Genomic DNA, 58,990 nt, shown 5'->3' with positions numbered 1-58,990 from the left:
ATCCAAAACGGAGAATAGGCTGACAGACAGACACACGCACTGAACTTAAATGATTAAACTAGTTTTAAGAGTTTGGATGTCATTTTCAGGTTTCAGCTGTAAATTCATATTGTGGCAAAATTGTTAAAAACACTGGTAAGTCTGTATGAAACAAAAAATGGGAAAAAAACTTTAACTCAGTGAGATTTAAATGTTGTAACAGTGTTTTTTTTATTGTTTAGGCATGAATTCATAAATCTTCTCAAAAGTACTGTTTAATTTGCTGAATCAGCCATTAGTGGTCTTCCGCTGCCATCTAGTGGTTGCATTTACTCAAACAACACTGTTTTTAAACATAACTGTTATAGTGTAATGTTTTTTGCCCAATCTCTCTTAAATTTTGCATGCTTGTTTAGAATGAAATTAGGCTTTATTTTACACAGTTTTGATAGTTTGTGGGCTTTATGTTTGTATAAATAGGCCTTTGTGTACACTGTGAAAAGAACACATTATAACAATCACTGGTTTATAGTTGTCCAAATGCAATTTTTCAACATGTTTTTGATAATTATTGACCTTCAGAGTCTAGAAATTGTACTTCAGTGGTTTTATTGATTTTCAGCTTAAAGCCTTGGACTACTTTGCCAAAGTAACTTTTTAAATAATCTTCAATATTTAATTAACAGCTTTATTGACAACATTGGTCCCAAAAGTTGTTCAGAATGAGGAGATCTATCATATGATATGAAGAGCTAGTGTTTTGTGAATATATGAGCATTTTCAGACAATTTGAGGCCATTTACCATGTAAATCTTATGTTTGAGACCTTTTCTACTGTCATTGCGCCACCTATGGTCCGATCTCCATGAAATTTGCATGCTTGTTAAGAGTCACCTGTTACATGTTTCACCAAGTTTCATAAAGTTTTGAGTTTCGTTAGGTTTTATAGGCTTTGGCGGTAATGTTTGGCACACCCCTTTTTCTAAATTACCCGGTTACAGCTAACCAAAGGACAAAATTCAACATTTTTTTATAATAATTATTGATCTAGAGAGTCCACAGAATATTACTGCAGTGGTTTGGTTCCGATCGGACAAAAAAACCTAGGACTAGTTCGCAAAAGTAGGTTTTTAACATATTTGTGAATAACAATTGAACGATTTGATTGACAGCAATGGTTCTTGAGGCAAAGTTGTGCATTACGAGGAGATCTATCAAATGATATGCATATTGTGTTGATATGTGAAACCCACGTGATTACAGAGCCATAAAACTCGTTAGCGCCAACTAGTGGCCGATTTCTTTCAAAATTCTACAGACCTTAAGGTTCATGAGTCGAACGTTACCCAGCGAGTTTCGTTCCGATCAACATCCGTTAACCCTTTCAAATAGGTGCTCTAAATTTGTTTGGCCAATGACGGCCATGTTTTTTGAGATATGCAAATGTCCTCATAAGTACTTGTGCCCCTTCAGACCAAGACACTGCATACCGATTTTCAAGTTGATCGAGCCAACGGTTGCTAGTTATAGCAATTTATGTGTTTTTTCTATCTTATAGCGCCCCCAAGTGGCAGAGATGCGCAATTTTTTTGATTTGACCACAAGATTGAGCTCATACATATGTGTACCGAGTTTGGTGAAGATATCTCATTCCGTTCAAGAGTTATAGTCAAAATAGTATTTGGCTAACGTTAGCATAGACGCTTTTTGGCGTACTGTTTCGCGTAAGAATTGAAATTTCAACTTTTTTTTAATAATTATTGATATTGAGTGTCCAGGGATATTTATGAAGTGTTTGGTTCTGATTGGTTGAAAATCCTAGACTAGTTCGCAAAAGTAGGTTTCGAATATAGCTCGATTTTGCGAGAAAACGGATGCGTCGTAGACCAAAAAGGCGCCGTGCACTTTTGTTCGGCTAACCCAAGGATTGCAACAATGCCATTGTTTTTGAGTCTATGATAAGCGGTTTAGGAGTTATTAGCACTAACGCATTTTTGATCACTGTAGCGCCCCCTTTAGGCCGATTGGGGCGAGCCTTTGGATCTGACAAGAAGCGGACTTCTACCATCTGACCAAGTTTCAGCTCTCTAGGCCTTACGGTTTGGGCTGCACGATCAGTTTGAGTGGAGAATAATAATAATAATAATAATAATAAAAATCCTTAACAGATACAATAGGTTTCAGCACTTCGTGCTTGAACCCCTAATAATAATAGATAATTAAAGCTGCAAGCTCAGCATTTACGGGGTTCAAGCATTTAAGGCATCTGAGGTGGTCTGAGCAAGCTGGATGCATGGATGACAGTTAACACATCCAAAATGGAGAACAGGCGAACAGACAGACACACACACTGAAATTCACTGATTAAACTAATATATTAATACTCTATAAAGCATATGCACACACACACACACACACACACACACACACACATATACATGCACAAACATTTTGTTGCAGATATAGGTATCTGAAATAAGTGATAGGTGACAATAAACTTATTGCAAGTCTTCTCTTTAAAGTTTAGATTCATTTCAGGTTAAAACTGTAATCATAATGTGGAAAAATTGGTAAAACTGATACAACTGTATGAACCAAATGGAAAACATCAATTCAATGAGATTTAAAATGTTATAACAGTTAATTTATTAAATGTTTTTGCTTGAATTCATGAAAACAGTACTGTTTAACTTAACTGAATGAGCCCATTAGTGGTCTTCCGCTGCCATCTAGAGGTTATAAATTGCATTTACTCAAACAACAGTGTTTTTTAAACATAACTGTTATAGTGTTATTTTTTTTGCCCAATCTCTCTTAAATTTTGCATGCTTGTTAAGAATGAAATTATGCATTATTTTACACAGTTTTGATAATTTGTGGGCTTTCTGTTTGTATTAATAGGCCTTTGTGTACACTATGCAAATAACATATTATAAAATCAGTGGTTTATAGTTGTCCAAATGCAATTGTTCAACGTTTTTGATAATTATTGACCTTCAGAGTCTAGAGAATTGTACTTCAGTGGTTTTATTGATTTTCAGCTTAAAGCCTTGGAATACTTTGCCAAAGTAACTTTTTAAAATAATCTTGAATATTTAATTAACAGATTTATTGACAAAATTGGTCCCAGAGGCAAAGTTTTTCAGAATGAGGAGATCTATCATATGATATGAAGATTTAGTGTTTTTGAGTGAATATATGAGCATTTTCAAAACAATTTGAGGCCATTTACCATATAAATCTTGTCTTTTGAGACCTTTTCTACTGTTATAGCGCCACCTATAGTCCGATCTCCATGAAACTTTGCATGCTTGTTAAGAGTCACCTTTTACATGATTTCACCAATTTTCATAAAGTTTAGAGTTTTCGTTTACGTTTTATAGGCTTTGGGGTATGTTTGGCCACACCCCTTTTCTTAATTACCCCTTTACAGCTAACCAAAGTACAAAATTCAACATTTTTTTGATAATTATTGATCTAGAGAGTCCACAGAATATTACTGCAGTAGTTTGGTTCCGATCAGACAAAAAACCTAGGACTAGTTCGCAAAAGTAGCTTTTTAACATATTTGTGAATAACAATTGAACGATTTGATTGACAGCAATGGTTCTTGAGGCGAAGTTGTGCATTATGAGGAGATCTATCATATGATATTAAGATCTAGTGTTTGTTTGAATGTATGAACATGTCCTACAAATTGTGATCATTTTCTATTGAAAATGTGTGTTTTTGAGGCTTTTTCAACTGTTATAGCGCCATCTATGGTCCGATCTCCATGAAACATTGCATGCTTGTTAAGAGTCACCTGTTACATGTTTTCACCAAGTTTCATAAAGTTTTGAGTTTTCCTTTAGGTTTTATAGGCTTTGGGGTATGTTTGGCCACACCCCTTTTCTTAATTACCCCTTTAACGCTAACCAAAGTACAAAAATTCAACATTTTTTGATAATTATTGATCTAGAGAGTCCACAGATTATTACTGCAGTGGTTTGGTTCTGATCGGACAAAAAACCTAGGACTAGTTCGCAAAAGTAGGTTTTTAACATATTTGTGAATAATTAATGAACGATTTGATTGACAGCAATGGTTCTTGAGGCAAAGTTGTGCATTATGAGGAGATCTATCAAATGATATGGATATTGTGTTGATATGTGAAACACCACGTGATTACAGAGCCATAAAACTCGTTAGCGCCAACTAGTGTCCGATTTCTTTCAAAATTCTTACAGACCTTAAGGTTCATGAGTCGAATGTACCCAGTGAGTTTCGTTCCGATCAACACCCGTTAACCCTTTCAAATAGGTGCTTAAAATTGTTTGGCCAATGGCGGCCATGTTTTTTGAGATATGCAAATGTCCTCATAGGTACTTGTGCCCCTTCAGACCAAGACACTGCATACCAATTTTCAAGTCGATCGAGCCAACGGTTGCCTAGTTATAGACATCTATGTGTTTTTTCTATCTTATTGCGCCCCCAAGTGGCAGAGATGCGCAATTTTTTTTATTTGACCAAAGATTGAGCTCATACATATGTGTACCATGTTTGGTGAAGATATCTCATTTCATTAATGAGTTATAGCCTGTTGCGTAAAATTGGTCCTCGACTTTCGAATGTTTTGGCATCCCATTACGACAGTGAGTCGAAATTTCTACTTTTTTTTGATAATTATTGATATTCACTGGACAGAGAACATTTCTGCAGTGGTTTGGTTCAGATTGGGTGAAAAGCCTAGGACTAGTTCGCAAAAGTAGGTTTTGGACATACGTCAAATTTGCGAAAAAACGAGGCCTCCTAGACCCAAAATCAGAGTGACCGTTTATAATTTCGCATGACCCACGGATTCCAGAAATGTTAAATTTTTGGCTCTATCACAAGCGGTTTAGGAGCTATTAGCAAAAACGCATTTTTGATCACTGTAGCGCCCCCCACTGGCCGATTGGGCCGGATCTTTGCGCCTGAGTAGCGAGCAAGACTACTACCTTTTGACCAAGTTTCAGCTCTCTAGGCCTTACGGTTTGGGCTGCCCGTTCAGTTTTAAGGCGGAAAAATAATAATAATAATAATAAAAATCCTAACAATTACAATAGGGTTTCAGCACTGCGTGCTTGAACCCCTAATTAAAGCTGCAAGCAGCATTTACGGGGTTCAAGCAGATTAAGGCCTCTGAGGTGGTCTGAGCCAACCTGGATGTACGGATGACAGTTAAACACATCCAAAACGGAGAATAGGCTGACAGACAGACACACGCACTGAAATTAAATGATTAAACTAGTTTTAAGAGTTTGGATGTCATTTTCAGGTTTCACTGTAATCATAATGTGGCAAAATTTTAAAAACTGGTAAGTCTGTATGAACAAAATGGAAAACTTTAACTCAGTGAGATTTAAAATGTTGTAACAGTGTTTTTTTTTTTACTGTTTAGGCATGAATTCATAAATCTTCTCAAAAGTACTGTTTCAATTTGCTGAATGAGCCCATTAGTGGTCTTCCGCTGCCATCTAGTGGTTGCATTTACTCAAACAACACTGTTTTTAAACATAACTGTTATAGTGTAATGTTTTTTGCCCAATCTCTCTTAAATTTTGCATGCTTGTTTAGAATGAAATTAGGCTTTATTTTACACAGTTTTGATAGTTTGTGGGCTTTCTGTTTGTATAAATAGGCCTTTGTGTACACTGTGAAAAGAACATATTATACAATCACTGGTTTATAGTTGTCCAAATGCAATTTTTCAACATGTTTTTGATTATTATTGACCTTCAGAGTCTAGAGAATTGTACTTCAGTGGTTTTATTGATTTTCAGCTTAAAGCCTTGGACTACTTTGCCAAAAGTAACTTTTTTAAATAATCTTTAATATTTAATTAACAGCTTTATTGACAACATTGGTCCCAAAAGTTGTTCAGAATGAAGAGATCTATCATATGATATGAAGATCTAGTGTTTATGTGAATATATGAGCATTTTCAGACAATTTGAGGCCATTTACCATATCAATCTTATGTTTTGAGACCTTTTCTACTGTCATAGCGCCACCTGTGGTCCGATCTCCATGAAAATTTGCATGCTTGTTAAGAGTCACCTGTTACATGTTTTCACCAAGTTTCATAAAGTTTTGAGTTTTCGTTTAGGTTTTATATGCTTTTGGGTATTTTGGTCACGCCCCTTTTCTAATTTAGCCAGTTAAAGCTAACCAAAGGACAAAATTCAACATTTTTTTGATAATTATTGATCTCGAGAGTCCAGAGAAAATTACTGCAGTGGTTTGGTTTCGATCGGGTAAAAATCTGGGACTAGTTCGCAAAACTAAGTTTTTAACATATTTGTGAATAACAATTGAACGATTTGATTGACATCTTCGCTCCTTGAGGCAAAGTTGTTCACAAAGAGGAGATCTATCATATGATATGAAGATCTAGTGTTTGTGTGAATGTATGAACATGTCATACAAATTGTGATCATTTTCTATTGAAAATGTGTGTTTTTGAGGCTTTTTCAACTGTTATAGCGCCACCTATGATCCGATCTCCATGAAACTTTGCATGCTTGTTAAGAGTCACCTGATACATGATTCCACGAAGTTTCATAAAGTTTTGAGTTTTCGTTTAGGTTTTATAGGCTTTGGGGTATGTTTGGCCACACCCCTTTTTCTAAATTACCCCGTTACAGCTAACCAAAGGACAAAATTCAACATTTTTTTGATAATTATTGATCTAGAGAGTCCACAGAATATTACTGCAGTGGTTTGGTTCCGATCGGACAAAAAACCTAGGACTAGTTCGTAAAAGTAGGTTTTTAACATATTTGTGAATAACATTTGAACGATTTGATTGACAGCAATGGTTCTTGAGGCAAAGTTGTGCATTATGAGGAGATCTATCAAATGATATGCATATTGTGTTGATATGTGAAACACCACGTGATTACAGAGCCATAAAACTCGTTAGCGCCAACTAGTGGCCGATTTCTTTCAAAATTCTTACAGACCTTAAGGTTCATGAGTCGAATGTACCCAGCGAGTTTCGTTCCGATCAACATCCGTTAACCCTTTCAAATAGGTGCTTAAATTTGTTTGGCCAATGGCAGCCATGTTTTTTTGAGATATGCTAATGTCCTCATATGTACTTGTGCCCCTTCAGACCAAGACACTGCATACCAATTTTCAAGTCGATCGAGCCAACGGTTGCCTAGTTATAGCAATTTATGTGTTTTTTCTATCTTATAGCGCCCCCAAGTGGCAGAGATGCGCAATTCTTTTGATTTGACCAAAGATTGAGCTCATACATCTGTATACCTAGTTTGGTGAAGATATCTCATTCCGTTCAAGAGTTATAGTCAAAATAGCATTTGGCTAACGTTACCCTAGACGCTTTTTGGCGTACTGTTTCGCGTAAGAATCGAAATTTCAACTTTTTTTTGATAATTTTTGATATTGAGTGGACAGTGGATATTTCTGCAGTGGTTTGATTCCGATTGGTTGAAAATCCTAGGACTAGTTCGCAAAAGTAGGTTTCGGATATAGCTCGATTTTGCGAGAAAACAGTGCGTCGTAGACCCCAAAAAGGCGCCATACACTTTTGTTCGGTCTAACCCAAGGATTGCAACAATGCCATGTTTTTGAGTTTACGGGTAACGGTTTACGATTTACGGCCAAAAATGTCCAAAATTTTAGTTTTTTGCACTGTAGCGCCCCCTTTTGGCCGATTGGGGTGAGACTTTGTCAGAATGTCCCCTCGGGGAGCTCTACAATCTGGCCAAGTTTCAGCTCTCTAGGCCTTACGGTTTGGTCTGCACGATCAGTTTTAGCGGAGAAAAATAATAATAATAAAAAAAATCCTTACAATTACAATAGGGTTTCAGCACTGCGTGCTTGAACCCCTAATAATAAAAATCCTAACAAATACAATAGGGTTTCAGCACTGCGTGCTTGAACCCCTAATAAAAATCCTAACAAATACAATAGGGTTTCAGCACTGCGTGCTTGAACCCCTAATTAATGCGCAAACTGTGCCACATAGCCTAATTAATTACTTTAAAAAATCACAAACTTCCAAATAAATAAAATGCAAAAAAACGAATAATGTAAATAAATGAATAATCATAATAAATGAATACAAATAAAGAAATTCAATCGCATGCAAATAAATAATTAAATGAATAAATATACAATCTCTGCCAATAAATAAATAAATCAGCAAGACTTCAAATAAAATAAGTTAATTAATAAATAAATAAACAAATAAAATTTATTAAAATAAATAAAAATAATTAAATTAAACTGTGCTGCAATTGATTGAAATGAATGAATAAAATAAACAAATGTGCAAACTTGCAAATAAATTAATTAACTCTGACAAAAAAAGAAAGCTTTTAAAACAAAATAAAAATGAGCAAAATCTGCTTAAAAAATAAACAAATATGTAAGCATGGAAATAAATAAATGTATTAACTCTGACTAAAAAAAGAAAGCTATATGAATAACAAGATAAACAAGATACAAATGAGCATAATCTGCTTAACAAAAAAAAGTAAGCATGGAAATAAATCAAAACGTGATTTTTATACATTTTGTAACATTTAAAATCTTGATTGTAAATGTATATGATTAGATTTAAATGCACGTTTTCTTTTCTTTTAAAATAGCTCTGTCTTTTCAAAGCAGTGCGCGTCCTCCTCCAGCAGACACCGCTGTGTGCGCGCTCTGAGCCGGAAGCGGAAGCAGCTCTGCATGAGCAGCAGTGATGATGGCGTTGAGGGCTTCAGTTTTCAGATGGGTTTCAGAGGACATAAGCAGCAAACACTACCTGACCAACAGGTAACAAACAGTCCCCTGACCACGCGGTTATTTACTGAGCGCCTCACGTCACTCACAGCAGCTCCAGTGGCTTTAATCAGCTCAGACATCAAAGCTTCTGCGATTATTAACCCCTCTTTAGTTCTGTTCAAAACCTTTGTAGATGTAAACATTAATTACGGAGAGCTAGAAATAAGAATGGACCTTACGTATTATAATAAATAAAAACGTTTGCATGCTTGTTAACAATCAATCACCTGTCGCACGTTTTGTATTGTTTGGCTTTTGGGTGCACTTGGCCACGCCCCTTTTCTAAACGAGCCAGTTATAGCGAACCAAAGGGTAAAGTTGTAATTTTTTTGGATAATTATTGTCCTAGAGAGTCCAGAGAACTGTACTGCAGTATTTATTTGTTTTGTTGTTGTTTTTTTCTCGAGAGTTAAAATCCCAGGACTAGTGGGCAAAAGTGTTTATTTTTTATTTTTTACATATTCTCAATTATTGAACAAATATTTTTATTGACAGCAGTGGTTCTAGAGGCAGAGCATTTCAGATCGAGGAGCTCTATCAGATGATATGGATATTGTGTGTGTATGTGTGAAAAACCACTCAATGTACAACCGTTTACATGCTTGAAAAATGCCATATTCTGATTTCTTTCAAATTTCTCACTGACTTTAAGGACCAAGTGTTAAACATTCCCACCAAGTTCCAATCGACCTCCGTTAACCTTGTCTAATAGGTGCTCAAATCCCTTTGGCAAATGGCGGCCATGTTTTTTGTGATACACAAATGTTCGTTAAGTTCAAAATCGTGAAGGATTTCTGTTGCACTTTGGACAAAGACACTGCATACCAATTTCCATGTTTATCGGTTGAATGGTTGCGTAGTTACAGCCATTTTAATGTTTTTTTTCCCTCTTACAGCGCAACAAGTGTCCAAGCTACGCATTACAGTTTAGCGATGATATTGAATTCAAAAGTTTAGCCGATTTAGCACTTGATCCCCTAATAATGTAACCAAGGCACTTCAGGAGGTGATGTAAACAAACAAAAACTAATTAAACATATGGTTTCATCCCACATTATTATTATATTATAATATAATATATTACATCTTATATTGTACATTGAATTATCCAGTCAAATCAACTCCCTCCCACATTATATTATATCAAATAAATCTTTATATATAAAGATACAATTTTTGGGTGACTGTTTTTATTTTTTCCTCATCCCATCCTTTGAAAAATCGATATGAATGCAATATTTTTATCATTGTTTTGCTCCAAATAGATTCACTCTACAGACGCAGCAGAGGTCTGGCTTTCGCAAAGTAGCAAAGAGGGAGGAGCCAAAGAAGGGTGTGGCAGAAGAGGCGGAGCAAAATGAAATCCTCCACAAGAAGGGCGTGGCTCCAGCTCCAGACCCGCCCACCCCACACGTACCCACCAGGTCATTTGGCAGACTGGTCAAACCATTGGTCTTCACTATAGGGGTAGGTCAATTTTACTGACACATGGTGTGCTTCATTCATGAAATGTCATCATACTTAAACTGGTATTTCCGTAGGACCATTAAAATATCGTTATTACAAGAACAAGGTCCAATATGTGTGTGATCTTTCAGAATTTCGTAGTAACTCCAGCTCAGTTTACAGGTTGTTCGTTCGGCGGAGCGGCGATATGGCAATACGAAAGTCTAAAATCTAGAGTACAGGGTTACTTCGATGATGTCAAAGCGGATTGGTTGGAGAAGAAACGGCCTCAGAAACAAGGCGATTTGGGCAAGCAGGTGTGTGTCCGTTTAATTAACGTTTCTGTTTTTTCGATTGGAGATTAATAGATGTATGTTGTTCTGCAGGTGAGCAAGTGGTGGAACAGTTTAAGTGATGGACAGAAAACAGTCACAGGTCAGTCTGAATGACACAAGCATTCATATCACACAGATGAGCAGTGTAGATTAAGGAGACAATGTATTTAATGCAGTTTTATTAAATAAACAGATGCTGTCCATCTGTCTCTCTGTGCACTGATCCCTCTGAACAAATCTGTGTCTTTGCCAGGCATCATTGCAGCGAACGCGTTGGTGTTTTGTTGTTGGAGAGTTCCTTCTCTGCAGCGCACCATGCTCAAGTACTTCACATCTGACCCCTCCTCCAGTGAGTCAACTCATCTGTTTGGCTTTCATAATGTGCTGCATTCGAATAACAAATCTCTTTCAGGCTCAGTCTTGTTTACATCGCCTCAAAATTTTATGAATTAGGATTAAACACTTAATTGTAAATTCTAGCATGTTTTCAGTCGTCTTTGGTGTTAAAAATGTTCTCAAATGAATAATAATAAAAAAAAAAAAAAACTGTATATATAATAATTTGTATTACGCTTTAAATTTCTGGTACAGTTAACATGCACAAAATTCCTCGTAGCATAATTGTTCCTTATTACATCAGCAACCGCAAACCAGGGATAATATCATTAGACATAAAACAAAAAAAAACTAAAAAAATAGCTAATGGAAAGTGAAGCTGAAATAAAATATAAATGTTAGACGTAAAAACAATAAACAATGAAAATCTTGCCTTGGCAACTAACTGAAATACGTTTAAATTTAAGCATTAAAATTAATAACTGGAAATAACTTTAAATAGAAATAAAATTAAATATAAATGTAAAACATAACTAATAAAAATGACAAACGCACATAACAAAATTACTTAAAATTAAAAAATAAAAAGCTAATTAAATACTTTTATATATACAATAATAGTATATAAATAGTACAAGGTTGCATGATGGTGGCATCATCATGACAGTTGCCATTAGATTTAATCTAGATTGTGATCTGGTTTATGCAGAAATTTAATCTGGATTCTGATCTAGTTTATGCAGAAATTTAATCTGGATTCTGATCTAGTTTATGCAGTAATATAATCTGGATTCTGATCTAGTTTATGCAGTAATATAATCTGGATTCTGATCTAGTTTATGCAGTAATATAATCTGGATTCTGATCTAGTTTATGCAGTAATATAATCTGGATTCTGATCTAGTTTATGCAGTAATATAATCTGGATTCTGATCTAGTTTATGCAGTAATTTAATCTGGATTCTGATCTAGTTTATGCAGAAATTTAATCTGGACTGTGATCTGGTTTATCCAGTATTTTAATCTAGATTCTGATCTAGTTTATGCAGTATTTTAATCTGGATTCTGATCTAGTTTATGCAGTAATTAAATATAGATTCTGATCTAGTTTATGCAGTATTTAATCTGGACTGTGATCTGGTTTATGCAGTAATTTAATCTAGATTCTAAACTAGTTTATGCTGTAATTTAATCTAGATTCTAAACTAGAATGATCTAGTTTATGCAGAAATTTAATCTAGATTCTGATCTAGTTTATGCAGAAATTTAATCTAGATTCTGATCTAGTTTATGCAGTAATTTAATCTAGATTCTGATCTAGTTTATGCAGAAATTTAATCTAGATTCTGATCTAGTTTATGCAGAAATTTAATCTAGATTCTGATCTAGTTTATGCAGAAATTTAATCTAGATTCTGATCTAGTTTATGCAGTAATTTAATCTAGATTCTGATCTAGTTTATGCAGAAATTTAATCTAGATTCTGATCTAGTTTATGCAGAAATTTAATCTAGATTCTGATCTAGTTTATGCAGTAATTTAATCTAGATTCTGATCTATTTTATGCAGAAATTTAATCTAGATTCTGATCTAGTTTATGCAGTATTTAATCTGGACTGTGATCTGGTTTCAGAGGCGCTGTGTTGGCCCATGCTGCTGTCCACGTTCAGTCACTATTCTCTCTTTCACATGGCGGCCAACATGTATGTGCTCTGGAGTTTCTCTTCCAGCATCGTCAACTTGATGGGCAAAGAGCAGTTCATGGCGCTCTACCTCTCCGCAGGTCTCTATCTATACAAGTTTTCAGATTTCCAAAAATTTCCTCCTACTTCCTATAAATTCATCAGTGTTATAGGATTTCATCTTTCTGTGCTCGTGTTCTCAGGTGTGATTTCTACGTTTGTCAGTTATGTGAGTAAAACGGCGATGGGTCGGTTTGGTCCATCACTGGGGGCGGTGAGTGTGTTTTCAGATTAAACATTTCAGGTTTTTTCATCAGTGTTCATGTGAGTGTCTTAACCAGATTGTTGCTTTGTTAGTCAGGGGCCATTATGACTGTCCTAGCAGCTGTTTGCACCAAAATGCCTGAAGCCAAGCTGGCCATCATCTTCCTCCCCATGTACACCTTCACTGCCGGAAACGTGAGTGTGTGTGTCTGTGTGTGTGTGTGTGTGTGTGTGTGTGTGTGTGTAAGAGAGAGTTTCTGTTTAGCAATTATGGCCACATTCTCATGATCTTCTCCTGCCAATAGGCTCTTAAGGCCATCGTTGCCTTGGATACCACAGGCTTGATTCTGGGATGGCGTTTTTTCGATCACGCTGCTCATTTAGGAGGAGCTTTATTCGGCATGTGAGTAACACTCTGCTTTCTCTTACATTTAGATCGGTCTAGCTGAAAGCAGAAAGTATAGTTATTGATAACTAGAACTATTAAATATGTTTTTTGTTAAACTAATTAAAGAGAAAATGAAGTAAAATATTAATGTTAGATGAAAAGCCTAAAAAAACTGAAGTGAAAGTTCTAAACTAAACTAAACTAAAGAAAAGTAGTAAACTCACTAAAATTAACTTTTCTTTAAGTTGAATAGAAATATTAAAAAACCAAACAAAAAATAATAAATATCGCAAAAGTATCAATGATAAAATATATTAGACATGGTTATTGATATTATATTGACTATTATAATTTAATATTTGATGATATTTAATATTTAAATAATTTGATATTATTTTTAGACTTTCAGTTTTTTGTTTTAGTAATCATGTTGTGTTTTTATCCTTTTTTTAATGTGTATATAGTCTTAATTAAATGTAATCGTTATGTTTAGTTTATTCTGTTTAGTACTTAAAGCTAAACTTAAATAGAGAGAGAGAAATGTTGCCTTGGCAAGTTGCTGAAATAAAATAAGTTCAATTATATTTATTTTATTGTAGTTAACTAAAATGTATATTTTTATGGTATTAGTTTAAGTTAAATATAATAAATGGCTCAGGGACCCTTGCCTTGAAATGGGCTGTATTTGAGATTCATTTTAACAGTAAGTGTGAATGTGGTGTCTCGGTTGACCTCTGAATGGATCTTATTCCAGCTGTAAACATGCAAGGACAAGCATGTTCATTCACTGTGCTTAATGTGTCTCTCTCTCTCTTCCTCTAGCTGGTACATAATTTACGGTCACGAGCTCGTTTGGAAGAACAGAGAGCCGCTGGTGAAGTTGTGGCATGACTTCAGAACGAGAGGACGGGGCGCTGGTGGCAACGGCTCAAAATAGAGCCATGCATTATGGGTAGACGCTGAGCAGGTGACATGGAGAACAAAAGCAAGATTGAGAAATGGATGCGGACACAGATTTTAATGCACTTGTCGCTCATAATGCGTTGATTATTCTGTGAGAGAGTCATAGAGGGAGGTCTGTTTCAGTCACAGTGAGTAATGCTAGTACTGCTGTGATGTCATTAGGCTCCGCCTCCTATTTTAAATCTGAGTCCAAGTAGCTCCGCCCTCTTTGCTAAGAAATGAATATGTATCTAAAGAGGCGGAGCTTCAGCATACAGCTTTGAGGTCGCTTTACGTCTCAATGACATTTGACACAATGTACAGAAACTTAAATGTTGAATAAAATAATTTAAAAATCTGTTGTTAGAAATGATCAGGTGTCAGCTTTTTTTATTTGCTATAGTTGTGTGTAATATGTTCTGCTTACATTGTTTCTTTTCTAAGCTTCAGATGAGACTTTGGTCCTTGTTAATGTGAATGATTAACCATGTTTCTCTATAACACACACACACACACACACACACACACCTGTGCTATATTTCAGTATAGAAACCGTTTCAGTGTTGTTTTCTCAGATCGACCAAAGTTCAGTAACAGTCATGGCATCATAATGACTCTTGAACAATGTGTCTGTTTTTAACTTCCTCGTGTTTTAATGAAGTCACTGTATCGCTCGTCTCTTCCCGTTTCCCAGCTATCACTCGTTTACTTCCATCGCATCATTCTGAGTCACACACACCACTCGGTTTTTGTCTTCTGGTTTTTGTTTAATTAATTACACAGTTTGGGTGTCATGAAGAAATATCCAGGTCATACTTTTCCCCAAAATGCACAAGAAATCAATATATTTAGCAAAAATCAAGTGAAGCTCAGTGTTAGTATATTAGGCTTTTGTTGACAAACTGACTTTTCTGTCGTGAAAAGGGTTTGGTTAAAAGTTCCAAGATTTTTATTTTTCCTGTGAAAGAAATTAATACTTTTCAACAAGGACACATTCAATTTATAAACAAAAGTGTCTGTAATGACATTTTTTACAAAACTGTTTCAAATAAATGCTATTCTTTAGAAATTTAAATGCAGTGAATAATCATAAAAATCTGGTTTCCACAAAAAATAACTGTTTTCAATATTGACAATAATCAGAAATGTTTCTTGAGCTGTAAATCATCCTGATTTCTGAAGATCATGTGACACTGAAGACTGGAGGAATGATGCTGAAAATACAGCTTTGAATCGAAGGAATAAATTCAATTTTAACATCTATTCTTACAGAAAACACTTATTTTAAATTATAATAATATTTCATTTTTTTACATTTTGGTTTCAGTCTCCAGCAGAAGAGACTTCTTTCAAAAACACCCCAAACTTCTGAAAACTAATATATTTTCTTAATGCATTTTGTGGAATAAAGCCTGACTTTGTGTTTGTTCACGGTTGATAATGCTGTAATCCGTGTCCTGTGAAGTGTGTGAAATCAAGAGATGAGTCTCATCTGGAAAGAAGGTCACCTGTCCATCTCTCTCTCTTTGTCCCCTTTTTCTGTTTAGAAGAGGGTTTGATTTTTCAGGGTTATTGACCTCAAGCCAATGTTAACACAGTGACACTCACCCGTCTCTCAAATAGACTGAAAACAGTGTTCACAAGTCACAATTTCAGAGGAAACTTCGAATTACTCTTCATTATTAGTTCACTGGGAGCCACCGAGGTGCGTATAATATCAATTTCCATCAATAGATGATCAGTAGAAGTTTATATATGTACTTTAGGTTTAATCTGAAGTCAAACTGAATTATGCTGAAGCAGATCGTGTTAACTTCTGTTAACTTGTTTTTAGTCCTCACTTCTTCTGTGTTCTAATTGTAGTTAAATAGTAAAGTAAACTAAAGTAATCTTAAAATCATAAAAATCCAGGCAAATTTTAAAAACAGATTTTATTTCAGCCAGTTGCAAGGCAATATTTCTCATTTTTGTTTAGTTTAACCTGATTTAATAACTAAAACCGCAATAAAAATGGATAAAAAAAAAACTATTAAAAAAAAAGACGAAATCACGAGAAGATACTGAAAATTAAAATGTAAACAAATGTAACATTCAATTGCAAAATATGAATAAAAATCTCAGTGATATTATAAAATAACATTGGTTCTTAAATGTCTTTATTCGTTATTATGAGTGAGGATGTTAAATGTTTTTTCATACATGTTATTAGATAGATGAATTAATAAATTAATCACCACATGATTTGCTTTTATTTCACAAGAGTTTAAAGTCCAGTGTTTGATGAATCAGGAATAGAGCACGTGTGCACAAATGCAAATATTTTACCCCTGTTGAAGGCAATATTCTGAAGGTATTTATAGAGAGGTTTGTTCATAAATTATTCATGCTGATTTTATATATATATATAAATATATATATATATTTTTTGACAGTATATTCTGATTTACGGAGTGATAAAAAAATCCAATAAACCTCTTAACTCTGATATATCAACAAAATCACAATAATTTTAAACTTGGCTTTATCCAATTAATATATTTGTTTTAAAGAAACATATGCAAAAACAAAATAAAAAAAAAAAATATATATATATATATATTTTTTTTTTTTTTTTTTTTTTTTGCACATGTTTCTTTAAAACAAATATATTCATTGGATATATATATTTTTTTTTTATATAATATATTTTTTTATATATTATATTTTATGTATATATTATAGTATAATGCAGCTTGTTAGCATGATAACATAGATTTCATTTTTAAACAGCATTTGTATTTTTTATGTTTTTTTAATGCATATCATTTATGGTGGTCAATAATAGCAGTTTTTTGGTGCTGAGTTTTTCGAAATTGATTCTGAATAATTCAGATTGCTTTCATTTATTTATTTAGTTATGTTGAACATTGTTGACAGTTTTTCATACTTTGTTGAACATTGTTAAGGGCTCAACACAACAGCTTTTCTGATGCAGAAGCCACTTTAGTTTTTATGAATATATTATTCAGGTGTTTTGTTATTTATTTCAGAAATCCTTGTGATATACAATATTCAGTTTGTGCTGGTCTGACTTAAATAAAATAGTTTTAAAAAATTACTTTCCGTTTAAGTCAGTTTTGTGTTTGTATAGACCATAACGTATAAAAGAGCATTAATGCATTAAAGAACATTCTATTAAAAATGTAACTAAAAAGTTACTTTTAACAGTAATGCATTGCTTTTTGGTGGAAGTAATCAACAAAGTAATTGAGTTAGTTTTTGAATCAAGTAACTAGGAACTGTAACTACTATTTCTTATAGCACAACACTGGTGATTTTCAGATTCATCTTTTTCACACAGACGAAAACTGAGGGACTCTCACACAAATACAGAAACACTTTTTGAAATTTGAACAACTGGGTCAGTTTTCCTTATTTGGTCTTCCAGGAAACATGTAACTCTAGCTTTTGAAGCGCAGTACTAAATGAACAGATATGATATATGGACAAAATGAGATTTACACATCATCATCCTGTTCAAAAGTTCTTAATGCATCAGGTTTCCTTCTGGAGCATCAGTGACCTTTTCATATAAAAAGGTCACTTTTGTCTGTGCATGAAGTTTGATAAATGCGTCTCTTCTCAGAATCTCTCGCTCAGGATGGCATCGATGGTGGTCCAGCTGATGGGAATGTTTCTGGGAATCGTCGGCTGGTGTTTGGAGTCCAGTTGCATCAACTCAGCCGTGTGGAGGAGAGCCAGTCACGGAGAGGCTGTGATGACGTCCAGCTCTCGGTATGAAGGCCTGTGGATGTCGTGTGCGTCTAACTCGCTCGGAGCCTCACAGTGTCAGAGATTTAAGACCGTTCTGGGACTTCCAGGTGAGACGTGCACCTTCGCTCGTGTTACGTCATAATGCATGTTGCTTTCAGTGATACGGTATCATCAGCGTTTTACTGGATCTCTGAAGCTCAGTGCTGAGACAAAACGAGGTTATACCAGTCATAAAAACTGATAAAACACTCACACACACCTTTACTCTGGAATACAGTGGAGTTTTCTCCAGATGTGTTTTAAGAATTCACAATTTAAGAATTTAATTATTTGCCATTTATGAGTTAAATTCGAATTGGACACAATCTACAACAAACTGAAATTTGAATTACAGGAACTGGATTAAATTTTTTTTTAAAAGTGCATATATGTTAGCTAAAATTAAAACCATTTTAAGTAATTAAAGTTGAAATAAATAATGGTGACATAACTGAAATACACAAGTTTAAGTTAAAGTATTAAAATAATAAAACTGAATTATTATAAATAAATGTATTTTTGAAAAAAAAACGAAAAATTTAAAAAACCAATTTAACAAAATTGCTAAAACTTAAACTAAAGTTAAAATGAAAATATAAAAAATATTCAAAATATTAATGAATACTATAATCAGGATTTTAGTTAATCAAAACTAAACTAAACTAAAAAAAAATAAGTTTAAAAAAACGTATTTGAGCAAAGCAACAATTCTCATTTTGGTTGAGTTTTTCTCCAAATAACTAAAATTAAAAACAGTACAGAAATATTTTCCAAGAATAATAAAAACAAAGCAAAATTACAAACACTGTAACAAAATTCAAAATTCAAACGAACACTAGAATGGTATATCAGTGATGCTAAAATAACTATAATATATAAATAAAACAAAAATAATGCTTACATATAAAATAAAAAGAGAACAGTACAAACTGATCTGGTTTCAAGACTTCTCAATCTTTCAGACGAAACTGTGTTAAGCCATCATTCAAAGTTCATCACAGACTCATAAAACTTTCTTTTCTAGTTAAACATGAGCCTTGTTTCATCTACTGCGTATGATTTATATAATATGTGTTCATGCAAAGACAAATTCTAGTTCATTTAGAATCAAATGGTCACTGATTATTTAGTTTGACCCTCCGTTTCTTAAAGCAACACACACACACACACACACACACACCATGACCCCAGTTTGACCTCGTTAAAGGTCAAGGCCTTCTATTACAGAGGTCACACTCAGACTTTTGTCTCTTAGGTCACATGACACTTCCAGTATTGACTTCCACGGTGTTATCTAGTAAAAGTCACATAGGAGGGACCGGAGTTTATGGTTTTATGACTCTTGAATCTATAACACAGTCAGACACATCTCATCCGGGTCTGGTGCTCGGTCTGTCTGCTGGCGAGCTGTGGATTCAGAACAGGGTTTTCTTGGATATTGTGTGGATTTGAGCCGTGTTTGTCGATCATGTCGATGGGGGTCCAGCTGCTGGGGTTCTTGATGTGTTTGGGAGGCTGGCTGCTCTCCTTCGTGTCGTTGGTGAATGATTCGTGGCGCACGTCGACGTTTGCGGATCAGCTGATCCTGTCTTTGTGGTACTATCAGAACCTGTGGCAGTCGTGTGCTGAGTCAAGCACCGGCATCACCAACTGCAAGAAGTTTGAGTCCATGCTTTCTCTGGCTGGTAACACACACACACACCTAACACACACCTCACACACACACAGAGAGACACACACACATACCTAACACACACCTCACACACACACACACACACACACACACACACACACACCTAACACACACCTCACACACACACAGAGAGACACACACACATACCTAACACACACCTCACACACACACACACACACACACCTCACACACACACACACACACACACCTAACAGACACCTCACACACACCTCACAAACACACACACACACACACACAGACACACACACACACACACCTAACAGACACCTCACACACACCTCACACACACACACACACACACACACACACACCTAACAGACACCTCACACACACCTCACACACACACACACACACACACCCACCTCACACACACACACACACACACCTAACACACACCTCACACACACACAGAGACACACACACATACCTAACACACACCTCACACACACACACACCTAACAGACACCTCACACACACCTCACACACACACACACACACACACACACACACACACACCTCACACACACACACACACACACCTAACAGACACCTCACACACACCTCACACACACACACACACACACACACACACACACACACACACCTCATACACACACACACACACACCTAACAGACACCTCACACACACCTCACACACACACACACACACACACACACACCTAACACACACACACACACACACACACACACAGAGACACACACACACACCACACACACACACACCTAACACACACACACACACACACAGAGACACACACACACACCTAACACACAAACCTAGCACACACTCACACACACACAGACACACACACGTCACACAGACACACTTCACACACACAGACACACACACCTCACACAGACACACTTCACACACACACACACACACAACCACCTCACAAACACACCAACTATGGTCATGTGATTTGTCAGTTTCGATATTGTTAGACAATTTTCAAAATAATTTACAATGAAAAAATTTTATTTTAATATTAATTTTATTTACAAATATTACCGAGACATAAATACTTAATTTAAGTGAAATTTATTTTAAATTAAAAAAATGTCAGAATAAAAAATAAAAATAAAAATGTTTTGCTTTTGATATTTACTGTAGTACTGCATCATACCATATTACTTATATTACTTATGAACTTATATACTCTATTAGTTTTGGGTCAGATTTTTAATCTTAAAAAAAAAAAAAAAAAAAAGTCTCTTCTGCTCACAAAGGCTGCATTTATTTTTATTTATTTTAATTTATCAAAAATACAGTAAAAATTCTGAAACATTATTTCAATAAAAAAAAAAAAACTGTTTTCTGTGTGAATCTCTGTTAAAGTGTAATTTATTTCTGTGATGCGCAGCTGTATTTTCTTTCCTGATTATTATTTATTATTATTTATTCTGATTATTATTTCACTTTTCACTTTCACTTTCATTATTATCAATGTTGAAAACAATTGTACAATTGTTCATTCACAGATTAACAGAAATGTCAAAAGAACAGCATTTATTTGAATTTGAAATCTTTTATAACATTATAAATGCTTTTACTGTCACTTTTGATCAATGTAATGCATCCTCACTGATTTAAAATATTAATTTCTGAGCCCAAACTTTTGAACGATAGTGTTTTTTTAAATCAAAGAAAAATGTAAGAACTTTATTTGTTTATTTTATAATTTTTTTATAATTATTTATATTTTGCATAATAATAATAATAAGTCTGTTTTGTCATAATTTTCAACCAATTTAAAACAATAACAAATAAATTATTACCCAAATAATTGAAAGGTGGTACAACAAACATTATAATGACATTTTATGTTTTTTTATTTTATGTTTATTATTAATTTAAATGAAAAAAGCAGTGTTGGAATTAAAATAATCATAATGATCTCAAGAACAAGCTTCATTTTCATGCATAATATAATTAATTATAAATTATATTTTTTATCTTTTGCTTTTGGGGTGAAATATGACCTGGATTTAATAGTATGGTACTTTGATATTTAAACTCTCAGAGAAGAAAAAAGGTACAAAAGGCTAAAAGGTAAAATTTTTGTATCTTTATGATATTATCTATAACAGTAACCTTTTTTTTCTGAGAGAATACTGTGATATTTCCCTTATGGTAATGTTCTAATATGACATTATGGATACTACCGTTGTTGTGTGTGTGTTGTAGGATACATCCAGGCCTGTCGGGCTCTGATGATAATTGCTCTCATTCTGGGTTTGCTGGCTGTTATTCTGGCCGTGATGGGACTCAAGTGCACTAAACTGGGCAGCACATCTGAGGAGACGAAAGGGAAGATCAGCCTGACCGCCGGGATCATGTTCATCCTGTCAGGTCAGAGTAATAACACACACTCGGACTGAATGATCTAAACATATCATCTTCACATCTGTGTGTTCTCTCCGTCAGGTGTGTGTGTTATGGTGGCCGTGTCGTGGTACGCCGTTCGAGTCGTTCAGGAGTTTTATGATCCTTTTTATGGAGGAACAAAGTAAGTAAAAGACTAGCAAAAAACAAAAACTGTGAAGTCGTACATATGAAATGTGACCGTGGAGCACAAAGCAGTCTGAAGTCACTGGGGTGTATTTGTAGCAATAGACAAAAATACATTTTTGGGGTCAAAATTATAAAAAAAATCTTGCCAAAAATCTTTAGGATATTAAGTTAAAATCATGTTCCATGAAGATATTTTGTGTATTTCCTACTGTAAATATATCAAAACTTAATTTTTGATTAGTAATATGCATTGCTAAGTATTAATCTGGACAACTTTAAAGAGGATTTTCTCAACATTTAGATTTTTTTTGCACCCTAACAAACCATACATCAATGGAATGATGATTTATTCAGCGTTCAGATGATGCATACATCTCAGTTTCGGGGAAATTGACACTTAAGACTAGTTTTGTGCTCCTGGGTCAAAAATAATAAGGTTTTGAAATTTAAGAGTTTATTGAACCTTAAGAAAAAATATAAGAGAGTGTGTATTTGTTGAGTATCATATTTGATCCATCAGGCTTTTATGGCTCATATAGTCTGAGAATATGGAGGAAAAACAGCTCGGTTTTATTCAGAGACTCAAACTGAGAAAAAAACATGAATTTGGTGCAGGTATGAACTGGGAGCCGGTCTGTATCTGGGATGGGCGGCAGCAGCTCTGGAAATAATAGGCGGAGCAATCCTCTGCACTTCCTTCAAGAGCTCAAGACCTGCACAAACACGGTAAGTCTCTAGCTGTGTCCGAGACAAGAACTCATCTGTGACAAACACCAGTCATGTCTTCTGTTATTCTCTCTGGTTCTCAGGAGTCTCAACTATAACTACATCGCTTCACAGCCGCAGAAGATCTACAGATCAGCCCCGTCAGAAAACAACTTCTCCAAAGCTTACGTCTGAGTGTTTGCCTTTCCTTTTTTTGTACAAGGATGTGTGTATTTTTATTGTACTTGCATTTTAGAAGTCAATGCATTGAGCTTATTTACATGACTTTGTATGATTCATCAGTGATTATTTCATAACATCAAAGCGTAAAATAACGTTCTCAGCTTATATGAAAAGACTTCAGTTAGAGATTTTTGCATTTCAGATTTTCGTTTATTACTCAGTTCTGATATGAAACACTCACTTTAGGAATATTATAGTGAAATGAAACCAACACCTTTGAAAAAATAAACTTTTGTTACATTAAATAAACTTTCACTGAAATTGAAAATAAACATATGCCAGGCAATATTTCTTTTTGTTTAGTATGAACTAATAGTGAAATAAAAAAAGATTAAACATGAACAAAATCTAATAAAAGTGTCAAAAATACACCACTAAATTACTAAAACCTCACAAAATTAAAATATAAAATAATTCACTAATAACGGTGCTTTACAGCATCACATCAGTTCCCTCCGCTGTACATTTTTTCTCTTTCAATCTCATGTTGTTTTTAATATGTTTATGTCAGGCTTATGGATCATTTTCGTATAGAATATACATTTTACATTGTCTGGTGTTTTGAAAAGCTCATTTTTTCTGAAATTGCTATGTGTTTTGTTAGTGTTTCATTGAATAAAACAATTTTGTGCAAACTGTTTTTTTATGCTTTACTGCAGTTATCAGCCAAACCTCTAAGGTTTCTTTCTTAATTCTGTTGGAGACTTTATTGTTTCATTGAAAACAGTATAGCTATAACTTTAAGTTTAATAAAAAAAATACTTTTATAACTCTTATCCTGATGTTTCTTGACAATGCATTCATATCAGATGAGGAAAAGCATGACAAATCTATTATTTTTAAGAAAAATTCAGAATGGGAAGAGCACAAATGACCTTTGGAATGTTATGACGTACAGTAGGATATTTAGATATGTAGCCTACATAAAATGCGTTTAAAACTGTACAAGTCAAACTCTTCTCAACTTTATTGGAGTTTAACATTGCAATAAAAATGTTTTACTCTATTTTGAAATCATCACATGTGTTTATTATGCGGAGTATTCGATTGTTTTCCAATGTTTCTTTTTTTATATACTCTTTTGAGTCTTAAAGGCTTCAAATTAAGTTTGGAAGTGGAAACGTGGGAAGCACGCGGTCGTGACGTAGAACTCCCGCGACGGCGCAGCAGGAAACAGACGTCTGTTGATCCAAAATGGCGTCCTTGATCCTTCAGTCTGGAGTGGGTTAGCATGAAACCTACCCGATTAAACCTCTTCTGACACGGTTCGGCTCTTTGTAGTCGGAATAATTCATTCGTATCATCAAGAAGAGTTCATCTAAACTAGCGGAGACGCGTTTAGATGCTGTGAGGTAAAGTAAACCTGCTGTTTTTCGAAAGTGAAAGTCATTAGCCGGTGCAGATCTGATACATCGCTTAAAAATATCTAGAAAAGCACAACAACTACAGAATTTATATTAATAACGACGCTAAATGTCTTCAGCACACTTTATTGAGCATCATGGCAGGTTTATTTCCATCCTAAAGCTTGAATCTGAGTCATAAAACCCGTGTTATTGATTATTATTGGATCACGTGATGAATTCATGCAGATCATTAGTACAAATATGGATTAGAAAAATACACAAAGATGCCATTTCTGACACTTTTAATGTTTAATAGTGATCTGTCGGGTGTTAATGAAAGTAACCTATTTTATTATTGTTTCGAGTAATTATTAGCTGGCACGAGTGTGTTTACTTCCGTTTAAAAATGTCCTTTCTCGTGTTTGATCTTGTGTCACTTCCTCCTGTGTTGAGGACAGATGTTCCTCTTTTTTTTCCAGGGACTGAACGTGCTCTGAATTAAGACACACTCTACTCGAGGTTAATTGTGTTTGCTTTAGGGAACTGGTTCACTAGAATATTAACTGTGTCAGTGCTCTCTCTCTCTCTGTGAGGAGTGTGTAACTATCTCTCACTCTGTGTGTGTGTGTGTGTAACTGTCTCTCTCTGCGTCTGTGTGTGTGTGTGACTCTCTATCTCTCTGTGTGTAACTCTGTGTGTGTGTGTAACTCTCTCTCTGTGAGGAGTGTGTAACTATCTCTCACTCTGTGTGTGTGTGTGTGTGTGTGTGTGTAACTGTCTCTCTCTGCGTCTGTGTGTGTGACTCTCTATCTCTCTGCGTGTAACTCTGTGTGTGTGTGTGTGTGAGAAACTCTCTATCTCTTTCTGTGTGTGTGTGTGTAACTCTCTCTCTTTGTGTGTGTGTGTGCATCTCTCTCTCTGTGTGTGTGTGTGTGTGTAACTCTGTCTCTATCTGCGTCTGTGTGTGTGTAACTCACTCTCTCTGTGTGTGTGTGTGTAACCCTCTCTCTCTGTGCGTGTGTGTGTGTAACTCTCTCTCTCTGTGCGTGTGTGTGTGTAACTCTGTGTGTGTGTGTGTAACTGTCTCTGTCTGTGTGTGTGTAACTCACTCTGTGTGTGTAACTCTGTTTGTGTGTGTAACTGTCTCTCTCTGCTTCTGTGTGTGTGTAACTAACTCTCTCTCTGTGTGTGTGTGCAACTCACTCTCTCTGTGTGTGTGTGTGTAACTCTCTCTCTCTCTCTCTGTGTGTGTGTGTGTGTGTGTGTGTGTGTGTGTGTGTGTGTAATTCTGTCTCTGCGTCTGTGTGTGTGTAACTCAGTCTCTCTGTCTGTGTGTGTTTTTGTGTGTAACTCACTCTCTTGGTGTGTGTGTAACTCTCTATCTCTTTCTGTGTGTGTGTTTGTGTGTGTAACTCTCTCTCTCTCTGTGTGTGTGTGTGTGTAACTCACTCTCTCGGTGTGTGTGTAACTCTATCTCTTTCTGTGTGTGTGTGTGTGTGTGTGTGTGTGTGTAACTCTCTCTCTCTCTTTCTCTATGTTAGGGTGTGTGTGTGTGTAACTCTCTCTCTCTTTCTGCGTGTGTGTGTGTTCAGGAGGAGATGGCGGGCCGTAGAGTCGAGTGTTTGTGGAAACATCATGTTATGGATCAGCTGAAGCAGAGAGACAGAGTTCAGCGTCAGGCCTTTGAGGAGATCATACACCAGTGTAAGACACACACTTTTTTTTGTGCATTAGGTATTGTTATGTGAGATGGAAGTGATTTTATTATTATTGTTATAGTTAATAATAACACTAATAATAAATTATTTTAATTCATTTTTGATTGTTGCTGATATGTTATTGCATTGATTGCAAATTGATAATAAATTAATAATAATAAAAAAGCATTATTGTAAATCTAAGATCATTCTAAAGAGATTAACAATATCTAAAATCTAAAAAAAATATTGATTTAATTGATTTGTATTAACAATCAAGAGTCTAAATCATACATATCTTCTTAACCACTGAATATTAAGGTAAAATAATAATAATATTTTCCAACAAATTAAATACAAATAAATATTCCTAGACATTTTTTTTTGTTTTTGTTTTATAATCTTCCAATATGTGTTTTCTGATGTCCTAAATGAAAAAAAAAATAATAATAATAATATAATGCATCTTCTTTTAAATTATTTTCCTGTCTGATACGATTTCTTTATCTAGTTTCTCTGGTTCTCTCTGTCTCCAGATAACCGGTTGTTAGAGAGGTCTGATCTTCAGGTTGTTTTTTCTGAACGTCTCCAGACCGAGAAATATGAGCATCAGAACAGACACGACCTCAGGTGCTCATAAAAGGAGAAAGGAGATAACGTGTGGAAAGAAGAACATTATCCAAATATGAATTATTGCATTATGAATACAAAAAAGTAACATGGTGTGTATGTGTTTGTGTGTGTGTGTGTGTGTGTGTGTGTGTGTGTTAGTCCGGGCGTCGAGGGCGGTCGCAGTGATTCCCTGCAGCAGGAAATGGCTCAGATGAGAATTAAACATCAAGAGGAGCTAACGGAGCTGCACAAGAAACGAGGAGAGGTGAACATTAATTTGCATTTCAACAGCCACATTTACATTTCAATACCTGTTCAGTATTCAGTATCTTGACCATTCTGCATCATCTGACTAGTTTTCATTCCTTGTCATGTGACTTGAGTATGAGTGTATTTAGACATGATTTTGTAGTAACATCTTAATAGCTCACTGCTTAAAATTCAACAGCAATGATAGCAAGTCCCTTTGGATAAAAGCATCTGCTAAATGACTAAATGTAATGTAAATGTAGCATTAGAATCGGTACCTTTATACTTCAAAATCAGTTTAAACTATCCACTTCATGGAATCAATTAAGTAATCATATTTAGTGGTTTACTGATATATCGGCCGATATTTGGCATTTTTCAAATGTATGCATTGGCCAATAAATTTTTCTGCTTGGACGATGTGTTCGATGCAGGACTTTTATTTTGACGGCTGAGAGTCCCAGAGCACTCATTCGTTTTGTTTATTTAATATTTATTTATTTCTGAAAAATACTTTTTCATCTAAAAGTATAAGCATTTTTCTTTTACACTTTTTTTTTTTTATTGATTGTCAAATTATTTCAAATTTCTTTTTCTATTGCTGTTAATTATATGTATACAATTTTATATACAAATGTATTTATTTTTCGTTTATTTTAAAAACAAATCTGTGTGGGAAACAGATTATTATAATTACCTAACTAATTAACTAACTATTTAAACTTAGTCGATATTTCTATCTCAAATTAATAATAAAAAAAATTGGATACATTTAAAAAAAATACTTATAACATTTTTCAAAAACACTTGTCAAAATTGCTAAAACATTAGATTAAATTAAAGTATAAAAAAAACTGAAAATATATATTTTTCAAGTTACTGTACAAGCAATTGCCAGTATTTAATATTATTTATATGCTATTATTTTTTTTAATTATGTTAGTTTATATTTATAATTATATGTGCTTTTATCATTTTTATTCGGATTAGCAAACATACAACAAAATTACTAAAACTTTAACTCACAATACAGTGAAAAACGGAATTATAAAAATTACAATTTAATTTAAAATATGAAAAAAAACTATAGTATCAGTGATACTAAAATAGCACTGGTGGAAAAACATGCCAATAAAACTATAATTTCTTTGTGTTTTTGCAGTTGGCTCAGAGCGTGATTGAACTAAACAACCAGATTCAGCAGAAAGACAAAGAGATCCAGAGTAATGAAGCCAAGTGAGTTCAGTGTGTGTGTGCTTTATGAATCTGATTGAGATCAGCGGTGTGTGACGGTTTCTCGTGTGTGTGTTTTGTCAGGATGCAGGAGTATCAGCATCAGATCTCTCATCTGGAAGGAGAGTGTCGCGATCTGCGCAACTCTCTGGCCGATCTGGAACGAGCCAATCAGACGCTTCGAGACGAGTACGATGCCCTGCAGATCACGTTCAGCGCCCTGGAGGAGAAACTACGGAAAACCACAGAGGACAATCAGGAGCTGGTGACACGCTGGATGGCCGAGAAAGCGCAGGAGGCCAACAAACTCAACGCTGAGAACGAGAAGGACACCAGGTCAGAAGCACACACCATTCAACTCAAGTTTCTAAAATACACTTTCTTTTGTACAAGCTTTAAGTGCATCATGTGTGTAAACGACCTCGTTAACGGCTCGTATTGATTGGTCAGTCGTTAAGGGTCGTTTAAAAACAATGGAAATAAGTGATTGGCCGCCACCCATCAGTTTATGACCATCTATGCTGAAAAAACAAGGGGCTTGTTTCCTGACCCTCCATGCAGAAATGAGCTCATTGTGATTCTCCTCCTGATTGGTTGTTTGAAACCGGCTGGGAGGGTTCGGTAGAGTTTAAATGTGTGTTAAACACACTGAAATCGTTGCAGACGCAGACAGGCGAAGCTTCAGAAGGATCTGGCGGAAGCAGCGAAGGAACCTCTTCCCATAGAGCCGTGAGTTTGTTTAGAAATATGTCTGCTAGGTACAGTGAGAATTTTACTCGACATACAGGGTTTGTGATATAGTAACATGGTCAATTTAAACCTTTTGATTCACAATCATAGTGGAAACACTCTTTGTGAGCACACTCTTTTTAAAATTATAAACTTTTGTATCTATTACAGTGTTATTTGCATGCTATTGTAGTATTTAATCATTTTGAATTGGCTTTTACGTTTTAGTAACTTTTAAAAATATTTATATTCAGCATTTAGATTTATAATTTGTTTTTCATTATTAATTGTATTAACATTAGTACTTAAACTGATTTATGGCAATTAGTTGTCAGCAGCATTTTAAATATTCATTTTTCAAGTGCTTTTCAGTTTTCATTATAATTAAAAAAATTTTTTTTAAGATTTCTATTTAAAAAAAAATTTTAATATATAATTTTAGTACTTAAACTTGTTTATAAGTTATTTTCCAAGGCAGCTTTTTTTTAAATTGAAGTGTTTCATGTTTAAGTTACTTTATTTACATCTTATTTTGGCTTTATTTCAAAAAAAGTTTTTTTATATGGTTTTATTTGTCATTAAAAACCAAGATAATACCTGCCAAGATTATATCATAGATATTTTCTGTTAATATTTATTCATTTGATTTGAATTTTGGGTAGTAGTTTTTACCTTTTATGAAGGTATATTGTTTATAACCATATCAAAATACAACACATCATCCTTTTTGTCAATTTTTTTTTTAAATGTATGAATTCAAGCCCTGGTGGATTTCTGTAGTGTTTGAGAATCCTGTTAAATAATTTTGAAATCTTACTGAATGTTGTTTTCTGATTGGTTTAGAGATGATGACATCGAAGTTCTCTCAGAGGATGCTGGGAAGGCAGCGGGTGAAACGTCACCGAGCAGACAGACCAGTCGCACTCCCAGGTGAACACACACACACACACACACACACACAGAGTCACAGATGTCCTCACTGAATGCAGTAACTGATGCTGTGTGTGTGTTTCTCAGCAGACGAGCGTCTCAGCCTCCTCCTGCTGGACTGCTGGATTCCATCTCTAATATCTTTGGGTATGTTTCAGTCTGTGTGTATGGACACAAATGTTTCTTTTTGTCTTCATTTTGTCCATAAAACTTGTCTAGAACATCTCCAGATCATATTTAAGCTCAAAATCTAAAGAAATAATCCTAAAATGTGCAAAAACACTTCTTATTTTGGTCTCGACATGTTTTTATTACTCTCTTCTGTGTGAGTGTGAGAGAGAGAGAGAGAGAGAGTGTATGTGTGTGTGAGAGTGAGTTAGTGTGTGAGAGTGTGTGTGCACGAGTGTGTGTTTGTGTGAGTGAATGAGAGAGAGAGTGTGTGAGTGAATGAGAGAGTGTATTTGTGTGCGTGAGTGTGTGTGTTTGTGTGTAAGAGTGAGTTAGTGTGTGAGAGTGTGTTTGCGAGTGTGTGTGTGTGTGAGAGAGAGTGTGTCTGAGAGTGTGTGAGAGAGTGTGAGTGAGAGAGCGAGAGAGTGTGTGTGTGTGTGTGCACGAGTGTGTGTTTGTGTGAGTGAGAGAGAGAGTGTGTAAGAGTGAGTGTGTGTGAGAGTGAGTTAGTGTGTGAGAATGTGTGTGTGTGTGTGTTGTGTGAGAGAGTGTGTGTGTGTGAGAGAGTGTGTAAGAGTGAGTGCGTGTGTGTGAGAGTGAGTTAGTGTGTGAGAGTGAGTTAGTGTGTTTGTGTGAGTGAGAGAGAGTGTGTGAGTGAATGAGAGAGAGTGTGTGTGTGTGTGTGCGAGTGTGTGTGTTTGTGTGAGTGAGAGAGTGTGTAAGAGTGAGTGTGTGAGAGTGAGTTAGTGTGTGAGAATGTGTGTGTTTGTGTGATAGAGTGAGTGAGAGAGAGAGAGTGTGTGTGTGTGTGTGTGTGTGTGTGTGTGTGCGTGTGTGTGAGAGTGAGTTAGTGTGTGAGAGTCTGTGTGTGTGTGAGAGAATTTGTGTGTGTGTGAGAGTGAGTTAGTGTGTGTTAGTGTGTGAGAGTGTGTGTTTGTGTGAGAGATTGTGAGTGAGAGAGAGAGTGTGTGTGTGTGTGTGCGTGAGAGAGGGAGTGTGTAAGAGTGAGTGCGTGTGTGAGAGTAAGTTAGTGTGTGAGAGTGTGTGTGTGTGTGTGTTTGTGTGAGAGAGAGAGAGAGAGAGTGTGTGTGTGTGTGTGTGTGTGTCTCATACTACACTCTCTCTGTGTCTGCAGCTTGTCTGATTCTGTCCAACCTGGTCTCGTCCCATCTGACTCCAGGTGATGTGTGTGTGTGTGTGTGTGTGAGAGAGAGAGAGAGGGATTCTGTGCTGATGTGAACCCAGAAGCATGCTAACAGAATTATATTTCAGAAGGGCTGTGAGATGGATTGTGGGTAACCGCTCCTCGATGTCTGCAGGCTGCCTGTTGCTCTGTGTGTAGTTGTGTGAGAGTTTTGGCTGGGTGGGTGATCTATCAGGTGAAACCACGAGCTGGGAGACACTATCAACTTTATATTGGTTTTGCATTCGCTGATTGAGTGATAATGTCTGGTATAATAGTGCATTTATTTAGTTATTATAAATAGTCAATTATAAGGTTTCCAGTGGGGCATCTGAAGCTCAGAAAAATTGTTTTACAATCAATGCAAATAAAAAAACACACGCATGTACACACACACACACAAAACTCATGTTAATCACAATTAAATGCATTTTTTTTTTTTTTCATTGAATTTTAAACAAGCTTTCAATTTGTTTGTATTTAGCCTTTATCATGTTTTATTAAACCACATTATTATCAAATTGTAAAAATAGTTAATTTGTGTGCATTTTATGCCATTAAAAAGTTATGATTTATTTCAGATGTCTATTAAATTGCAATTTATTACTCAGATTTTATACAATTATCATAATTTATAAATCTTATAACTTAAACAATTTGAGGGTACAATATATATTTTAAATACAGACAAGCATTTTCGGTTTGTATTACACACATCTATAAAAATGAAAGTGAGTTTTAAATATATCAGTATCATCACCCACCCAAACTGGCTGCATAGATTTGAGTTTGCTTGGAAGTGTCTGAGTTGCATTAGTTTTATTTGTGAGTCACAGAGGTGAGTTTTACATGCGATGCTATAAAACAGGTTTACAGATGCAGTTATAACCGCTTCAGTCCCTGAATGACCCTCTTTATGCGGATGCTCCAGACTTCAGCTCAGCCCGTGTGACACGTGCACTTTCTTTCCCTCAGAAGGCGTCGCTCGGTGAATTCGTTCGGCTCGTCTCCTGAAAGCGCGGAGGTGCCGTCATCCTGCGCTGATGTCCGAGTTCCCTCCACTGCGCTCCACGTCTTTGTGAGTGTCACTTTCACTCTTTCTCTTTCATGCATCCTTCACTTCTGATCTGCAGAGGTCAGGGTTTAAAGGTCAGTGATGTGATGTAAAAGGTCTGACATCCAGGTCTCCTCCCAGTCTGCTCGGCCCTCCCAGCAGCCCCTCTTAATTATTTCCCAGCATGCTTTAGTCGTGCATCGCTGGTTCGAGGTGGCGGCTGATACTTTGGACGTTTTTGCTGAATAAGAGTCTTTTAGAGAACCGATTGTGAACTCGACAGCGACGTCCAACAGAACGACGACACGAAGGAGGGCCAGACGGGAGGAGGACGTTATACTGGTGCATGATCTCAAGTTTTCAAGCTGAGACCTTTCAAACAAGCTTAAAACAGGAGGAAACCCGGTTAATTTGACTCATTTTGCTTTAGACTGTGAGTAAGTGGTAATTTGGTTGAATTTCCATTACGTTTGCAGTCAAAGTTTGGTGAATCTCATTGCTACAAGTTTTAAAAGCAACAACAGGAAACCTAAGTACATATTAGTGCACAGCACTGTAAATGTAAATTAATCGAATTAAATTGAATCCTTCTGTTGTGTTGCAGGTCAATTTGAACCACACTTTATTTTTCAAATTGCTTGAACTATTTATTTTTTTATAATTTTATGAATATTCCTGATTTAGGGTCATGAATGTGATTGCAAAGTTTCAACACTTTTGTGTCCCTGCAGCACAAAACCAGTCTTAAGTCATTCAAAAAATACATTGTATGGATCAAAATTCATATATCACAAAAAAAATCCATTTTTATTTTATGCCCAAAATCATTAGGAAATTAAGTAAAGATCATGCTCCATAAAGATTTTATGTAAATTTCTGACCGTAAAATATCAAAACTTAATTTTTGATTAGTAATTTGCATGGCTAAGAACTTAATTTGAACAACTGTAAAGATAATTTTCTCAATATTTAGATTCTTTGCACCCTCAGATTCCAGATTTTCAAATACCGTATTTTTCGGACTATAAGTTGCACCTGAGTATAAGTCGCATCAGTCAAAAAATACATCATGATTAGGAAAAAAACATATATAAATCACTATACTATGGACTATAAGTCGCATTTATTTAGAACCAAGAGAAAACATTACCGTCTACAGCCGGTACCAATCACTGAGCAGCAGAGAGCGCCCTCTGGCGGCTGGAGACGGTAATGTTTTCTATTGGTTCATTTCTCTCTGTTCATGTCAAATTAATTTTGATAAATAAGTCGCACCTGACTATAAGTCGCAGGACCAGTCAAACTATGAAAAAAAGTGCGACTTATAGTCCGGGAAAATACAGTAGTTGTATCTCAGCCAAATATTATTGCCTCTTAATAAACCATACATCGATGGAAACATTATTTATTCAGCATTCAGATGATGTATTGATCTCTATTTAAAAACAATGGCCCTTATGATTGGTTTTTTGCTCCAGGGTCACATGTGTTTTGGAAAGGCTGTTCAAATTCTGTCTGGACTCCAATTGACTTTTTCCATTGGTTTCCATACAATTTGCCATGAAATAATTTCACAAAAAAAGATGGAAATAATTGTATTTGTTTTGTGTGTGCAGATAATTTAGAACATAAAAATAGGTGGGTTAAAATGACCCTTATAAATTTATGAAATTTGAAAATGTGAAGTAACAAATAAAAAAGATAAAGCCATTATATACATAAATTGTCATTGCAATATATGTGTAGTATACATTGTATATCTGTATGGATTTATTTTATATTTTAAAATTGAATGCAATTTGCATATCTCAAATAAAATTAGTTCTTATAAATCACATTCTCAAAATATCACTATTTATAATTTAATAGATACGCATTTTTGCAAACACATTACATAAAAAAAAAGGTTTATTCACAACGTAAAGAATGCATGCATCTATTAATTTCTCGTATTTCGTTTTTTAGACAGGCTACAATAAAGCTTTTCTGTTTTTACATAAATCTGTAGTGCCAGTTTATTTATTTGTGCATGATTTGCATGGAAATCAACACAAACCCCACATTATCAGGCGGATTGAATCTCCTAAAGCAGAAGGGTAAAACTCAAAACCGTTTGTGTTTGTGTGTAGGACGCCCACGATGGAGAAGTGAACGCCGTGAGGTTCAGTCCTGGTTCCCGTCTGCTTGCCACGGGAGGAATGGACCGCAGGGTGAAGCTCTGGGAGGTCGCTTCTGGTACTGTACACCTGTATTATCATTCACCGTTTCATCAGGGTTCAGAGGTCAGTGATGAGATGTAAAAGGTCTGAAGCCTCCGTCTCCTTCCCGTCCTCCCGTCCCTCCCAGCAGCCTCTCTTCATTCGGTCCAGCTTGCTCTAGTCGTGCATCGCTGGTTGCAGGAGGCGGCTGATATTTCGGACGTTTCTGCTGTATATATAGAGTCTTTTAGAGAATAAGAAGGCTTTATAACAGCAGCGTCAGACAGAAGCACGACACACAGGAGGGCCGGACTGAAGGAGAACGCCTGACAGGCTCATGATCTCAAGTTTTCAAGCTGAGACCTTCAGTCGTTTCAATGTGGAAGTTATGCAGTTTCACAAGGTTTAATGAAACAACTGCAGAACCAGGATCTGTTAAGCTTCAGTAGGTGTTCAGCTCTTGTCTGTGTGGGGTTATAAAAGCTTCTTTTGTTTCTCCAGGGCGTTGTGAACCTAAAGGTGCGCTGACGGGCAGTAATGCTGGAATCACCAGTATAGAGTTTGACAGTGCGGTGAGTTATTGTCTACTTTATTATTAACATAACATCTTTAAATAAGTGTAGATGCTGCTGATAAAAGAGAAGAATATGTGATATGCCAACATAGAGCCCTGTGGTGTCCCTAATGCAGAAAACACAGACGGAATCAAGGAAATCCATCATTTACTGATGAAGCTTAAGATATAATTTGGTGGATTTTGGGCAAATTTTTGGATTAATAAATCAATTTGAGGGTCATAAGCATTTCACCATTTTATTTGATAAAAATTATCCTTATAAAGGTCTTAAGTTCCTTACTGCAAGATTGATTATTGTGAAAAATAGTAGTTATTTTTTATTAATTTAATATTTGATTAACATTAAATGTATGTTCATTTTAAACTTTTCAACAGGTTTCAACTTTAAATGCATCTGGATTTTTTTTATGAGAATTGTAAAAAATTGCAAACTAAATGTTAATTTAATTAAATATTAATTACATTAATATTACTAGACTAATACTTAATATTTAACTCTTAAGTGCTTCACTACAAGCCAGAAAATTACATTTGGTTTAACTTGGCAGAAATGTCACTATTTTTTTATAATAATAATAATAATAAATAATTAATTTTATAATAATTTTTTTTAAGTAAATAAAAAACAATATTCTTTTTTTTTTTACCGCAGGGTGAAGTTAGTTGGTTAGTTTTTAGAATATTAAATTGTTAAAGTTTAATGAATTCAATTGATTTAAACAAGATATTTGATTTAAAATAATTTTTAAAGAACCCAGAAAATATTATATAGAGAACTGAATTTGGGGTGAAAATAAAAATGTATATCATATGGCCATAAAGACCTGATAAAATGAGAATTGCAAATTGTCCATATTTTGTTATTGGTGGAAAAAAAGTTTGGGTTGCAAAATATTCTTAAAGTCAGCAATTTTTTACAAATGCATGTTATTGATCTTATTGTGATCGAGTCAACAAACATTTATATTATACTTCTCAACAGAGCCATGATTTGCTACTAATTATAACTCAGAGGATACAGTCATTGTTTATAATATCGGCTAAGCTGACATTTTCATTCAAGAGAGTATTTTATTGTACAAAACATTTACTTTTAATCATTCAGCTGATGCTTTACAAAGGTGTGTACACACAAAATGCTTATGCATCCATTTAAATGCATGTATCTGCTAAATATTTCAACTGTCTTAGGAGTTAGAGAGAGAGAGAATTAAAAGGGTCTTAATTTCAGACCATCAATCTTTCTAAAACAGCGATATGTGGTGCATGTGTTGAACACAGATGAAAGAGAGGTGTGTGTTACTGTGGTGACTGACAGCAGTGTGTTTGTGCTCTCAGGGCTCGTATCTACTGGCTGCGTCGAATGATTTCGCCAGCAGAATCTGGACGGTTGATGACTTCAGGCTGCGGGTGAGCCACATGCGTACTAACATATAATCAAAGACTGAGCAGTTGTTTTAGTCTAAATGCATGTTTAGCTGGAAATGTTACAAAGGTTTAAAGTCTTATTGACAATAAAGTGTCTTTTATTGTTCATGCATTTAATTATTGATGATTTCAGTGTTTTTTTTTTTTTTGTGTCAGAAATAATCAAACATACGGTGGCATTTTAAGGCCAAGTTGAAAAAATTTTACGAGATTACAAGATTCAAGTCTGAAAACTTCGAGAATAACATAAAAAAAAAACTTAGTGAATAAAGTTTACTTTAAACTCTTCATATTTCGACTTTATTCTTGTAGTAGGCCTATAACGAGTTTATTCTCGTAGTATTTTAACTTTGTTCTGGTATTTTGACTTTATTCTCATAGTATTACGACTTTATGCTCGTAGTATTAACATAGTATTGCTACTTTATTCTCGTAGTATTTCGACTTTATTCTTGTAGTAGGCCTATAACGAGTTTATTCTCGTAGTATTTTAACTTTGTTCTGGTATTTCGACTTTATTCTCCTAGTATTACGACTTTATTCTTATAGTATTATTAATTTATTATCTTAATTTTTAAATTTATTCTCATATTTCTACTAGGGGTGTCCATGGTTAACCGGTTAACCGATTAACCGTTAAAAATTGTGTAACCGAGTGAAACATTTTGCTCGGTTAAGTGACGTCAATGGCGTGCATTGAATTTAGTTGTAATACATTTTTGCACCACCAGAGACCGCCAGAGCGCTCCCAGACATTTGTAATGTCCACAAGAAGAAGTCATTTTTCTAATATGAAGCGGGCTAATACGAGTGATGGGGCAAAATGCAAGTATTGCAATACAGTGCTTAGATAAACTTCAAGTACAACCTCGTTGTTGTAATCTCAACAGCCAACACCCGGGCATCATTAGGCCGGTCAGGACACACTGGATGCGTGGCGAAAGCATCTCAGCTGCGTGGCGTGTCTGTTTTTAATTCGGTTCCCATGTTAACCGGTTAGAGCTTGCCGACGCGTGCATGCTAGAAATAGAACCGACGCCTTGTTGGAAGCGTTTCCAGGCAAAGTATAATAGGAAAATATGTTTATATGTCATTTTGTACAAAAATACATATTCATGACATTTTGATATTTGAAAGTCTATAGGTTGACATAAATTCAGATATAAATGTAATTTAAATAAATAAATAATTATCGCTTTTCAAATATTGTACGTGTCAAACATAGTCATAGTCATAGCCTTAGCGAGGCGGCCGCGGAGTCTGCTTGTTACCTTTTGCCTTATACATTTTAGGCTTATTCTCAAATTCAGATTGTGTTAATGGGCGGCATTATTAGGCAGTTTTAATAGGACAATTTGACCGGAGAGATTAAATTTTGTCGGACATTCCTTTTTTTTTTTCGGCCAATGTCCGGAAATTACTATGGTTATGGTTACTATGGCACACTATGGTTAACCGAGTATTAACCGCTAAGGGCCTCGGTTAACGGTTAATGAAAAACTTGAGAACGTGCAGCCCTAATTTCTACTTTATTCTCGTAGTTTACAACTTTATTCTCGTAGTATTAAGGTAGTATTGCTATTTTATTCTCATAGTATTTCGACTTTATTCTCGTAGTATTACGACTTTATTCTCCGTGTATTACGACTTTATTCTCGTAGTATTACGACTTTATTCTCCTAGTATTACGACTTTATTCTCCTAGTATTACAACTTTATTCTTATATTATTATGAATTTATTCTCTTAATTTTAAAATTTATTCTCGTATTTCGACTTTATTATCGTAGTTTACAACTTTATTCTCGTAGTTTACGACTTTATTCTCATAGTATTCTCGTAATATTACAACTTTATTCTCGTTGTATTTCGACTTTATTCTTGTAGTATTTCGCCTTTATTCTCGTAGTTTACAACTTTATTCTCGTAGTATTTCGACTTTATTCTCATAGTAATTTGACTTTATTCTCATAGTATTTCGACTTTATTCTCGTAGTTTACAACTTTATTCTTGTAGTATTTCAACTTTATTCTCATAGTATTCTCATAGTATTTCGACTTTATTCTCGTAGTTTACAACTTTATTCTCGTAGTATTACAACTTTATTCTCGTAGTATTCTCGTAATATTTCGACTTTATTCTCGTAGTATTACGACTTTATTCTCATAGTATTTCAACTTTATTCTCGAAATCTTTTTTTTTTTTTTTTTACGTGGCACTAAAACGTCGTCGTACAAACATTATATCCATTCAACTTAAAAAAAAAAAAAAATGCAGCTGCAGCAAACTTGCAAGTTTTATTTGTTGGGTCATAGGTCAGTGATGTGATGTAAAAGGTCTGATGTCCAGCCCTTCTTTCAGTCTTCTCGCCCTCCCAGCCTGCCCTGTTGATTTTCCCAGCATGCTCTAGTTGTGCATCCCTGGTTTGATGTGGCGGCTGATATAATGGATGTTTCTGCTGCATAAAAGTTTTTCTAGAGAATCCAGTGAGACTCTTGACAGAAGCATCCCACAGAAACACGACACACAGGAGGGCTTGACTGAATGAGGCTGGTCAGCTGATCTCAAAAATCATTCTGAGACCTGAATCTGTGCTGAACTGAATCTCGTTTTCTACTAGAAACAACACACCTTAAAATATTTAATTTGTTGTGTTTGTCTTTTCCAAAAGCACACGCTCACAGGGCACAGCGGGAAGGTTTTATCCGCACGGTTTCTCCTCGATTACACTCGGATCGTCTCCGGCAGCTACGATCGAACGCTCAAGCTCTGGGATTTACGCAGCAAAGTCTGTAAGAGACTCTTAGTATTTACACTTCTTCTTAAATGACATTATGAATTAATGTTCATTTAATTGAATAGTCATTATTATTTTTATATATATATTTTTTTATTTTTATATATTTTTTAATATTTTAATAATTTAATATCACATTAATGTTTGTTTAACATTGAATTAAAATTAAATATTAGTTCATTTTCAAGTTTTCAACAGGTTTTAACTTTAAATGCATCAGAATGTCTAATGAGAATTGTAAAAAAAATTGCAAATTAAATACTAATATTAATAACATTATTATAACATTAATATAAGTTCATTTAGTTTTTAAAATTAATATCAATTTAGTTTAACATTACATTAATTCTTGATTAAATATTACTTCATTTTAAACAAAAAATAGCAAATTAAATACTAATATTAATAACATTATTATAACATTAATATTAGTTGATTTTGTTTTTTAAATATCAATTTAGTTTAACATTACATTAATGTTTGATTAAATATTAGTTCATTTTAAACTTAACTACAGGTTTCAACTTTAAATGCATCAAAATTTCTAATAAGAATTTTATTCTAAATATGAATATTAATTTATTTATCCAAATATTACATCAATATTTAATTAATATTAAATATTAGTTCATTTTGTTTTAATTTGATTAATTATTTTTAAAATAATATCAATTTAGTTTAATATTACATTAATACTCTGATCAAATTTAATTAGCATTAAATATTAAGTTTTCAACTTTTCAACCGGTTTCAACTTTAAATGCATCAGAATTTCCAATGAGAATTGATTATTTTTTAATTTAATTAAATTAATTTTAACTACATTAATATTTAATGAGCAGAAACAGACAGAACTAAAATGTGAGAAAGTAACTAGTTTTCTGGTAGCTGATGTTTTATTGAACAGTTATTTCATGAGAATTGCTGGTTGTTTTTAATTGTCTTGAAGTATGTAATAAGACGCTCTCTTTGTCTCAGGCATGAAGACAGTGTTTGCTGGCTCTAGCTGTAATGACATCGTCTGCACGGAGCAGTGTGTGATGAGCGGACACTTCGATAAGAAGATTCGTTTCTGGGACATCAGGTGAGTGGTGATCTGACCGGAGAAGACGTAGAGTTAGGATGCAGTGCTCCGATCACTAATATCTCTGGTGTTTAGGTCTGAGAGTACCGTTCATGAGCTGGAGCTGCTGGGACGCATTACATCTCTGGATCTCAATCACGACCGGACCGAGCTGCTGAGCTGCTCTCGTGACGATCTGGTGAAGATCATCGATCTGCGCAGTAATGCAGTGCGACAGACGTTTAAGTGCGTTCCTCACAGCTTCTTCACTGTTTAATAGCTGTTATTGCTTCTATTGTTCTCATTTGGAAGTCGCTGTGGATAAAAGCGTGTGCTAAATGTACAATGTACTTAAAATGCATGGAGATTTTTCATAAAAATGCTCATTTTTGTTTCTCTCCTGTGCTTCTGCAGTGCTCAAGGCTTCAAGTGTGGTTCAGACTTCACCAGAGTCACGTTCAGGTGAGAGCAGTCAAGTGCATGAGTTTGTCTTTTTTTTTCATATATATATATATGTTCTTGAGGAAATCCTGTCTACTCATCATAGCTTTCGTTCAGCTCATGAAGCAGGTGAATCAGCTGACTGCTTCTGTAATGCACGTGTACGAGCTCTGAGTGTGTGTGTGTGTGTGTGTTTTCAGTCCTGATGGGAGTTATGTGGCGGCTGGTTCTGCAGACGGCGTTCTGTACATCTGGAACGTTCTGACGGGGAAACTAGACAAGACCCTTGATAAGGGTCACAGGTGAGCAGGACAAACACACTCTCTCTCTCTCTCTCTCTCTCTCTCTCTCTCTCTCTCTCTCTCTCTCTCGCACACACTCTCACAAGCGCACAAGTCACACACAATACATGCACAAATACACACTCTCTCACACACACGCACACTCAAGCACACACACACACATGCACACTCACACACACACATATATGCACAAATACACACTCTCTCACACACACGCACACTCACACACACACACACATGCACAAATACACACTCTCTCACACACGCACACTCAAGCACACACATGCACACTCACACACACACATGCACAAATACACACTCTCTCACACACACGCACACTCACACACACACACACATGCACAAATACACACTCTCTCACACACGCACACTCAAGCACACACATGCACACTCACACACACACATGCACAAATACACACACGTGACTAAAGCACAAACACACTCTCACACAAACGCACACACACACACTCCCTCACAAATACACACTCATAATCGCTCACACAACACATGCACAATCATACACAAACACGCACACACTCCCTCACACATGCACACTCATAGTCATGCACACACACAACACATGCATATACACTCACACAAACACTCACACACACAATACATGAACAAGCACGCACAAACACATGCACACACAGCACATGCCCACACACACACATACACTCTCTCTCACTCACTCAAACACACACACAACACACGCACACAATCACGCACAAACACAGACAAAAAGGCCTTAGTTTAAACTCGCCCTTCTGCCTTTAAAGGGGTAGTTCTTCCCAAAATGAAGATTCTGTGATTAATGACTCACCCCCAAACCCGTAAGACCCTCGTTCATCTTCAGAACCCAAATCAAGATTTTTTGGATGCAATCCGAGAGCTTTCTGACCATGCATCGACTGCTTTGAAACTGAAACGTTCAAGTCCCAGAAAGGCAGTAAGAAGATGGTTAAAATAGTCCATGTGACATCAGTGGTTCAACCGTAATGTTAGGAAACTGAAGCTGCGTGAATTCTATTTGTGCACAAAGAAATCCAACGTCATTACTTTATTAAACAATTCTTGTTTTGTTTTTTTGTAAAATGATTTAAAATATAATTGAGATAGGTTGGATGTTGTATTTTCAAATGTGGAGGTCTTGCTCATACGGGACATTTACATCTAGAGACCTGCAAAGATAGTATTCTTAGTATGTCCTTCTGAACATACCTGTGTTTATGAATAATGCACAGCTGTACAAATGCATGGTTCTTTCTGTCCTGTCTGTAGTTCTGCCATAAACTCGGTGTCCTGGTCTCCATCGGGTGTGTACGTGGCCAGCGTTGAGAAAGGAAGCAAGGCCGTGCTCTGGTCTGACATGTGATTGGATGAAACGGACTGTGACTACAGAAGGAGAGTGAGCCCACCCTCACGTCCCACCGGCCTCTTGAACTACCTTTCCCACAATGCCATCTGTTCGGCTGTCTGTGTATGTGTGATTGGACAGCACCGTACACGTGTAATACATATTTATATCATCTTTCATGTACTCTGTCTCACACACACTCGATGTGAGTTGATGGAGATCACTGTGACTCTCACTGTCCTACACGACTCTTACTGCTTATTTTAACACGGCTCTAAAATAGTGTGTGTTTGTGTGTGTTTACGGTCAGAGTTTATGCTCTGCTTTTTGCAGATACAGGCCATTAAGCTGTGTGTTTGTGTCTGAGTGTGTGTGTGTGTGTGTGTGTGTTTGTGTGTTGGATGCAGTTCCAGTTGAACTCTATAGATGGCACTGTTCACAATTTGTTTTTTCCTAGAGCAGAAATCCCGTATCTCCCTTTTTTACAGTCTTGAATAAAAGGCATGTATTGAACGGTGACCCAATTCTCTTTAGGGTGAGACTCACAAAGAAATGTCTATTTTCTGATAAAATCAAATGAAAATATTTTGTTCAAAGAAAATGGGAGGCATCCCTTTTTTATGATCATTTGCATTGACATTTTGGCGTATTTAAACACATTTTACCCTCATATTCTGTATCGCAAAAAATGTTATGAATGAAAAAATACATTGTTATACAGAAATAATCTTCCTGTCCATAAAGTGTTTTCTTTATTAAAATCTGCATAAATTAAAACCAGTAAAGCTGCCATTGTTATTTAGTTATAAAAAATATATTTTATTTTATTTTATGTAATTATAATTTATTTTATATAATTATTTCCAAATGAAAGTTTTTTTGGATTGTAGTAATTGTGTTCATGTATAAAATATGGAAAATAAATGTAAAAATTCTGAAATATAATTCTGAATTCTTTAATTTTCTTTAGGCAGAACATAAATTCTATTAAATTGCAGAATATTTTGGGTGAAAATGTGTTTAGATAAAAAACAAAAAACAATGTACATGCATAAAATAATATAAAAAATATGAATAAAAATACATTTTTACTATAAAAAAATAATTAAAAAAGACTTTTTTATGCAAAAGTTGTTTCTTTATTTTGATTTCTAGGTCAAAGTAAGCATCACTTAATTTTGTGAGATTACCCATATGTTGATTTTAATGCTCTAATTTTTTGTCACTTTAAAAAAAAAAAATGTTTTGCCGTGCATGAAATTCAAAGATATTTCCCACAATTCTTTCCTATGTTTGACATGTTTATTTGAATCTGCTGATTAATAGGTGTCAGTTCAGTAGAGCAAATGATTTATGAAGCATAGTAGTTTATTTCCTGATACCATAGTTGATTTGACACAATTGAAAACGAGACCAATCACAGCACTCTTTGCCCTAAGCCCCTCCCCTCAGATCCCGTGTGTGTGTGTGTGTGTTGAACTGGTGTACGATGCATGCAATGACGCAGTACGTGTGCGGTGAGAAGTGTGTGTATGTGTGTGTGTTTTAGTGGAGAAAGTGATGCTCTTGTTCTTTATCTTTATTTTATTTCTATTTCATGCATACTCAGCTCATATCCTGACAGCGTTTCCTCCGAGCATGACGTCTGTTTCAAATACTGTATCAAACTCTCCTTGAGCTACTTTTCAAAGGATAACAAGTGCACTTGTGGTTCGCCGTGACGCTTTCATTGAATATAAGACTGTAAAGCTCCTTCATACGCCACTGAACACTATATCTGAAGCATCTGGCTGATTTTAAGACACTCGCGTCCCCTCGTGCTCAACATCTGTCGCGGTGCCTAGCAAGTGCACTTGGTTTCAGTTGGAGGGGACTGCATACTTTATAAATGACTTGTGGGTGTGGCTTGTGTTTAGCTCCGCCCTCTCCAATGCATATGTGGGTGGGGCTGAGAGTGGGCCGGCTTAAGCGGACTGTGGGAGATAATTGTTGCTAATGTATATGAGGTCTCTGTATATGTCTGCTTAATGTTTGCACACCATAAAATGTGTGGGACGATGCTTGCGTTTGTTTGGTCTTTTCTCTGATTTTTTAAAAAGGGAAATTCACGCATGAGTGTGTAAAATGAGATGGGTGCATAATCCCATGATCTGACATCAGATGTCAGACTGCTGAGATTGACAACACAGTCTTAAATCACAGGCTTTATCGATCTACAAACACCTCTTTCTTTAATCACCCACAAGCATGCATTATTTAATAGATCATTCCAATCCTGTGTTCTGATTGGTCAGTATTCCAGAAAGAGATCAACAGTTAACCTTAGTTAATATGAAAACAATAGATCTACTAGTATTATAACAATAATAAAAAATAAAAATTGTTTTTATAATGTTCAGTCCATATGTCTTAGTCTTCTGAAAAGATACTGTTAAAGATGAACAAGGTTCTATTTGTTTACATTCAATTACATTAGTTAATATAATTATTCAAAAAAACATAGCATTTATTAGTCTTAATGCTGATTTTAACATTTAGTAATTAATGATTTACAATAAATTATATTTAAATAATTGTATATTATTTACTTTTTATAATTATTGTTGTTGTAAAATTATATAATTAATCAAATCAAAAATAATATATATGGTTAAATGACAAAAGATAATATTTTAATAATTTATTTGATTCATTTTTTAATCATTATTATTAAATATAAAATATTAGAAAAAAATATTTTGAAATTAATCAAATGAAAACAGTATATTTAATTTGATATTATTTTAATTATGTACATTTAATGAGCCTAAGCTTACATAAACTAATAATGAATTGTATTTTTTATTAATGTGTATTTTTTATTAATGTGTATTTTTATTAATGTGTTTTTATTTTAACCTTTTTATTTATTATTTTTTTTTCCACGTATAATTTTTTTGTCAAAAACAGACTAAAAGCTAAGCTGCAAGTAAAATGTAAAAGTCGAGATTTTTAGTATCTCAAAGAATTACATTTAGGTGTCATGCAAACTATATCACGACTTTCCGAAAGACTTTGAAACTAAAAAATTAATCATATTGCCTACTTTTATGCTTGTCTAGAGCCTGACATCCACTTATTAATTCTGTTTAAAACAAGCTTTGACATTCTGCTAAACACCTGCTGTTGTGCTTCACAGAAAGTTGCACTGCACTCATTATACAAAGTATGCTTTTTTTGTTGCTTATTTAATGTGTGTGATATCAGAATGATATTCCTGCATCTTCATTACTTCTGCAAGCCAGTGATGATAATCTCTCCGACAGAAAAGAGCCGAAATACTGGCCCTAAAACCAGCGTCCACTCACACTTTAACTCAACACACAACATTACCTGCATCTGAACACAGACAGGTGAGTTACTGCAGCGCCACATCACCGCTCAATAAAAAATTATATATATATTAAAAAAATATATATATATATATTGAATGGGATTTACAAGACAATTAATATGAAATAATAATATCCACTTATATGCACTGACATTCATTGAAATGAATTGAAGCTGCTTTAGAGTTGAAATGTAATTAGTTTCATAAATGATGAATTTTACAACATTAACGCTGTTATTTTCCTGCTTTGAAGCTCTCTGTATTGTATAAAGCACTATAGAAATTAATGTGACTCGACTCGATCTGATAATAACTGAATGTTATCTACTTTCTTTTCTCCCTGTTCTCCTCGTCCTAAAGAGAGGTGGGAAACAGTTAATATTTTCCATTGTGATTGTCCATTAACTGGTGTATATTCTGTGGGGTTCGTGTGATCTTATGCTATATCTGTAATATAATACTCTTCATATAGAGTCTTTGCGTCTCTGATTCCATGTGTTCGGTGCACAGGGAAAACTGATCGCTGATATCGGTGTCCCATCTAAATGCGATCCGTCTCTTGTGTGGAGCCCCAGTTTAGCATCGTTCTTTCAGTAAATCTGTTGTTAGTGTTCAATAGAAACTGCCCTCTGACATCAGAACAGGGGTGTGTGGCGTTAAACACCTAAAACATCTTTGTTCCTGTTTTTTGATTTACTGTTCTGCGATTTTCCTGAATCTGCGTTCAGTTGAGTTTCTCGTCTCTTTCTGTGTTTAGTGAAGACACAACTGACTTGGTGTTCGAGGAGTTTAAAAGCTCCTATCTGAACAGGGGCGGATCTAGAAAAATATTGATGGGGTGGTGAGAAGGGGGCAGGAATTTTTGAGGGGTGGCAACATATGGCAGACGTATATATACTGAATTTAGTCACAGTTATCACAGTTTGATGATAAATATATGTGCACACTACAAAAGGACACAGACTATCATTTACAAACTTAATCTCATGCAATCAATGTCTTGCATTTGAAACAGTTATAACAAACATTACAAACATATAAGGAATAAGTGACCATACCCCATAAGCACCACACACTCACTAATGCATACAGTATGCATCCACATGTCATTAAGAGCATTATAAAAGGTTCAGTGTTATCAATATGACAATTTATTATAAGAAACACAAGATTTTAACAGCCATTTCCAGCTGGGGAGACTCAAGTGATTTTCTACAGTTTAGTGTTAATCATCATCTAACTCAACCAGTCAAGAGCTACATTTAGCCTTAGATGTTATATGAATATGGTCCTGAAGCATAGCTTTTATTAGCTGACAATAATCATAAATATATAAACATTAAAGGCACAAATACAAATAGAAATTGTTTTTGAAAAATATGGTGTTATTGTTTTGGCAAGCTTAAATTAAAACATCTATGAAAACTTGTGTGATATTCCTTTAAAACAATGTTTTAGTATATCTTTTATTAAGTATATTTTGCTAAGCAATTTCTTACATAATTTCTTTGAGTTAGACCAAACTTTTTATTTTGGTGGGTTGTAACAAGAGTTTCTGTGTTTTTTAATTAACTATTATTATTAGCTTATAGGAAGTATAGCATACTCTAGTGTGCAATAGTACTATATTTCTGTTTCTTCAAATTATACCGAAATTTTATTTTGACAGGTTGTCGTAAAGACATTGCCGTTTCTGTCAGTCTGTGAATACGATACGAATGAATGACGATAGTTTTATCAAATTAAATGGTGAAATCCTTTCATAGCGCGCTGACGTGCACATGTGTAGCATACATCATGCATCAATATAGTGAAGAGCTGAAAACACCACGCGTGCTTCAGTGTGTGTGTGTGTGTGTGTGTGTGTGTGTGTGTGTGTGTGTGTGTGTGTGTGTGTGTACAGCACACATTCCCAGAGACGTGTATAACAACACCTTAAGGATTCCCATAAGCAGGATTTATTGTTGTGCCCCCCTTCCTCAAATATGATGATGGAAAAAAAACTACTATAGGGTTGAAAAAATAACTTTAATCAAATAAAAAACTAAATGAATAAATTATATTATTTACAACTCACAATTGTAGCTCTCCACATTTACCTGTGGCTATAACATTATTATGACTCTAATTTATTTTATAGTCTCAAGCATTCAGAAATCATGCAAAAGGAAATTAAACAGTTTTACTATGATAAAACCATGGTTTGTTTTTGTAAGGGTTGTGATATGCACGTTTTCTGTTGAAGAAATTATAAAACTTGTGTCATCTATAGCAAAAAGGTGGTCAAAAATGAAAGATTAAGTGAATATTTGAATGAAATGTTTGGTCAGTAGCCTAAACAAGGATTTTGTATTTGCCTACATTATGTATTTTAACAGTGTTATTATTAACCAATCATTATTGCCTCATTATTTTTTATATAATGCATTTTAAGCCATTTTAAAGGCTATTAATGGCTTAAGTCTGTTTTTATAGCAACAAGAATAACAAAATATTACAGTATATTAATACTTTGTAAATTATTAGAGTTTGGGGTTCACAGATCATTTGAATCAGTTCTGGAGTTCAAAGTGGATCTGCGAATCATTTGAGTCAGGTCGGGGATTGGGAAACATTTGAGTCAGTTTGGGAGTTCGGAGAGAGATCGCGAATCATTTGAGTCAGTTATGGGGATCGCGAATCATTTGAGTCAGTTTGGGAGTTCGGAGCGGGATCGCGAATCATTTGAGTCAGTTATGGGGATCGCGAATCATTTGAATCAGTTCGGGAGTTCGTAGCGGGATCGCGAATCATTTGAGTCAGTTTGGGGATCGCAAACCACTTGAATCAGTTCGGGAGTTCGGAGCGGGTTCGCGAATCATTTGATTCAGTTCGGGATTTCAAAGCGGGTTCGCGAATCATTTGAGTCAGTTAGGGGATCGCGAATCATTTGAATCAGTTTGGGAGTTCGTAGCGGGATCGCGAATCATTTGAGTCAGTTATGGGGATCGCGAATCATTTGAGTCAGTTTGGGAGTTCAAAGCGGGTTCGCGAATCATTTGAGTCAGTTATGGGGATCGCGAATCATTTGAACCAGTTCGGGAGTTCGTAGCGGGATCGCGAATCATTTGAATCAGTTATGGGGATCGCGAATCATTTTAGTCAGTTTGGGAGTTCAAAGCGGGTTCGCGAATCATTTGAGTCAGTTTAGGGATCGCGAATCATTTGAATCAGTTCGGGAGTTCGTAGTGGGATCGCGAATCATTTGAGTCAGTTTGGGAGTTCCGAGCGGGTTCGCGAATCATTTGAATCAGTTCGAGAGTTCGGAGCGGCATCGCGGATCATTTGAATCAATTCGAGAGTTCGCGATTCATTTGAATCAGTTCGGGAGTTCGGAGCAGGAAAGATTCGCGATCGTAAATTTTCAAATTGGCCATAACCTTTAATTCGTTGCTGCCAACTTGGGTGGCAGCAGGGGTGGCAAGGCTTTCTTTTAGGGTGGCATTTGAGAGCCTTCTCTGTGGAAAGTGCTCACAGGAGACATGCATTTTGTGTGGTTTGTGTAGACAGACTTGTGCATGTAAAGATTCATAAGCATTTATAGATGCATGTGAAGGTTGGGTAGATGAGATGGGCCCTAATGCAATAATATTTTTTAAGCCAGGTGTGAAAATAACAATTGGCCAAATTACAAATTAGTCTCTGTATATTCATTCCAAATAATTATGGATATTGTAGTTAAATAAATCATGGATGCTTAATATTTGCATTTTGACAAAACTTATGGAATCATTATTCCAACTAAGATTAAAAGGCTTCTTAGAAAACTAACAATTATAACTCTAGAGCTTTCAGTAAGGATAAATTGATGTAAAGTGCATTTTATTTGTCACAAATTGATGTATTGCATAGTAAATTAGTTGCAGTGTAAATTTCTAAAGAGGCAAATTCTGTTCTTCTGTTGGGAGTTTGCTCTTTAAATGCTTTAATTAAACTATTTGTGACAGCAAACCAGCTGTGTTTATAAGCTCTCCGTACCAAAGGACTGCATTTTCAATCATTCCTTTACAGAAAAACTGCAGTTCCAAATACCTGTAACATATGATATGGGAAAGTATTGCAAAATGTGTTTATTTAAACTAAAGACTCTCATGGTCCGGTGAAACAATTCAAAATTATATTATTAAAACAATGTAAATACAGTATTCAAAGATGTTAATTTAGAATGCTGCCTAAATAAACACTAGAAGCAATCCAGCTCACTGGGTTTTAAAGCAGAGCTGTTGTATTTGAAAAGTGCAAAATTAAATATTCAATTAATGTTCAAACATTGGTTCATTAGTCATTGACATTTCTTAAAGGGGGGGGGGGGGTGAAATGCTCGTTTTCACTCAATCTCCTGTTAATCTTGAGTACCTATAGAGTAGTACTGCATCCTTCATAACTCATAGTCTTTACCAATTTTTCTGGAAAAACACGAGCGCCTGGAGGCGTGACGTGTGGGCGGAGCTAAAGCATCACGAGCGCGAGTAGCTTTTGTGTTGAGAGCGTTTGGAAGCTGTGACAGCTGTGAAGCTGAAACTGAACGAGAGCAGCAGCAGCAACGACTCGCTCAGAGCGGGGCTCGAACCCGTGTCTCCGATGGGAGGCGCACGCTCTAACAAGGAGGCAGAGATATTTGAAGCAGTTTTACTCACCGCCTGCGGTTCCAACACACGATCGTGACCCTTTTTCCTTGGGACTGCATCATCCTTAAGAAATAAACGATGTGCAAATCCGTTGTCAAACTGGGCCTTGTTTGTAAAACAAGCATCTTCGAAATGCAGGGAACAAACACAAACACTTGCACAACTCAGTTGATGCTCTGTAAAAATAAACTCCATCCACTGGTCCCTTAATGCTGTTTTTCTTTGGTAATCTGTGCAGGGTTGTCTTGCCCTGGCAACCAAAAACACACTTCTTTTGTGACATTTGGCGACGCTCTCGCTCTGATCAGTGAAGTCTGTTGTGCTCTCAGTGCTCTGCTATACGGGAGCGCGCGCTCTTCCGGCAGAAGTGCCTCAGGACCCATATAAGGAAATTCCACTCCATCTAACGTCACACAGAGCCATACTCGAAAATTTTTTGGAACAGAAATACTCCTTCAAACGTACAACTTAATTTTTGAAACTTTGTCCATGTTTAGCATGGGAATCCAACTCTTTAACAGTGTAAAAAAGCTCAGAATGCATGAAATAGCATTTCACCCCCCCTTTAAGGGTTTTTATTTTTTCAGGTAATGCCTTGTGGATCTTGGTCCTATAAAAAAGTAGTCAGATGGAACTAGTTTGACTAGTCTGTAAGAGGAAAAACAATCAAAAAGGAGACAGATTAGTTGTTTACAGTTTATTGGAAATATATGGGTTATCAATACACAGAACATGAGCATGAACATGTTGTGTTGTGCCCAGGACAACATTTTCATGGGTGAGCTCCCTCTTCCCTGGACGCCTATAGGCAACACCGTAAGAGGTTTCCCAAAGAGTAATGAGACTCTCTTTCTCTCTCAAACAGGTGTTTAACACTTAACACTGTGTAAGACAACACTTCTCTTTCTTGTACCTCTCTAATACTTCTCTCCAATCATCTATCTTGAAACACACATACACGCACCAGCCCTCCCAGTTTTCCTGTTCTTATTCTCATTTTCACTCTTATTCACAGTGTGTGTGCCCTGAATTGCTGGAAGGATGATATAACCGCTGACGGGTGCGTTCCTGCTCAGTTTTCATTCTTTAAAAACATCCGGATGAAGACAACTGTCAAGGGAGCAACCTCTCGACTGATCCACCTCACTGTGTATTGATAGGGGCATAATACAGCTATTCAAGTTACGAGACATGCATTGTAAATAAACACCGCACATATCCACCTGGGGATCTAATTAATTCCAAACAAGTGAACTAGAAGGCCCTGCTTTCGGCCAAAGGTTTGCTTCTAAACTACATAAAGTGGTCTTTAAATAGAATCTACGTGTGGAATATTATAGAAACACTAGGGGTTCAGGTTTTGGGGTTGAGGTTGAGAAGTGGGTCATTTTAGAGGTTTTGTTAAGAGTTTAGGTTGAGGGGTCTAGAATGTGGAGTGTAGTTAAAATTTGGGTAAAAGTTTAGACTTGGGTGTAGGTTAACATTAGGGTGCAGGTCTAGGAGACAGTTAAAGTTTGGGGGAAGGTTGAGAATGTTGGGTGTAGGTTAAGAGGTTAGGGTGGAGGTCTAGGACTCGGTTAAAGTTTGGGGGAAGGTTGAGAATGTTGGGTGTAGGTTAAGAGGTTAGGGTGGAGGTCTAGGACTCGGTTAAAGTTTGGGGAAGGTTGAGAATGTTGGGTGTAGGTTAAGAGGTTAGGGTGGAGGTCTAGGACTCGGTTAAAGTTTGGGTGAAGGTTGAGAATGTTGGGTGTAGGTTAAGAGGTTAGGGTGGAGGTCTAGGACTTGGTTAAAGTTTGGGTGAAGGTTTAGAATGTTGGGTGTAGGTTAACATTAGGGTGGAGGTCTAGGAGTCAGTTACAGTTTGGGTGAAGGTTGAGAATGTTGGGTGTAGGTTAAGAGGTTAGGGTGGAGGTCTAAGACTCAGTTAAAGTTTGGGTGAAGGTTGAGAATGTTGGGTGTAGGTTAAGAGGTTAGGGTGGAGGTCTAAGACTCAGTTAAAGTTTGGGTGAAGGTTTAGAATGTTGGGTGTAGGTTAAGAGGTTAGGGTGGAGGTCTAAGACTCAGTTAAAGTTTGGGTGAAGGTTGAGAATGTTGGGTGTAGGTTAAGAGGTTAGGGTGGAGGTCTAGGACTCGGTTAAACTTTGGGTGAAGGTTTAGAATGTTGGGTGTAGGTTAAGAGGTTAGGGTGGAGGTCTAAGACTCAGTTAAAGTTTGGGTGAAGGTTTAGAATGTTGGGTGTAGGTTAACATGAGGGTGGAGTCTATGAGTCAATTAAAGTTTGGGTGAACTTTTAGAATGTTGGGTGTAGGTCAACATTAGGGTGGAGGTCTAGTAGTCAGTTAAAGTTTGGGTGAAGATTGAGAATGTTGTGTGTAGGTTAAGAGGTTAGGGTGGAGGTCTAAGACTCAGTTAAAGTTTGGGTGAAGGTTGAGAATGTTGGGTGTAGGTTAAGAGGTTAGGGTGGAGGTCTAGGACTCAGTTTAAAGTTTGGGTGAAGGTTTAGAATGTTGGGTGTAGGTTAAGAGGTTAGGGTGGAGGTCTAGGACTCGGTTAAACTTTGGGTGAAGGTTTAGAATGTTGGGTGTAGGTTAAGAGGTTAGGGTGGAGGTCTAAGACTCAGTTAAAGTTTGGGTGAAGGTTGAGAATGTTGGGTGTAGGTTAAGAGGTTAGGGTGGAGGTCTAGGACTCGGTTAAACTTTGGGTGAAGGTTTAGAATGTTGGGTGTAGGTTAAGAGGTTAGGGTGGAGGTCTAAGACTCAGTTAAAGTTTGGGTGAAGGTTTAGAATGTTGGGTGTAGGTTAACATGAGGGTGGAGGTCTATGAGTCAATTAAAGTTTGGGTGAACTTTTAGAATGTTGGGTGTAGGTCAACATTAGGGTGGAGGTCTAGTAGTCAGTTAAAGTTTGGGTGAAGATTGAGAATGTTGTGTGTAGGTTAAGAGGTTTAGGATGGAGGTATATGACTCAGTGAAAGTTTGGGAGAAGGTTGAGAATGTTGTGTGTAGGTTAAGAGGTTAGGGTGGAGGTCTAGGACTCAGTTAAAGTTTAGGGGAAGGTTGAGAATGTTGGGTGTAGGTTAAGAGGTTAGGGTGGAGGTCTAGGACTCAGTTAAAGTTTAGGGGAAGGTTGAGAAAGTTGGGTGTAGGTTAAGAGGTTAGGGTGGAGGTCTAGGACTCAGTTAAAGTTTGGGTGAAGGTTTAGAATGTTGGGTTTAGGTTAAGAGGTTAGGGTGGAGGTCTAAGACTCAGTTAAAGTTTGGGTGAAGGTTGAGAATGTTGGGTGTAGGTTAAGAGGTTAGGGTGGTGGTCTAAGACTCAGTTAAAGTTTGGGTGAAGGTTGAGAATGTTGGGTGTAGGTTAGTAGGTTAGGGTGGAGGTCTAGGACTCAGTTAAAGTTTGGGTGAAGGGTTGAGAATGTTGGGTGTAGGTTAAGAGGTTTGGGTGGAGGTCTAAGACTCAGTTAAAGTTTGGGTGAAGGTTTACAATGTTGGATGTAGGTAACAGTTTAGGGAGTAGGAGATTCCCATGGAATATCTTTATCAGGGGAACTGATTATCAATGAAATCTCTTCCAAACATGTCATCACATCTGTCTGGGTACAACAAAAACCCGCTGAATGTGCTGCTGGACTCGGAGCCGGTGAACATGCCATTAGTGGTGGTGTCTTTCACCTGTACCCACACCCAGTCACCCTGGCTCAGACTCAGCACCACCTGCTGAGACGCGGTGTTCATGTCTAGCTGGCGTAGTTGTCCTCAACTACAGCCTCGAAGTTGCGGAAGAGTCCCGACCTTTAGCAATACGGGTGGACACCTGCAGATGGTAGCTAAACACGTAGGTTCCGTTAACCGGGGCGGTGTAGACGCCATTATCAGGGTTGTAGTTCTGGTTTAAGTTGTAGATGACACGTTTGAAAGGCACTGGGCGGCTTGGTACAGGAAAGGAGGTGAGTAAAGCGGCAGAGAAAGTAGATTGCACAATGGGTGAGCAAGGTCCGGGCATACCAATCATTCCCATTTCTCCCTGATCACCCTTAGGTCCTCTGGTTCCAGTTGCACCCTGCTGCCCTGTCGGACCCAAGTTTCCCTTCTCACCCTTTTCACCTGTTTGACCCGGGGCTCCTTGAGCCCCATCCTTACAATTGCACAGGCCCTGTGGACCTTGGTCACCCTTCTCCCCTGGTACACCTGGAAGGCCACGCTCTCCCACCAGACCCGGATCGCCCTTCAACCCTTTTTGTCCAGGGTCTCCATTCAACCCAGGTAACCCCCGTGCACCTGCAGGGCCAGGAAGACCCGGTTCACCTGCCGGACCAGGTAAGGGTTCACAGGTTTCTGGGCATTGACCATCATCTCCCTTTGGACCCTGTTCTCCTGAAGGACCTTCCAGACCAGGTTCACCCTTATCACCTGGGAAGCACATATACAAAAATGGTCACCAAGGCCCATAATAGGCATTGTGTATATGTAAATGGTAATACATTAGTGGAGATTCACTGACCTTTGAATCCCCTGCTTCCCTTTGGCCCTGAAACTCCAGGGTACCCAAGGTCACCCTTATCTCCTGCGTCACCTTTCTCACCTGTGGGTGTGTGAATTACATTACCACCACAGTTAACGCAATCGATTTAAACACCAGATCTAGAGAATAACATACTGACCATGGTCTCAATGATCTACTTAAAGGGATAGTTAATCCAAAAATAATTTACTCACCCTCAAGTTGTTCCAAACCTATATAGGATTAGTTGTTTTGAATAATGTTGGTATCCAGACAATTTCCAGCAGCCAAATTCCTTTTTATAGTATTTCTTTCATTGCTAAGGAAGTCAGTGGATACCTGCAACTATTTGGTTACCAACATTCTTCAAAATATATTTTCTTGTGTTTAACAGAAGAAAGAAACTTGATAAGTGAGTAAATGATGACGGATGACTGTTCCTTTAAGCTTACAATGTTTTTGGGAAGTATATCCGAAACAAGTAGTAAGCAGGAAACTTCACAAAAAGGGCTTGCACCATTTTCAAACTAGCTTTCCCAACACTGATTCACACACATTCATAGTGAAGTACAGTGCATTGACTTTATGTTGAGTCTCACCCTTTATGCCAGGACGTCCTGTGAATCCTGGACGGCCGGGAAGCCCAGTGAGGCCTCTTGGACCTTGACTACCAGGAACTCCTGTGAGTAGCAGATGCAGTTATTAAAACGCTGGACAATAGTAAACAGAGGTATTTGTGAGGTAATGCTGTGTGTGGATTTGTACCTGGCAGTCCACGGTCACCTCTGTCTCCTTTCTGGCCTTGGTTTCCGGAGCAAGCGGAGCAGATGCAGAACCAGGGAACCTGGTCCGCCGTGGGTGGAACTGGAGCTTCCAGAATCATCTGACAATAGGATAAATCAGGCTCCGAAAATCCCGTTTGTCCCTGGGTGTCATTGGGCAGTAACCCAAGATCTACTGCATGGTAGCCGGGAATTAAAGCACACTGGCCAAAAAACAAACACACCAACACCTTCACGATGTCCTGCAGGCAGAATTATAGAGTTGAATCTAATCACAGAGTAGCTTTAAAATATGATGTCACAGCAAGAAAAATCAAGAATGATTTAAATGCATTGCTTGATAATTACAAGGATGTTCTAGAAGCTTTCCAGCTGCGTCGTTGTTTTAAATAAAAAATTACCGGAGTACGTTTTACAAGATAATGCGTTCTCAGACTGAAATTTAGCAACTGGCACTTTCCAATAAAGCTTAATACAGGAAATATAATAATATACAAATACTAAACGACAACATTTTAATATTTAACACAGTGTAGCATTGTTTTTTGCTTTTATTCGGTATGTCATTTTCATCAGTTAATGGAAATTAGATAAGCCGGACGGACAGATTGATCACCCACCATGTTCCAGCGATACAGCATCTCGCTCTTCCTTTAGTCCAGGTCAAGTGTGTGAAAAAATCTCTGATGTCTTGACGACCTACACTTATATACCTGCACCTGCGTGAGTGTGTTTGTGTGTATTTGACCGCTGGGAGTTGAACTTTTTTCTCTCTCTCCATTCTCCGCGACCTCATTAGGCCCAGAATATCATGAGTAATAATACAGTCGAGAGAAAACAGGGGAAGCTTCTGTGTTTGTGTGTGTGACACAGCGGTGTGAGAGCAGGCGTGGCTCCGTCAGGACTGTAACAGGAGAGAGCGGATGCGTCTCTGGAGATGATTTATAATACAGGGAAGCATGGGAACACGGCAGGCCTTCGACCCGATCCAGGTCAGATCTCACACACACACAAACACAGAGGATTCGGTTCTCTGTAAGAACCAGTCAACAGAATATGTAACAAGTAACACCTTGAATATCTTATCACAGATCTGTGAAGAGTATCCCATAATGCACCAGTGCATTTGTTATTTTAATCTTTTATTTTGACAGCTGTAGCCCCACACTGAATTTATTGAAGAGTGATGCCTGGGCTGTTTATTTCATATTCAGGGTCTCATTTTTTAACATTCATTAATGCATTAACTAACATTAACAGTATATTTTTACGGAATGCATTAATCTTTGTTAATGATAGTTAGTACAAATGTTTCTCCTTTAGATTGTGTTCACAAACTGGGTACAACGGTTTTATTGTTGGTCAAATTGACCCTCATTGGTTTACATGCATTTTGCCAAAAATGTACACTATGAAAATATTAAAGATTCATTTAAAAACAGAAACCTCTACTGTAGCTTGTCACAAAATACATGAGGAATTTTATAACTTATTAACTATTTTTAATGTGTTTTATGTTGTTTTTTTGCCTGACACTTTAGTGTTGATTTTTGGCTAAATGCATTGAAAACGATGAGGGAGTCTTTGACAAACACATCTTGGTGTCTAAACTTTGCATGCACGTTCATGACCCTAAGTAAGAAATACCCACCAAATTTTAAAAAGAAATAAATAGTTGAAACCAGTATTTTAAGCAGTTTGAAAATTGAGTTTGGATCAAATTGACCCCAACACAACAGGGGAGCCATATTCCTTAAACTCCTTTGTACAATTTGCTGAATCTTTTATTGAAAGCAACTTACAAATATAATATTTGCAGAACACTATGCTTGGTTTAAAGTATAAACTTGATCAGTATACAAGTATAAACTGAAGTGAAATGCAAGAAAAAGAGAACAAGTGCACTTGTTTCTGGTTGTGGATGAGTTCAGAGCTTGCAAAAGAGGTGTGTCTTCAGCTGTTCCTCGATGACATTAGAACAATGGAAATCAGTGGGAATTCCCCAATTAGTGAGCTTGGGAAATATGCATCCTTTGTGCCTGATCTGAATCAGATTCGCATGCTGTTTTGGAACTTGTTGCATAATTGAAATTTCCAAAAAAAAAAAAAAATCAACACTGAACTGGATTGAGCTGAATATTGATACTATTGTCTTCTAAAATAGAATTTGTTTAATAATTGACAAACTTCGCAACATCGACACTGTAACTCAACTGAGATGAACCAACACTGAACTGAATAATGACACTGAAAAAATGTGAAACAATTTTACTCAGAAATACCTAGTAACATTTAATAATAATCAGAAATAAATAACAAGTAATTATGAATGAATGAAGACTGAAATGGTATTTTCCTCATAAAACGTACTCTTTTTTTTTACAACGCTTTACAGCATCATACAACATTTAAAAGTCATTTAATAATTGATTGATTGATTTTGCAACATTAATTTTCCTGTTTATTAATGTGAAGCCGCTCTGAAACGATCTGCATTGCATAAGTGCTTTATAAATAAATGTGAATGGACTTAACTCTAATTTCAAGACATAAAAATGTGTTTATGTAACAAATAACACGTGTGGTGAAACACACACATTATCCAGGATCAGATCCCATCATATAAAAAGAGTGCATTACTATAAAAGGTGTGTGTTTATTCATATCTGTGGAAGAGAATTCTTGAGTGTGTTACTGAAGGAATTGGAAAAAATGTGTTGTTATTTCAAGGGAGTGTGTTTAAGGAAGTGTGCATTGGCAAGATGTGAAACACAGATGTGAAACTCGACACACAAACACAAACAAAGCCACAGCCGCTTCTTCACAGCACCGCCCAGCTCCTGACCCTGTTTCTGTTGTTCTGCGCTTCTTTACACGGTCGCTCTGTGTTTATTGTCTTCATGAGGAATTCGTATGTGCATCATGCGTAAGCCATCAGGATCCAGTCTACGGTTACACACTCAGCAATCATTTGATTACATTAGGGTGTGTATTTACAGGAAACACACACTCTCGCTATTAAATTCTGGATTGTTTTGCCTCAGGCTGTTGTGATCGTTATTGTGCTTTTAATGTCCACTGCTTTTCCTCAAAACATCCATCAA

General features: G+C 36.2%; 3 protein-coding genes, 3 non-coding genes and 1 pseudogene across 15 annotated transcripts; 6 read left to right on the top strand and 1 right to left on the bottom strand.

Moving 5' to 3' along the window:
- The first annotated feature begins 8,636 nt into the window (after nucleotides 1-8,636).
- Nucleotides 8,637-14,560, top strand: LOC113080029 (presenilins-associated rhomboid-like protein, mitochondrial). The gene is made up of 10 exons (XM_026252275.1): nucleotides 8,637-8,793; nucleotides 10,068-10,269; nucleotides 10,425-10,565; nucleotides 10,635-10,683; nucleotides 10,837-10,932; nucleotides 12,552-12,701; nucleotides 12,804-12,874; nucleotides 12,958-13,059; nucleotides 13,170-13,267; nucleotides 14,075-14,560. The coding sequence occupies exons 1-10, from the start codon at nucleotides 8,720-8,722 to the stop codon at nucleotides 14,187-14,189; spliced, it is 1,098 nt and encodes a 365-aa protein (XP_026108060.1). The 5' UTR covers nucleotides 8,637-8,719; the 3' UTR covers nucleotides 14,190-14,560.
- Nucleotides 14,561-17,815: 3,255 nt separating this feature from the next.
- LOC113080030 (claudin-15-like) lies at nucleotides 17,816-23,940 on the top strand. Of its 2 annotated transcripts, none has more exons than XM_026252276.1 (5): nucleotides 17,816-18,054; nucleotides 21,910-22,074; nucleotides 22,150-22,231; nucleotides 22,852-22,962; nucleotides 23,046-23,938. In XM_026252276.1, exons 1-5 carry the CDS (start codon nucleotides 17,835-17,837, stop codon nucleotides 23,134-23,136), a joined length of 669 nt encoding a protein of 222 aa, XP_026108061.1. In that variant the 5' UTR covers nucleotides 17,816-17,834; the 3' UTR covers nucleotides 23,137-23,938. The 2 variants fall into 2 exon arrangements, with proteins under 2 accessions (XP_026108061.1, XP_026108062.1); XM_026252277.1 differs by lacking the exon at nucleotides 17,816-18,054 and adding an exon at nucleotides 19,289-19,671 and having other exon boundaries at nucleotides 23,046-23,940.
- A 403-nt stretch (nucleotides 23,941-24,343) lies between these two features.
- LOC113080032 (autophagy-related protein 16-1-like) lies at nucleotides 24,344-44,626 on the top strand. Of its 9 annotated transcripts, XM_026252280.1 has the most exons (21): nucleotides 24,350-24,536; nucleotides 25,010-25,049; nucleotides 26,123-26,234; nucleotides 26,764-26,857; nucleotides 26,999-27,104; nucleotides 28,251-28,324; nucleotides 28,406-28,657; nucleotides 28,985-29,050; nucleotides 29,894-29,980; nucleotides 30,068-30,127; nucleotides 31,284-31,328; nucleotides 32,307-32,409; nucleotides 34,515-34,620; nucleotides 35,085-35,155; nucleotides 36,499-36,570; nucleotides 39,260-39,380; nucleotides 40,364-40,469; nucleotides 40,545-40,694; nucleotides 40,863-40,910; nucleotides 41,090-41,191; nucleotides 42,491-44,626. In XM_026252280.1, exons 3-21 carry the CDS (start codon nucleotides 26,129-26,131, stop codon nucleotides 42,582-42,584), a joined length of 1,863 nt encoding a protein of 620 aa, XP_026108065.1. In that variant the 5' UTR covers nucleotides 24,350-24,536; nucleotides 25,010-25,049; nucleotides 26,123-26,128; the 3' UTR covers nucleotides 42,585-44,626. The 9 variants fall into 9 exon arrangements, with proteins under 9 accessions (XP_026108068.1, XP_026108066.1, XP_026108067.1 ...); XM_026252283.1 differs by lacking the exon at nucleotides 25,010-25,049 and having other exon boundaries at nucleotides 24,344-24,536; nucleotides 30,071-30,127; nucleotides 32,310-32,409; XM_026252281.1 differs by lacking the exon at nucleotides 25,010-25,049 and having other exon boundaries at nucleotides 24,344-24,536; nucleotides 30,071-30,127.
- On the top strand, nucleotides 32,480-32,758 carry LOC113080033 (small Cajal body-specific RNA 6). Its single transcript, XR_003281794.1, has one exon.
- On the top strand, nucleotides 34,667-34,947 carry LOC113080034 (small Cajal body-specific RNA 6). Its single transcript, XR_003281795.1, has one exon.
- LOC113080035 (small Cajal body-specific RNA 6) lies at nucleotides 38,903-39,172 on the top strand. The gene has a single exon (XR_003281796.1).
- Nucleotides 44,627-54,143: 9,517 nt separating the features above from the next.
- On the bottom strand, nucleotides 54,144-56,643 carry LOC113080031 (complement C1q and tumor necrosis factor-related protein 9B-like; annotated as a pseudogene).
- Nucleotides 56,644-58,990: the final 2,347 nt, after the last annotated feature.

The sequence above is a fragment of the Carassius auratus genome, unplaced genomic scaffold, assembly GCF_003368295.1.
Source record: "Carassius auratus strain Wakin unplaced genomic scaffold, ASM336829v1 scaf_tig00030136, whole genome shotgun sequence".
Taxonomy (NCBI): Eukaryota; Metazoa; Chordata; class Actinopteri; order Cypriniformes; family Cyprinidae; genus Carassius; species Carassius auratus.
This window is presented reverse-complemented; position numbering and strand designations above follow the sequence as displayed.

Coding starts and splice junctions, on each gene's coding strand:
- LOC113080029 (XM_026252275.1), top strand. CDS start 8,720: ATGATGGCGTTGAGGGCTTCAGTTTTCAGATGGGTTTCAGAGGACATA. Junction 10,566..10,634: donor AAGGCGATTTGGGCAAGCAG/GTGTGTGTCCGT, acceptor GTTGTTCTGCAG/GTGAGCAAGTGGTGGAACAG. Junction 10,684..10,836: donor TGGACAGAAAACAGTCACAG/GTCAGTCTGAAT, acceptor TGTCTTTGCCAG/GCATCATTGCAGCGAACGCG.
- LOC113080030 (XM_026252276.1), top strand. CDS start 17,835: ATGGCATCGATGGTGGTCCAGCTGATGGGAATGTTTCTGGGAATCGTC. Junction 22,232..22,851: donor CCTTTTTATGGAGGAACAAA/GTAAGTAAAAGA, acceptor AATTTGGTGCAG/GTATGAACTGGGAGCCGGTC. Junction 22,963..23,045: donor TCAAGACCTGCACAAACACG/GTAAGTCTCTAG, acceptor TCTGGTTCTCAG/GAGTCTCAACTATAACTACA.
- LOC113080032 (XM_026252279.1), top strand. CDS start 26,129: ATGGCGGGCCGTAGAGTCGAGTGTTTGTGGAAACATCATGTTATGGAT. Junction 27,105..28,250: donor TGCACAAGAAACGAGGAGAG/GTGAACATTAAT, acceptor GTGTTTTTGCAG/TTGGCTCAGAGCGTGATTGA. Junction 34,621..35,084: donor GCTCTGGGAGGTCGCTTCTG/GTACTGTACACC, acceptor TTGTTTCTCCAG/GGCGTTGTGAACCTAAAGGT.